At 38.0% G+C, this 72,089-nt stretch overlaps 1 protein-coding gene across 11 annotated transcripts; it reads right to left on the minus strand.

Moving 5' to 3' along the window:
• Positions 1 to 12,091: 12,091 nt before the first annotated feature.
• Positions 12,092 to 49,506, minus strand: GK (glycerol kinase). 11 transcript variants are annotated; one of them, XM_068917202.1, is made up of 22 exons: positions 49,180 to 49,468; positions 42,352 to 42,425; positions 41,599 to 41,705; positions 40,958 to 41,035; positions 39,882 to 39,961; positions 38,797 to 38,934; positions 37,966 to 38,075; positions 37,265 to 37,331; positions 36,120 to 36,137; positions 33,554 to 33,589; positions 32,831 to 32,898; positions 31,234 to 31,276; positions 30,464 to 30,544; positions 28,482 to 28,560; positions 26,495 to 26,591; positions 24,498 to 24,582; positions 22,298 to 22,418; positions 20,377 to 20,520; positions 19,256 to 19,336; positions 17,629 to 17,715; positions 15,667 to 15,737; positions 12,092 to 14,584 (listed from the first exon to the last, which is right to left on the minus strand). In XM_068917202.1, exons 1-21 carry the CDS (start codon positions 49,255 to 49,257, stop codon positions 15,694 to 15,696), a joined length of 1,716 nt encoding a protein of 571 aa, XP_068773303.1. In that variant the 5' UTR covers positions 49,258 to 49,468; the 3' UTR covers positions 12,092 to 14,584; positions 15,667 to 15,693. The 11 variants fall into 11 exon arrangements, with proteins under 11 accessions (XP_068773303.1, XP_068773312.1, XP_068773333.1 ...); XM_068917211.1 differs by lacking the exon at positions 36,120 to 36,137; XM_068917232.1 differs by lacking the exon at positions 17,629 to 17,715.
• Positions 49,507 to 72,089: the final 22,583 nt, after the last annotated feature.

A 72,089-nucleotide genomic window follows, 5' to 3' on the forward strand; every position in this document is an offset into this window, starting at 1 on the left:
AGATTCTATGTAAAATCCAGAAATTAGAGAAAAAAAGAAAATGAAAGATACCGTGGTTGATTTTCAAGTTCACTGTAAGTATGTCTCTTTTACTGCAGTTTATAGAATTCTTAAATCAGACACTCAGCATGAAACACTTGATAATTCCATATCTACAGGAAAAGTTTCAAATTATTTTATTTTTCCTCAAAGAAAGACCCTAAAACCTATTATATTTCTATTAACTGGAGCATCACAGACTGAAATAAAAACAACTAAATAAATTAGAATTACCACACTATTTTTAACATTCAGTCATCATTCACCTGGTAAAAAGAAGACAAAACACAGAGTAAACCACAGATGGCATGTTTCTGGGAGGCGAGGGTTTAATCTTCACAGTCCCCAAAATGAATGGATTATAAGTTAATTGCGGAATTAATTTAACAGCTCGCCTTACTTTAGTCACAGGATCTGGTCGGAAGTATTTAATGGTACCTCACCAAGTACACACAAGCAAATGTTATGTGTTGGGCCCGTACAGTCCACCTCACTCTGCATAGCCTTTCCTAGCATGTTCCAATTTATCTCATTGACTTTATCAGACTTTCTAGTAAATATAACATGAAATGTGGAGGCTTGCATTTAAAATTCCCTGAACAATTATTTTCCCCACAACACAAACATTTAATCTCTATCAAGAAAAAGGGTAAGCTGGAGCAAGTTATCGCAATGCTTGTAGGGCTATTGAAGGAAATTGAAGAAGAAGAATTGAGGTTGCAAATCAGAACTGCAAGGAAGGATTAATTTGGGGAATTCCTCAATCTTTGTGTCCTACTGCATATTTAATATTCAGAGAAGACACCTTCTTCCTCATGAAGCAATGGAAAGTATAAGACAAAAATAATGAACGTCACTACAGAAGAGAAAGTGTAGTCGTGAGGCAGCAGGGAAATGAAAAAACTGACACTGAAATAACATGAGCCATTTAAAGAGAGGGAAAATAACCTCTGTATTCTGAAGAGAAAGTACTGTAAAAACCATGCATTTAAAGTGTAATGAAATAGAAGGCTGGCTGGCAATCTAATACAGATAAAACACAAATAAACACCGCACAGTGGTGAAATGTTTTGGCTTAACCAAGCTGCTGGATAAGATATGGATAGTAAGTCCTAAACTCCATTCTCACACTTAGCATCACAAGAAATGAAGATGCATCTGACCTGGAAATACCACTGGAAATTACAGTTACAACTTAGACTGTTGTCTGTCTATAGTCTAGCCTAAGCACCTACTGCCCTTATTTCCTACCTATAAATTTGATAATACATTACAGGACTGCCTGTGTCGACCAAAACTTCTAAATTAATGCTCTTAAATATTCCCGTGCCCTGAAGCAATAAAGAAACTGAAGTGCATGAAAAAAGCTAAAACGTGAAAAAAGAAAAGTTCAAGCATATGTATATTTATTTATTCCACCTCACTTTAGACACTTTGGTGTCCAGCTAAGTAAACAACAGCCCATCTCCCTCCCCAACCTCCATCTCCCTCTGTTAACTGCAGGGGGACCTAGGGCATCTCCAGCCAGTCATTCAGCATGGCTAAAATCCAAATTGCTCTCCAGATGTAACTGTCTTGCTCTGTTGACTATAGAGGGAGCATTGGGCAATGGGGGTCACAGCTATGGCACGTCGGAGAAGTAATTGCATTGGAGGCATGGATCCAAACCAGAAATACCTACAACATATAATTTAAACTTTTTTCAATGTAATTTGAGGCATCCTAATGTGTTTTAGTCAGACAATATGATGCAAACACACAAGAACTTCCTAATTTTGAGGGGAAAATTAACAGCATTTAATACTCAATGCCAAATCATCAGTCTCACAATGGTTAACTACTTAACCACTGCTACAGTATCTCTATATATTCAGCTTACAGGTGTCCATGAGAAGCCAACACACATATAGGTGTACTATTCAAGTCCTGGAAGAATACACACATACACATAGGTCATGAAGTCTCTTCAGGGAAGGAGGAAATTTTTAGCCATCAAGCCTACATTTGATCAGCCTGTTATTTTATTATTATTATTATTATTTAAGGTGTCTCAGGTTAGTCTAGAATTTGTTTATACCGGAGTCCAACATGTAAATACCATTGAATTAATACAGAATAGTAGTAAGGATGGTCAAAAATCAGCTATTAGTTGGATGTCGGTTAATAATTAACTGAAAAGCTGACAGAATAGAACTTATTAAATGGTCGGCAAACAGATCACTGTTAGGGTAGAAAACCTTTGTTTTCAAAAGGAAAGAACTATGTACGAGTCCTTGCAGGCAGTAATAGAAACTTCAATTTTGTTGTCTGGGAGCTGGAACTGTTCTTCCTTACATACTACGTGGAACTAGTGGTTTCCCAAAAATAAGCAGAAAGGGTCAGTGCGACTTTGAGTAACAAACATGTAGCTTTTGAGGATGCCTTTTTTATGGTAGAAGTTCTTAACTTTTCAGGGACCTTCTAACACTGTAATGACCTGCAAATACCTTTCAGAGGCGATGAAAAAAAATCAATACTGAGTTACAGAATTCCTTTAGTGCCTTTCCCATTATTGACTAAACTCCTTTTAGAATTTAAATCTGTGAAAAATGCATTACTTTTTCAAACAGTTTTCTCTGACAAATTCTTTCCCCAGTTTTGCAGTTCTTTCCCTACTTTTATTAATTGCACTTTGCTTCAGACACTCTATTTTTCAAAGAGTCTATGATGTGAGGTACATACCAAGATTTTCTCTACTTAAGTTTGCTCTATATATTTTACTAACTCTTCTAAAAAGACAATTTTTTAAAAGTCTACCATACTGGATATTTGTTGTCCTCATTCATCAAGGAACCCTGACCTTCTGCCCCTATTGAGAAGCATTAAACATGCAAATAGTTCAAAATTGGTTTATTATTCTGGAAACACACACCTACTTCTTTCTCACTGAAGGTGATCAAAGTTAATATACAGAAAAACACCTTTTTGAATGGAGACACTCTGGCAATATGGAGGCAATAATTTTCCTTTCTCATCAAGGCATAGTCAGACATTACACATTGTTTTTGTGTTAAAATCCTTCCTCATCCCATTAACTAAATACATCAGCAAGCACTGAAACAAAAGCTGCTCCAAGATGAGGAGTTCGAAAAAGTTAAAAGTTTTCCCAGCGTGAGTTAATATAAGGGCCAAAGCTATTGCCTGATATGAGCAGAATTTGTTAACAACTGTTACTTGTAGAAGGAGCTTGTGCTTGGGGAGAGACATGCTAAATCACACATGCACCACTGCTGTGAGAGGCACGGCAGGCATCAAGGGTGACTGGAGCAAGGGACTGACTGCCTGTTCCTAATTTCATATCCATCAAACCATCTCCTTCCTCTGCTACCAGCAATCCTCAGCTCCTTTCCGCCAGCACTAGTAGAGCAAGTGATGAAACAGGACACTCACTAACCACATCCCCACTGCTCACGCTCCTTATCCTAACGAAGGCTTTAAGACAACTGGTAAAATTTTTCAGAGGCAGCAAGGTGTGCTGCTAGAGTTAGTTACGGGTCAGCAGCTCTCCAAGTCTCCAGAGACCCAGAACTGGCCACTGTGCTGGATTTTCTACCAGTAGGTCTTCTCAGAGCTACCGAAAAATCAAATGAACAATGAAAACTTCCCCCCCCACCCCACCACCACCTACAAGCTCTTAAATGTTTATTTATTGGCAAAAAAAAGATCTCCATGGACACAGGCACGCTGTTCCTTCTGCTGAAGGAAACTAGGAGAAAGCTTCATATCTGTTTTCTCTTTATCCCAGTTCATACTCTTGGTAACTGCTAGAGTAAATCATCTCTTCAGATGTACTCACGGCCCAGTCAACATTTAGGCATGTGCCCATGTCCCTTAAACTTCTCCACTTATTTCTGCTTGCTTTGACACAGATTAAGTGTCCAAAAGTGTTGGAAATCTCCTATTAATTTGCTAGCAGGATTTGACCCAAGCAACGTAGATATTTAGAGACCTGATCAACTGCTCACTGCAAATATTTATACATCAAGAGCTACATAAACATCATTTGGCTTATTTTAAATGACTAGTCATGGCTTAGAATAGCAATATTTTCATCAAAACATGTTTCTTACCAGCAGTTAATTACTATGCTCTGAACTCTACTCTGCTTTGGGGCATTTTACATATGTACTGCTCATTATTTCCATCAGGAACAGCAGAAACAGAATGAAGCTTATTTTGAAACTAAAATAAACGTGCAAGAAAATGAACACTGGCTCAAAACTTCACCTGAAGCTGATGGGTCATCACGGTTAATATGTAATATATCTCTGATACAGCATAAATAAAACAAGTGCCACCATGCAGTCTGCAGAGCACAATAATTAGAAGCATTTAACTTATTTATCCACTTACTCACATTCTGATTTTAGAGTGGACTGTGAACTTCTTGCATTCTAAAAGTAAACCTCGTTATTCAATCCATGTAAAAAAATTGCATTAAAAGACCACAGTTAAGCGAATTATTCATCATGTCACAGATTAAATCCCTCAAAAGCAGAGAATACCATTTAATCAAAGATAGGGAGTGAGGGAAATATAGATCAGCTATTTGACATATTACAACTGTATGAGGTACTACAGTGTAAGTTTCTCTTCCAACATTTCAGGTAATGGCAAAGAAATTAACTTCAAGTACAATAATCCTGAAGTATTCACACTAGTCTGTTTAAAGAAAAATAGAACTTACGTAAAATCAAGAGACGATAACCTTCAGTAGACCCAACAGACCTCCTAAGAGCCATCTTCCAAAGTCCTATTAGAGAGAAATAAATACGTTGCCATCCCCAAACTCTCAAACGTTGTATGATTTGAAAAAATGCAATTATTTTTATCTTCTTGTTCTCAAGCCTGAGAGAGGGAAAAGGTTGAAAAGGTGAAAACCAGAAGCTTAAAAAAAAAAGCAGCAGCATATAACCACACCTGCACATAATAATTTTAAGCCAGAACTCTAAGTACTGTGAAACTCGCACTAAAATCATCAGAGCCGGCAACAGTGGCTGTTCTGTTAGGTGGAGGAGTAATCCCGAAAATCAAGATACCGCTGGCCAGAATGCAAGCTATAGCCCTGTGGGAAGCCCCCTCACCTGGAAGAGGGGGCTAAATCCCATGTGCTATCTATCTCTGTGCCTTGGAATATGTACCTCCATCTGGTAAATATGTAGTCCTTGGAACAGTGGTGAGACTCCACGACTTCCCTCCACAGGTAAGGGTTAAGAGTAACAGGGAGGCTGGTGGTGATGCATAACCCATGCCCTCGGCTGTGATGGCTAGTTTCCTGATAAAGAGCTTGACCTTTGGCTTCACAGGCTAGGACCCCTTGCACCATCATTGTGTTATTTAAGCCCTTCCTGGATAGAGCTGCCAACAATCAAATTTCATTTACTGTGACTCATTTATTGAGTCACAGGGTGCCACCAGGGCTCTTCCTGACTCACGAACAAGGAGCTGTGGGGTCCTTGTGACCCCCAAAGCAAGGCAGCTTTGAAGAAAGCATGGCTGCTAGGTGAAAGCATGCAGCAAAACAATGAGATGCATCTCTAAGAAGGTAACACTGGATCTGAACAGCGTGGGAGAATGAAAAGCAGGCCTGACAGCTCGCATGTGCCTGCGCAATAGCCCTTTGGGCCCACAGAAGTTACCGCTTAGGGCTGTGCTTCAGCATTGCTTAAGGTCTTTTGTGTTTTTTATCTCGTTTTTTTAGCAGCTGAGAGAAAGTGGGACAGCTAGATCTGCATGCCATGCTACGTAACTGGCGTTTCAACCAAATGAAATCCCCAAATCTGCATCGCCAGATGAGTAGGCTTGGAGTTTCATGGATAGCCTTATTCTCAGTAGCCCATCTAAGTGTCCAGGTGAATAGTCACTGGTATACCTGGCAGTCTAGGTGATTGCAAGATAGGACTTTCAGCTTCTTAAGGAAGAAGATAGATTGATTTTTCACAAAAGTGAAGATATTTCATGAATATTTTAGGAATGGAGGAAATATCTTGTTTATAAAGGTAGACTATTCTGTATCAGAGGTATCTGCATTAAGTTCGGCTCTGTGCCTAGAAATAGATGGTGCCAATCTTGTGCATTAAATGGAGTATTAAAGAGGGATTATTAAACTAAATATATTAGAGGGGGAGCCTATTCTTCCTTTCCCCTGGTGTGTATGTAGAGGAGCCAGGTGCAGGACTATTGCTGTGATCCCGTAAGCATTAGAGGAGCAGTCTTTTGGCCGAGACACCCTTATTCCCTGCCTGTCTGCTGTAGCAGTGACATGCCTACAGGCTAATCAGGTTCTCAGCCTAACGACTATAGGGCAACTCCTTGGTTAGGTGACGGAGTGCATGCTTCACGCAACAGTATCAGCTGACCAGTATTACATTATATAAAGGGGTGCAGACAGTGCTTAAACTTCTCAAGAGTTATCATTAATATTTAAACTAGAAAAAAATTGCCAAAGTCTGAGAGCCCTTGCAGAAAAGCAAGCCTTTTGTGAGATTTTAGTATGCTTGGACAGTACCACTTCTCTTAATGTTTCATACTCCTAGTCTACTCTAACAATCCTACAATTCTTTTTTTTTTTTTTTTTTTTTGGCAAATGATACAGTTCTGACAACCTCAATACCACAGAACCAGGTCAACATATACCCCATCTTTTGCTGCAGCTGTAATCTTTATGGCATAATGAGGAGAGAATAGAGAATCCCCAGAGCTGAATGCGTAAAGGTCTACAACTTCTTTTGCAGAGCCAATTTTTGTGTATGGGAAAAGAAAGGAATGCTATAAAAGATGTAACTCTCTTTTGATATAAAAGGTACAGCTCCATTTGTAGAGCAGTCATGGAGAAGAGAGTGTTCCTAATTTTAGGTGAACTTTTCTCTCTCTTCTTTTTGGACAAGTGTCATACAATGGAAGGAGACATACTCTGAAGGAGAACAGTTGCTGAATGTTAGCCAGCAATGTCCTGCCTGGTAAAACGTAGAAGGAGATCTTCTTAGGAAATCCAGTTTTATTTTGCCAGAAAGCTATCATTTGGAGTCTGTTACATTAGAACAAGGAAAATGAAGCTGTGGCTCTGAAAACGATACAGAAAGAAGGGAAGAGAATATGATCCTGGAAAGTGGAAGTGACGAAAGCACTACCACTGCTTTTAAGCTATTAATGATATCCAGCTGCTTTTCACCACTGAGAATATTACTTTCCTACCCCCTGAAAGGTAAGTGAATGCATTTGATTAATCAGGGAAGAGTCTGAAGTGACTAATATCCACTCTTGTACAGAGTAGTTTCTGCATGGTGTTTTTATTCGTGTCATTCCTGCTCCATCACTAAAGCAGCAGAGAAAGCCACATCATTGAATAGCATTACATAGTTAATGCAATTTAAGCACCAGCATTTTCCGCTAAAATCCTTTCACCAAGGTTTATTTGTAAGACTTATTGGACTCCTTTTCCATACTGAAATAAATTGAAATTAAAACTTTCATAGTGTTTTAAGTCAACTTGTTTTACACATTTACTTGCTAAATTTATACATAAATATATGCAATACAGTACTCTGGACTTTGAAATGTTTTTTATTTTTATCAAGAATCTCAACAGCTTATTAAATGTCATATAGGAAAAGATGACATGATGTGAATGGCTGAATGAGACTTGTCCTTTACTGTCATGCTGATTAAAGGCTTATTCTTTGGCCAACCTACTGACACCTATCTATATTGTCTTGCTTGAGAGTGAAAGCCTTGGACAAAAGCATCACAGGCTTCTTGTGTGACCCTGAACGAATTACTTAGGCCTATTATGAGCATGGTGCCTTACTGTCTTTGAAAGTCCAAATTTAATCCTTTTTGCACATCATTCGTTATTCAAGTAAAGGGCTTGCAAACTTTGCCAGCCCACAGGGATACTGTGAAGACAGATGTCTGACATATCTGAAAGGTAGCGAGGCTGAGCAGCGTGGGGCATAAAAGTAACGTAAGTAGTTGGATCTTTTTATGCTGCATGTTTCCCGAGCAATGTGTTCTAGATGACTCTACTTGAGCAGGGGGGGTTGGACTAGATGATCTCCAGAGGTCCTTTCCAGCCTCGGCCAGTCTGTGATTCTGTGATGTTGAGCCTAAGCTTAGGGCCCTGGTTAGGTGAGCTGCCTGTCCCATGATTTGGGTTGTCATTCTCAGATGAGAGAAAGGTCAGAAGTGGAGCAGCTGAGAATGAAGAGGTGGCAGGAAACAGTTTATTACACTGCCTCCCAGCTATTGCTGATGTTATCAGTGTACTTCCATCCTTCTAGGCAAAGTAAAATTTTTGCTGATGCAAAAAGGTAGAGTCAGTCCTATGCTAGCTGTCATCTCTGCTGGTGCACTAAAACCACCTGATTTCAGTTAATGTTTTTGATTTTTAGGGTCAGAAAGGAAAATTCGCACCGTTAGATGTAACTAACAGGCAAGGTGAGGATCTTTTTACTGCCCTGCAGTTGGAGGCAGTTACTGGAGTTGGCAGGTGCTTTGCTGTGCTATTGCACTGGGGGAGCACAATTTTGCCACCCGGGGCGGGTTCAGTTTTGGTGCTCTGCTCCTAGAGGGCTTCTAGGCACAGTCACAGAGGTGATAGATAGAGTGAATCCTAGGAGGCTTAACAGTTTTAATGTGTTAAGAGCTAGGCTTAAATTTACATGCTACTGCAGACAGAGCTAACAGAATGAATCAGCGATGGTTAAGAGACCCAGCCTTTTTCATCTCTAATAGGATCCCTGACATGATACTTTTTTAAAAAAGAAATACAACAGAATAATGAATGCTGGCATGACATTTACCACACTATAATAGTCTAGCACAAGTATTAAAAAAACGTGTAGTTGCATTTAAGCCTTATTTTGAGACTGATGAAGTGATTTAAGCACATAGGAGGGGCACACAACAAAACAGCCAATGAATAAGAAGAGAAGAAAAACAAAGAAAAGAAGATTCAATGGGATCTAGAAAGTCTGATCGTTAGATGACTGATTCAACTACAGATTACCGATGGAGGACAAGTGTCCTTGCTGGTTGTCTGCCCACCTACAGACAACGAGGTTAGAAACTCTTTCGGTATTTAGCAGACAAGTAGCTACACTAGGACAAAGTGTAATCACAGCGGATACCTTAGCATCAAAAGAGATGGTCCAGATTGTTGCATCAATCCAGAAATTGGTGCAATAAGAATGCACTTGCTTATGTAGTGCATACGGGTAAGGGAGTAAGACTTAATCTGCCGCCTACGCACAACTTGTTCAATTTGTCATATTGTAAAATGTGCACCTTTAATTATAAATGAATTTAGCTTTCATGAAAAATTATATGGCCAACAAGTGTCTTGTTTTTAATTATAAACAGTTGGTGCTTTTCAGTAAAAGCAAAATATGATTAAGAAAGCTAAAACTATTCTCTGCTCCTTTGTTCATAAAATATTATTTATGCTTTAAACTTTTAATCAATCAAAGGCTCCAAATTAAAAGCAGAACTTACCATAATCGTATAGAAGTATTTTATATTGCAGTGGTTTATAAACTACACAATCATTTACAATTTTCTCTCAAGTCACTTGTGACATTTACTTAATGCTAATTTAGGCAGCCCTAACAAACGATGAAAACGTCAAAAAAGCAAACTAAATGTATGTTTGTTGAAAATGAGCATAATAAATATCACATCTGTTCAAATGGCTTTTGAGTACAAAACATGCCTTCCTTAAATAAAGGAGTGCCGTGTGTTGGACCAGTGGTGTACAGTTACTCAGCTGATCAAATAGGAGCTTTATTTTTGCAACTAGAACTGCACGTCCTTAACATCTGCTCTGGTAGCAAAGTGACAGTGGTGATGAGTATGTTTTGTTATTCTTTGGAAAATTTCAATTATATGTGATGCTAGTAAAGATCATTTGCTAAGGAACAAAGGGGACTGGAAAACTCAAGAAGGGAGTTGGAAAAAGTCAATAGATCATACCAGTGCACATGCTGAAATAACGTGAAACTGTCACCTGAGGGTTTTTTTTTAACTGTTACAATTAACTCCGTTATCATAGTCTTTAAAAGTTTGTCTTCACTCAAGAAAAATTACTTTTGCATAGACTATATTTATTCTGCTCTGTTAAATTAGAAGCATTATGTGACTTGGCCTGAACAGTGATCCATTAAACTTGTTGGGAAAACAGCTGAGCTCAGTTCAAGCCCAAGATGCCAAGGCTATTTTTGCAAAAGAGTTCCTTAATGAACAGAAATGAGATAGCAATAAAGCAATCCTGCCATGATAATACAGAGATTTTTAGATCATTTCCCATCTAAAATGCTAGCAATACCAGTAAAAGTGCAGCATCGCCACGATGTCTATATGAAGACCGAAATATTTGAGTGCTAAGGTATTAACCAGAAAAAGTATCCTTATACCTATACTCTGCCCCATCATCCAGGTCCTTAATGAAGATGTTAAAGATTATCAACCCCTGGAGTACACCACTAGTGACTGGAGGCTCAGGCATTCTTTTGTTTGTATGCGATAGGGATTAACTTGTCACAAATAGCTTTGGTAAACTTGAGCTATCATTCTATATTCCCAGAGGACTGACCTATATCTAGCAATTTAATTTATTTTCCTGAAATTGTAGAGAAAAAAAGAAACATTTCAATATCTTCTGCAAATATACACAGAGTACTGGGGGAAGATATTAACTTACTCAGGTTTGCTATCAACTTTGATCACCACTGATCCATTGATCAGCAGGGAAAGCATAGGAGAATAATTCTAGCACTGTTCTGGTATTATTTCTATGCTTTAAAGTGCTGCTAGTCATCTGCTTGTCCTCATCTCCAGGATTTATGTGTACTGCTTCCATAAATGCCAGCCGAGTATAATAATAAGAAAAAAAAATCACTCTGAGCTTGTGCTACATCTGTTAATGGGGTGGCATTCCAATCAGAGCAGATTCAAGCTTCTTTAGATGGGAGGATTATTGGACGCAGACATGGATATTAAGAAGTTTGTTTGCACATGGTTACAACAGCAGACTAGACAGTATATTAGCTTTTGTTGAAAAGCACTTGTTATACATGTAAATAAAACTTCATATTAAAGTAAGTGTAATTATTTGTACTAATTAGAAGAATATTCTTCTGTTCTCATAATTCTCCTCTCTGATGAACCATGAAGTTTCAGTATGCTTTTGTAAATACAGCTAAAGGCAAGGCTCAAGGAAAGCTTTAAAACCTCATGAGCAGATGTAGAAGTCTGTTATTGAGTAATAATGTGTTAGTCAAAATCTGTGATGATAATTTACATGATATTCACGTGATTTGTTTCTGGCTCACACAATCACTTTTGATATATGAGACCAGTGACTTCATAAAGACTATGGCTGAAGGCTACATCCTTGGTATAACTATGTGGCAGTAGACGTGCAAAATACAATTTTGATTTACGTACAGATAAAAGAAAAAGAATGTGGCAAGCACACGGCAAGCACACTGCATAAATGTATCCTCCCCATGATGGTTTTGAAGGGAGTTGCTGTATATACATACCCTCTATTCTATTTTTTAAAAAACAGATATTTCATTTACTTCTAGATATTGCCCTCAGCAATGTTTTCTATTTCATTGATGTTTCTCTTTCGCCCAACTCATAATAGCTTTTTAATCTTCAGCAGTATCACCAAACAATATTGTTTGCAGCCTTCAAACCAAATATATTAGGACTGTATCCCTCTTTGTCTTCTTATAATTCTTTGCTTTTTCCTGAATGGTGGGGGTTGAAGAAGTCAGAGTTGTTTCTAATCCAATCCATGAAATTGAATATATCATGAAAAAAACCCAACCCAGTAGCACATATTTTAGATCCATGTGTCTCAGCAAGTTAAAGTATGTGTGTGCAAGACTTAAAGCGGAGGCGCTATTGCTTAATAGGTCTCAGTGCATGTTAATGGTCCTTATAAAAAATATTAATGAAAACGTATCTGCAAGATGACATGCAAGAATAAAATGACAAAATACACCAGTTTGTTTACGGTATTTTAATACCAAGTGAATGCATTTCACAAGTAAGACTTTATAAATCTGGTAATTTATAGAAAAAAAAAAAATTCATAGCTTTCTAGTCACAAAAGCTACTTTTCAGCAGTTCTGCCCCTGCACAGTTTACAACTGAATTCAACTATGTTGGTAGAAAGTTTACAGTGGTATGAGATTCTTAAAAAATACTTGCAACAGCAATTGAAAATAAAATTATGATATTTACTCAGTGAAAAAGTAATAGGAATTATGTTACTCAGTAAAAGATATATCAGAAAAAGCAGCAAAAAAATCCCCCTCCTGAATAATACACGCTACTTTTTTTCCCTCTGCCTCATACACCACTCGCAAAGGCAACATTTCAACATTAACCATTCCCAGTTTCACTACTTCAGTATTTTTGGCAAGAAGTCATACTCAGAAGTCGGTTTTTGAGGTCTGTGCTGCCCTTGACCTGTACGCTCCAAAAGCTGCTGTTAACTCCTGTTCCGCGGTGTAAGAACATCAACAGCTTGGAGAAAAGGTAAGGAATATAAAGATTTTTCTACAGATTCATGTTCATTTTTCACTCTTTATTCACCTCTCCATATAAACTGGAAAACCCAGAAGTTTTAGTTGTTGCACCTCACATTCAGGTATTTACAGGAGTTGTGGGATTAGAATGTTGGTGTTATATTTTCACCTGTGCATAAAAATCCCCTCAGCTGAATTTATACATGCAATCAGAGGAGGAAAATACTCCTTCTCTAACTTCTGAATTAAAAGTCACATTTTCAAAGGTCATTGCACTTTATAATAAAAAGGCAATGAATATGCATTTGATATTAAATATATTGTACAGATCTAAATTTCTATGCAATCCATTGCTTCAGACACACATATATTTAACATTTCTTTTAAAAACTAAACCTCTATTTACAGTTTAATGAAGAAAAAATAAACTTTGTTAAAGAATAACTTCTTTTGATAAAAACCTTTAAGAACAAACACACACAAAAAGCCACTCCCTTTAACTCCTCATGCATTTAAATACATCTTTGTAATTTGTTTTGAAAGTTATTGTTCCCACATTTCACCTCAATATCATTCTATAGAGATCTAGTGACACTATACAAGAACACATTTTCTTTGACCTGTCCAATAAGGCCAGCATTTCTCATGCTGCTGATACCAACAGGAAAGCTGAAGTTTATTGCCTCACTCCTTTACCTACGGAGGATCTAAAGTTTCAAAGTGGATGCAACTCAGTTTTCAACCATGTTGCCTCTGAATTCCAACGGCCAGTTTCAGGTGCCAGGTGCTTACAATTCTAGGCCAGGATCTTGGGTTGACCAAGCATATTTTGGGAAAACTTGCTGTTAAAACTATGGACACGGAAATTGAAAGGGAGATTTTGGTCCCTGAGATATACTAAATGAGATCAAGAACTAGAGCACTGATATGTAATTGGGAGTGGACCCTCTTTAAAGGAAAACTAATTCATCTTCAACTTTCAAAAATTTAACATGTAATCACCAAAATATCCTTAAGCAGGATGACAGAACATATGCAGTATTGGTCAAGAAAAGTATATTGTTAAGAGTAATTTTAAGAGTTACCAGCTACAGAGGACTAAGAAGTTCTCTTTTGAATTGCACCCTCTATCAAATTTGTCTTTCAAAACAAACTCAAACAGATAAGAACATGAAACATAGCCTTAACTGAAATGTCTATTTACTCCTACCTCTTTAAAGGTAAAGTTATAGGACTTAGTGTCTTAAATACTTATTAATAGGCAGACTGGCTACATATACCAGAAGCCTAATCCAACCTCTATTTAACTTCGGGATCAATCATTTTGATCGTACTCTGGTGACCATATCTGCAACCTCTTCATTGCCAAACCAGTGGCAATGTGTGCTACTGAAGATACATTTTGAGCTAGTATTTAAAAGGTTTGTACCATTAAAGGTGTTTCAGATCAATGGCCACAAAAACAACACATCTTTGGCAACCATAGAAATATGATAGGTAATTCACAGCAGCTGGAAAAAACATTACAAGATGCTTACAAACATCTATAGTGCATCATTATAATTTTCTGCAGTGCATTTTATAAAGTACCAAAACCCTGAAAAGGATAGGAAAACATCTGAAATTACCCCAGAAGTTTTGTAAATGGCAACTTTCCAAAGTTCAAAGCTAGAGCTTCTGAAATTTTAAAATTTCATGATGTGAGACAGTCAACCCAAAGGCTTCCAGTGTAATGGAGTCGGTGGGGAAGGAAGCAGAGAAGTCACAGGACGATGACTAAGTTTCAGTTCAGTGTACCACAGGGAGGTTGCTCAAGGCCTGGCAACAGATGGGTTTATAAATAGATTCAGTCACTCAAACAGTATTATCACATCGGTGGTGGAATCTCTTCATACGTAAAACAAACAAACAAAAAAAAGAATCAGCTGCATCCAGGTAATCCATTAAGTAGTCTCATTTATCAGTACCTTAAATAGGAAAGAATATGCATTAGTAGCATAGAATTTACCCTAAAACATTTTTAGCACTCTATAATACAGCTGAGCTATAGAAGGAGTTCTGTATAATCATCCTTCGTTTTCAAGTAATGGTAAAAAGGCAATTAGATGTATCTTGTGCCACAACTGCACGTATGTAAGCCAGCACTCTTAAGTGTGTGGGATGTGCATATAGCAAGAGAGAAGAGACCACACTAATCAAGATGGGTAAACTTTTAACAAGTAGAAGGATTGAAGAAGGGTACTCTAAGCCTAATATTTTCTGAATATCAGCTCAGATTTCAGAGTACAGGAAATATTACTGCAGCTAACTTGCAGAACTGCATAGTGATCCCTATATATAAAACAGTTTGCAGTTTGGCACAAACTATCACAACACAAAAGACTAAACAGGAAAAATAGAATCTTAGAAAAAATAAAGCACTAAGACTATTTAGGTAGGAGGAATATGACATCACTACCAGTCCTGACATCCTGTTCTGTGAGGATAAAGTCAAAGGACTTTAGATCCCATATGTAGCATAAGATCCCATAAGTAACTAGTTCTCTGTTTTTATATCTCACTTGAGCCAATTTAAGCATACAAAGGCACTTCGCCCTTCCCCCTCAAAAAGAGTATAGCTGCACAGTAGGTTGAAATCTCTCAGGTGTCCAGTTCCAAAATTAGTTTGAAAGACTTGCAAAATCTTTGCATAAGGACTCCAATTGCTACATACAACCTGTTTTAAGCATGAAATAAAATAAAATATTGGTCCTTTCTTCACTGGACAGAAAAAGAATGCAGATCATAAAATAAAGTGCAAATAATTGACCTGATTTTGATGAAATCATGAAACAATATCATGAAATGCAGCATTGTTCTTCATATTCAGTCTTGAGGTACTGCATGAAAAAGCAGTTAGTTTAGCAGTACCCTATATTGGTTTTTGCAACATTAGTGCTCTGTACTCTGCCACAGCAGATTTTTCTCTTACGTTTCAGCAACTGTAAAATCATAGCCCTGCCCTAGAGATACATGTTTAACAATAACACTGTTGCTATGTAAGACTTACTGCTGTTTCAGCACATGAAGTATGGATTCAATCCTCAGTAGATTCAATCCTCAAACTTACTATACTGATGACTGCGTTGGAGTTCCATTGTTTCATTAAAAGATAAAATGTAACAAATTAATTAATGGAGTTCCAGTACTGAAGTTAGAAGGAAAGTCTGGTCAGTTAGCTCTGTCTTTTTAAAGCAAAAGGAGATTTATCAGAGTAAACGTCTAACAGGGAAGCAGTTGTGCTCCCATCAGCAATACAAGTTCTATATTACATTCTATCCTAACACACAGTTGAGCAAAACTACAACCTGTACATATCATCACTGATGCTAGTCCTATTTAGAAGTTATGTTTAAAAAAAGAAAAAAATGGAAATTTCTTGCAACTTCTCCTGTCCATGTAAATTATCATGTAAATTACATACTAAAACTCCCTAAGTTATTATTACTTGAAAACAAGAGCAAAGATAGGTTTTGAAGGCCAGAGTGAATTGAGATGAATATATTTTCCATTTATGGGAAAGAAAAGCACAGACAACTTCAAGGAAGGGAAAGAAAGTCGGTTTTTATGGGTTTCAACAGTATGAGTTTAGATATATATATACAGGTTACTGATTAGTTGTTTTTAAAAAGCAATACACCCAAAATTTAAGTTGTTCACCCAGATTTTAAGTTGCTTATCTGCCCACTTACTGCTGCTTTTCATATTATGGTAGGTATCCCCCATGTGGTCAAAAATTTGACCTGCAATTCACAATCAAGTTGCTTAGTTCAGCTTGTTAAAAATTTACCCACTTACTCACAGCTGGTTTTATTATGCTTTTCATAAACAAGCTTGTTCTCATCTACAGAAACATTCCAGAGTTAGTAAATCAATGCCAATCCATTTGTTCAGTTTGATTTTTACTGAGCATCTGATTAGTTTGATTTTAGTTCTCCTATAAGCTCAGACAGTCTCTTCATGCAAGGAAAAATACAATTGAATGGTAAATTCAGGCTGAATGACTAAAAGCAAAATACAAACACATCACCATAGGAGCATGATAGAGTCTTTAACAGTTTGTTTAATTAAAAAAGAAGCCTCCTCCCAAAAAAACAACCACTCCTAAGAAGCTCACTGAGAAGTAATAATAGCTATACTGTAAAACATTTTATTTGGGATGAAATTATGAAACACAAAAACTACAAACAAATGACTGCCATATAGACTTGTTTTTCTTACCATACAAATATGTTAATAAAATGTCTTATTTCTGGCACAAGTAACTAACACTGTTCTCTTCAGTATCAACTTTCTTTTAAAATAAGATATTTATGAACGGGTTAAAGATGCATCTTCATTGCATATGCACACAATCCCTTAAAACTGTTTTTGTGGAGAGGCTTATCAGGGTTTCTTCTCTTTACAAAAAATGAAATTCACTTATCCAATGAAGAGCAAAGTACAAAAAGAATACTCTATAGATTTAATGGAAGAAGTTTTCTATCCATATAATAGTTCCCAGGGGACCAGAAAAAGGGGTCCCTGAAGCCTTTCAGGGACAGAAGAGAAGCCTTCCTTCTCAATCCTCAAAATGATTTTTAATTTTAATGAGAAGAACTACAAGACAAAGGATGGAAACTTACTCTAATTGTAACGCAGGCAATGCAAAACTCTGCCTGGCTGCTCCAACCTATTTCCTTTTTATAACCTGTATACGGTCTGCAGTAGCTAGATGAAGGGAAGGGATAGCTCAAGGTTTCACGAACATCTAACATGAATTTCATGGCATGTGACAATGAATTCAAGATGATCTTTGCTTGGTTTCCTTAAGTATTGTATGTCTAATTCATAACCTTATAAACATTCGTGTGCATGAGCAACAAAAATCATCATCATTTTTGCTGAAAATAAACAGATAGAAGATAAAAAACTCAACATTTAAACTAGCGTAGATAGCTTTTAAAATGATCTAGTTCAAGTAATAACTAACCTGAGACGTACTTTGCTCCGATTAACATTATCATGCTACTCATAATAAAAAAACCCAAAGGCAGACTACAGAAGATACTAGTGTCACCTGATGTCATCCAGGGGAAGGTGTTTCCAGTCAAGCAAATCAAAAGAGAAATATATATATAAATTGCAGCATATGTGTTAAAAATCATATGAACAGCAAAAAGTAACAAAGGTAGTGACATTAGCAGAAAAGCCAAAAAAGTTTGTGCATAACCCCCCACAATAATTTGAAATAGGCTTTCATCATAAGAGTTTAAATCCAAATTCCCCTGCTAGAACTATTTAGGTTGAGCCCATTTCTAGTATTCTTCAATCTTAAATGCTTCTAACAGGCAGAAAGCAAAGTGTCAAAGAAAGAACAAAGAAAAACATCTATTTTTTTCCCCCAGTGGTAAAACAGGTAATCGCTGAAGGTAGATTTTGATGAACATCCCTTTTTCACAATAGTTGAAGAGCAAGATTTTATTTTCCGCAAGATAGAATTGTTTATGCTTCAAAAGAAAACAAAGATAAATAGGTAAGATACGCATCCCTGTGGAATTTTAGGTTACATAATACAGAGCTGAGATGTAAGCCTACTAAATCATAATGGACAATACTGAAATGAATCCTGATACTCCTGCTAACATACTTATTTGCCTTCTATACAGGATTGAGAGAATTGTTTGCACAACCACAGTGTTAAATAAGATACCTAAATGTATATATAGTATTGTAAAAGGAAAATTTTAGCTTTATCTTTCAGTAATAAAGTTAACCACAGTTGCCACTGCATGAAGTGTCTATCGGGAGAGTTTACATTTTGAATATACTTTAAAATTGTATACTTCTCATTCTAGCACTTATCCAGCTTAAGTGAAACAAAATTAAATGAAGATAAGACCTACAAATGACATGCAGTTTGATTCAGGCCTGAAAACTTATCCCGAAACGGTGCAGAAATATAAACTCAAGTTACAGATGATAGAAAACTGCAGCTTTTATTTAATTCAAACTTGCCAGATGCAAAAGCCCTCTATTTCAAAAGAAATACCCTGTTTAATCCCTCACAAGCATTTGTATATTCTCTGTATGCATGCAATAGGTCTGTGCAATTCTTTACTTTATGATATGTTCTTGCTCTTAGTTCTTGTGGGTCAAACAGATTTCAGGACGGTTATCCATCCCTCCTTCCTATACAGCATAGGATAAAGCAAGATATTGCAAGAAAAATAATCACAGGATGAAGCTTTTCTCTTTTGCAACATGAAGGCGTAGTATAGGAAAGTTTAAGAAATCACTGCACTGTCTCAGCATTGTGCTGAATTTATTATTTTAGGGAGGATTTTTTTAAAACAATGCTATACTGCAAAGCCTGTAGTTTAGTCCTGATTTAATCACCTCTGTTTTTAGAGGTCTACAAGATGCTGCCTGTGTTCTTCTTTCAAGAAGAAAGCCTATCTACTTCCTGCTTTGTTTCCACAGCTCTTTTAAATAATCGTTTTAAACCAATTGAATAGACCAGTGATGGTATGAACAGAAAAGGTCATTAATCTCAAGATTAATTAACTATGCTAACTGGCTAATTAACAATACTCAACCTGCATTAATCACTGGTTTACCATTTGAAGGAGCTTCAGATGTTTCCCAGCCCATAGATTTCATCACAGCTTTTTTCCATCTGGCATAACGATACTCACTTTCTGAAATTGAGAAATCAGCAAACAGAAAAGTCTTTAAATTTATATGAATACAGTTACAAACATTTAAGAAGCAGAGTCTACAGTCTTGGCTTTCCACAGCTTGGCATACTATAGTTTGTCTGTACACACACACACACACACACACACAAAATGCAAAATATTGTTTTGAATAGATTAAAAAAGTAATCATGCCCAGTAAGGAGAAATAAATCTTAAAAACAACTTTGTGCGTGTTCACCAATAAGCAGATTTATAAGTAGGATGAAATGAAACAATTATTATTCATGTAGAAATCCTCCAGTGTTGAAAATACTGACTTGAAGTATGGATTATAGCAGTAATTATAATCAAACTGGAATGTAAAACAAAAACCTATACAAAAAGTTAAAAAAACAATTAAAGAGACAAAAATGCATTTGTTTGTTAGGCACATGGGATAACTATTAGGTCAAGCATATGCTTTCCTGTCTCTAGGAGCACTTAAGAACTGATGAAAGAGTTACCTAAAAAACAATGATTGCTGTAGGTTTTTTAAAGCCTAAAGAGTCTCCTAAAACTTAGTTTGACCTCTCTACATCTGTGAAAACTCATAAACGTACAGGAGCTTTCGGAGACATCACCTTTCTCAGTGAAAAGCTTTAAAGACTGAGAAATGAAAAGCCAACACAGGTTTCTTTGTTTTCTCTTGATATAAATCAAAAGCCATTAATTGCAATGCCAGTTGCCAAGCTTTAAAGACAAAAACAAGAAAACACACATACAAACAAAAACCCATCACCCAAAGAAAAGAGCACACACGCCGTTTTCTACTTTCCACTTCCTCTGTATTATAACATCTAAACATTTTTTCCAATCTTACTAGTCAACAAATGACCAAAACAGCAAGCAGAATGCACTATTTCCTAAACCAAACACTGCAAACACTGCTGATCTTCATCATTTTTGAGGATAATTACATATAGCTTAATGCAATAAAGGAAAAATCCTGTTCTATTATTGGACATCAAATTTTAAGTTTGCAAGTTCTTAGATGTTTTTACCCTCTGGGTTGATCTGTGGTTCAAATCGTTCACATGTCACTGCTGTCAAATCTCCAGGGCTTAGACTCCAAATTCCAACTCCTTCTGCAGCTCCTGCTGCCATAGCAGCTCCTAGAGCTGTTGTTTCAGGCATTGATGGCTTTACTGAAGGAAACCAGAGAGAAGGCATGACAGTTTTTCATGGAAGTCAATTTGATGGCATCAGAACTATATCCTTGTGTATATAGTTAGAGTGACATATATTTTATACAACTGTTATGTATTAGGTAGGCTTCCCTTAGGTTTACCATCTGCAAATCTCAATTTATTACCAATCACATGGTTATGACACTAACTTCACCTCTGAGTCGTCTAAGTCTCTGGAATACCTTGAATCAGCACTTCCTCCAAGAGAGAATCACGTTAATTGCCCCTTTTTCATACCATGTGTATGGCTGCTGACTTCAGCCACCAATTTCCTTGGTATGTTCTTGTTAATAATGAGATATTTTATCGTTCTCTCTCTCCCTTCCCAAAGCAGTGATCCCCTGGCTTATCCATCTTGTTCCCCTGCTCTAGATACTTTATTTTATTAAAAGCACTTATATTTAGAAAAGAAGTCTTAAAGGAGGTTATACACCTCTACTTACTAGTTTGTTCACTTTCCATAGACACTGCAGAAGATCATCCTGTCCAAGATGTTAGTGGTAAATCTGTTCCATTAACTCTTGAACTATCTCCTCCTCTGCTTCAAGCAGAGGATCCTTTAAAAGCTGATTTTACTGATCATGTCCTTTCATCTGGTAACTATTAAGCACTGGATAATTTGAGACTTGTGTACCGTATATCATTAAAGGTAAGCTATAATCTCTCTAGAGTTAATAACTTTTCACTGGCTTGCTATTACTGAAGTGTTTCATATGTTTGTGGTTAAGAGACATCATGATGTTTTTCTGAATAATTTTCTAGCAGCTGCATATTAGGTGAGATTAGATAAGATTAGTACTTTCATACAACAAATTATCATTCATCATTATAGCTGAGAATGTATAATATTATCCTGATATTGCTCAGTGATATACGGCATCCTTAAGAACACTAACGTATAACTTACATTATTCAACAATTCTAAATCAGCCAGACTTATTAAAACATGTCTTGAGAAAGATGTTTGCTTTTCACTGATGCTGAAATGCTCCACTCACACTTTTCAAGTGAAGTCTTTAAAAAGCCATGCACTCAGTGCATTGAAACACATCCTTCAAAAGCCTTTTTATCATTCCAGGGACTTTCTATGAAAGAGGTGTTGTATGATCATTTGCAAAATGCTTGCATTGTGGTTGGATCAAAATAATGGCTTTGTAAAACATTATTTGCCTCAGAGAGGCAAGCAGAGAGGAACAACTCTGTTTGGGTTTGTATTTCATATTATTATTGCTGTTCTGGGAAAAACAGAGTGGTCAAGGTATTTTGTGGGTCTCCTATTTACCTGTAAATGAGATCAAAGGTTTGTGAAGGCAAAGGGAACAAAAAAAGTGTATTTGCTGTTTGCTGAAATGCTTACTTAAACATGAGCAGTGGAGGTGCAAAGTTCTGGTTTAACTCTGCGTAAGATTCTCAGGGCCAACATGCTGCAGTAGAGCATTAATTTCACTGATTGTAGAAGACGCTAGATGTTTAGAAATTGATATGACAACTTCAAAGTTCAATGCACTCATAATGCTATAATATTCCAACAAGAGAAACAAGTGCCAACAATTCCCTAGAAAAATGATTCTCAACATTTGATGTAAGATCCAATAACTTTTTATGCAAAAATATTCACAAGTAGTAGTAAAAGATTAGCAAGAAAAAAAGCCAACCAACTGATCCTCATTAGCTATTACAAGTCAATACTTTTTTCAGCTTTACAAAGAAAACAATAGTGGTACTTTCATCTTACCTACTGGAATACAGAGAATATCTGATTGGAGTTGCATGAGAACTTTGTTATTGGTCATTCCTCCATCTACTTGTAGCTGGCTTAGTGGTATCCCACAGTCCTTGTTCATAGCATCTAAAATCTTAAGTAAGATTAATACATGTTATGACTGAATTATAGAGAAATTCAAGTATAAAACAGTGATAAGTCAGTGTTTGCTAAAGAGTGTAAGACAGATAATTTTCTCCCCGCCTAATGTACAACTTCAAGGTCTACTCATCAAAAGGGCAAAATGGAGCTAGTGACATTACAGATTTGTTTAATATAGAGCAAGTGCATTCAGTTTACTTCAGAAATCTCAACACAGGAAATGTTTTCCTCTGATGCTACAAACCCAGCCCTGTAAGTTTCTGAGAAACATTTGAAGAAAAGCTGGTGGCAACCTTCCAAGTAGAAGACGACAACCACAACCTTCATCAAAGCTGACCTAGGAAGAAGAACTACTCAATGGAGTCCTTTAGCTGACTACAAGTTGTCTAGTTGTCTACTTTCTCTAATTTAATACATTAAAGAATGGTGACATTATACATTGTTTGAACTGGCAATCTGGAAGATAGTTCAGTAGGAACTGCTGAGCACTGAACAGTTTTGAAAGAGTGTTCTCTTCAGATATTTTTGATTTTCAGTGAAAACTAAGAATTTTATATTTTATTAGACTGTAAGAATACGCTGTGAGTGTAATTGTTAGTAAAATTCCGATTCCTTTTTTTGAGCATGGTGGATAGCTGAAAATACGTGAAAAATGTTAAACTGTTTGCAAGGGATAACTAAGAGCGGAGTATTTAATTCACTGATACGTATGTGCTTTTTAATAGATCTGTAACACACGAAATTGCTTCTGAAAAGATAAAACTAACAATATACCTTTGAAAAATGTACATATGTTTTATCTGTGTCACTAGAAGTTAATTTACTAATTTAGATGTGTCTAGCACACCTGTTCAGGCACTCCTACCATTATGAGAAAAAGCACATTGACTAAAGTATGAGAAAGTATTAGACTGATTCAAACAGTTGACTTCACCCTTACTTTGAAAGCTTTTTTTCCCTCCCTCCTACTCCCAACCCATGCGACCTGCCTCTTTTTCTGACATACGCTACACTACTCTGTGAGCCAGCTGAGGTCATTATTCCAGCAGAAAAATAGCCCAGAGAACAGAGGGATAATTTTCTGCTGGAAAGTTCATTGGGCTGTCACATGATAGGGAATGCATAGGAGGCGGAACAAGGAAAGAGAGGAACAGACCCCAAACTGGGCTATCAGGTCAGTCCCCTGTAACTTCACCCTACCTTCTGGTATCAAAGATATAGGCTACTTGCAAGCTTCTTCGTGGCTTTCTGAGGACTCAGAGCTCCCTAGCACAGCTTCAAAAGTAGATGCCTGGGTGAAGTTTCTGGCTGTCCGTTCCATGGAAGTACTCTTTATCATCACAGAATTACTAAGCTGCTTTCCTCCTCTCACATAGATTTAGCTGGGTATTGTTTTAAACCTCCATGTTAATAATAACATCAGTTTAAAAACATGCAATCAAATCAAGGTTTGACTGTTACACTTTTGGGTGTAGGAGTGCCATTTTTTTTCCTCTACTTGTACAGAACACAAGAAGGAGCATAAATTAATAGGAGGTGATGATACAAACATTTCTTAATGCTCAGAACATAGAGCTCCCTTTTGATTTGTTGGAGGGATTCATTTCTTCACTGAGAACTTTGGTTTGCTTTTGCAGAATGCTGGCAAAGGCAATAAGAAACCCATTTTTGTTCTTGGGTACCAACACAAGCCATTTCTGTCACAGCAGAGAGTATAAACGGTAGTTTTCCATGTTGTAGAACAAATGCAACTTTTTAGTTATGGCATTGGCATTGGAATATTTTGCTCTCATGATATTCACTAAACATGCTCACCTTATTTTCAAGGGTGATAAAAAGCAACATTGCCCAAAGTAAATAAAGTAACAGCCAGCCAGATCATTGTAGCAAAGTCTACAGGAACAATTCTTCAACATTAGCACCATATAAAGACAAGAATAGTATCCAGGCAGAATATAAAGTGTATCATTAATCTTCATTAAGTCTTTTCAATCCTCCATTCCTGAAGAGTTACAGTTCCTGGTATCATACTCATTTACAATGGATTTATTAAGATCTAATTTGCTTTTACCTCTCGTGTTTGAAAGCAGACAGCTTCTAGTGCAGCAAAGGCAATGTGATTTTTATTCGTAAACTGAGTAAGGCCACAGATAATACTGTTGAAGAGAAAGAAAAGAAAAATGCAACAGTTAGAGCACACATCTTTATCAGAAAATATTTCAGACCTAGGCTGGGAAGTTAAAAACTCTTTCAGTTCCATTGTTATGAGGAATGATTTTTAACATTAAAAAGCTTATTTCTTTTTAATCTAAACTCTTTTGCCTCTGTAATAAGCTATCTGTCTGATAAATATATTTTCAGTGCCCACTCAATACAATGACAATTCATTGTCATAAATTAAAATTTTATTGCCAATTTGCATGCAAATGGGTGCATAGGCACACATGGATGTGCGCATGCACACACACACATTCTAGTTGTTCTTCCTTTAAAAAGGGAAACTATATTAACTAGGCTGATATTTCTTTAAAGAAAGTAATTTCACCTATCACATCTTACCAAATTCTCTCGTACATTCAGTTCCTAAGGAAAAGCCCTACTGGGTCAGTGCTGTGCTCTAAATGCTTAAATTTGTTATCAGATCCATTCTGAATATTAGCTGCTGCAGCACCTTCAGAGAGAATTTTGGATATAGAAATTATGCTGCATCTACCCATGAGTAAACTGGACTCAGTTAATGTTTTCTGAACTGCAGATCAAATGATCATCCTTTTAATACCTTTCAGATGTGGAAATATAAATTAACATAGTACAAAGAAATGCAGCTTTATTTGGTGCTGGATATATGCAATATGAAAGGCCTTTTTTGTTTTTGCCATTCCAAAGATCAGTTTTTAAAAGCTAAAGAGTTAAGCGCTGTGCTCTGAAAAAAATCATAAGAACAGGTAAGTCAAAGATTTTTTTTCCCCTAACTACAAAAAGCACCTAAATTCTAAAGATGAGACTACTCAAAATCTTGGGAACTGGATATCCTTTTACAATTTTTTTTTTTTCATTTTAGGAAAGTTATATTTAAACATATCATGCTTCTCTAACTCTTACGGTATGGTCTGATTCCAGCAATAGTAGGCAAGCTCACAATAGCAGAAAACACAAGTAGAAGGTTATTGTTCAAAACAGCAGTTTTAACTAATACCAGTTAGTTAAGTCTTAATCAACAGGAAAGGTGTTGGAAGGGATTGTCATAAAGAGTGTTTAATAGATCGGAAAGTGAAGAAGAGGCTGGACATACGGGTGAGACGGGGAGAGAAGGTGGGAGGGAGAAGAAGAGAGGAAGGAATTAAGTGGACTGTATCTGAGATAGTGAGGGCAGCAACAAGAGGGAACTGAGCTCACAAAAATTAATCAGCATTAAATTCTTCACTTTCTACTTTTGTTACCTGACAATTCACAGGTATGCACACCTTCTTTGTCTCTTTCATGAGATTAAAATCCCTTCAGAATCACAAACCCATGAAAAAAAAAAAAAGCAGGACCCTTAGCATTGAGAACGATAGAACCATCCTGTAATCGTCCTCCAAAACCCACAGCTCAGTTCAAATGGTATCCCTTCCGACTCCCCATCTCCTTTTTTGATTGGGGGAAGTAGCCGAGCTAGCTAATTCTAGTCCTGTCTATCACAGCAAAAATCTTTCTTGGGAAAAGATACTGTGTATAGTCATTCATCTTTTTGAAGATTGGTGGTTTTCCATAATTTCATATTAAGATTTAATTTTAGTTAGGGATGGGTGTATACAGCCTCTGTTAGTGGTGTTACACCTTCTTTATACTAAAACTTTCTTCCTGTGAAGGCTGAGTTTCCACTGTTCCTTCTTCTTCTCCCAACAGCAGTTACTGTTCTGAATACAATCAGAATTCTGTTTCTCTGTTGAAGATATCAAAGAAAATGAGGTATCCTGACACACAAAAGGAGCAAAAAAGTCTGTGCTCAGATAACTGGAGAGACACTGTTAGTGTCTTCAAATAATTAAATCTTCCTGCAAACACAGTGTTTAATCAGATCCTTACCCCCTTGCACTGGGTTCCCAGTATGGCGCATACAGTCCTGAAAATGCTGGCACAAAGTAGCAGCCATAAGAAGTTCCAGCTTCTGCAGCCAGTTTTTCTAGTGCGCACACACACACACACACACACACAGAAAAACAGTCTTTATTTAGCTTTTCACAAGTGTACCAGCACATAAATATGACACTTAAAGATGTCATTGTTTAAACGAGGAATATTTCAGAATATACAAGGTAGCCACAAAAATAACCAAGCCATTTACAACTAGAAAATACAGCTAACTCTGTCATTCTGCTCATTAACCATTTATCCATTTGTAGCATTATAAGTGAAAGAGAGGGAATAAGGGACTGTGCAATATATAAAATGAAAAATCAAAATCAAAAACCAAAACTGTGTGTTCAATATACTGACTTAGATTCTGTGAGGTTTTCAAAGGGTATCCTTCAAAGCTGTCCAAAAGGTCACACTTTACTTGCATTTAAGTTAATGCAAGCAAGGAAAACTGGATCAAGACCAAAGGGAGTTAGGAACTAAACTCCCACTAATTTCAAATGGATTTAGAGCTTTAAATTCACAGCTTAAGCATGCAATTACAAGGCCAGCTGCAAGGAAATCTCAAGTTTCTTAATGCCCGAGTAATAACTTTGGATATCTGAGTTCTCCAATATTAAAATATTTATAATTATAAAGAGTTATATTAAAATATCCAGAACTGCAAAAGAAGTAAGGTATGTGGCTCCTTCCTATATTCTATAACAAAAAAAAGAACATATGTTTTATCTGCTTTTATAAAGTTATTCTGTTTGCATGGATGGAAGCATAGCAATAAAGAGAGGTAGGACAACTTTTCCAAAAAGTCTACAAGTTAACATTTTGCTTCAATTCATACAGACTCCACTTTAAAAAAGCAATGAAGAGAGAAGGAAGACATGTTCAGAGAAATAGGAAATGGTGACAAATTCCTGCCTGATTTTAATAATACCAACAAGATTAAAGTTCTTGAATCCTAAACCTTTTAAAGGTTTAGTCAAACTTATGAAGTCAATAGGTACCATCATGTTTGAAAAACTGGATAATTCTAGTGACAACGGTATATATGCCTCCGTATGGGTCTGTGAAACTTCAAACTAGAAAAAACAGCTTGATAGTCTCAGTTTTTGCCTAGTCTTTGAAGTCTTAAGTCAAATGTGAGTTCCAAATATTTCCACTTTTGAATAAGACATTCAGAATATTTAAAAATGTAGTGAATTACTTTTTAATCCTATTAATCATTAAAACCCGTCACTTTGAAACTCAGACTTGCATGCTTCCAAAAGTTTTCTCCTTTTTCAAACTTTTTTGTGTTCCCATTTCCATAATACTACACATCAGCTGGTTTCAGTTCAGCTCAAGCAGAAAACATCAGCTACCCAAATTCCAAAAGATTACAATATTCTTAGCCCAAATGGATTATATCATCACCTACAATTCAATTAAAGAGATAGCTTTGCCAACTGAGGTCTTCAACTGCCTCAATGCATATGACTCCTTCTACATAGATGACTGCATGTTTAGGGTCTCAGGTTCTCCTGGTTATGACAGGAATGCGTATGTTGGTTTAGGATACAATTTTACTGGGTTCCATAGATGAGACTTACATACTCTTGGCTTTGGACAATTCAATATTTTATGAAAGCAGGAAATACATTATAAGCGTAATACCTTTCTGGACGTCTCTTTGGTAGGGAAACTACCAAAAAATATGAACTGCAATAGAATGCAGCTGACAAAGGGTTTCAAAGACCTTAGTGATATGCTGTATGAAACACACATGTCAATAAACAGTGATTTCATAGATGCGAAATGAATTATCTTAATGCAGCAAAATATATGTACCTTCCAGTTTCTCCTTACTTGAGTATTTTGAGCTTTTGCTCAACATTAGAGACATCAAGGCAGGTGAAAAGAAAACCTAAAAAATTAACAGCTCCAAACTGTGAACACTCACCAACTTCCTGTGAAGTCTTAACGATACCTAGATTGTCTCTCAGCCAACGAACAACAGCACCTGCTATTGCAACAGATCCCTAGAGGAAACAAAATCACTACAAGATTAGGAGACCACAACTGGCAGCATCATGTTTGTTTTTACAGGACTGGAGAGGAAAGGCAGCTGTGGCCTCCAAGTCCAAGATTATAGTAAGAACTTAGAGCACTCTCAAGAACGCTCACAACCAGCTAGAGGCTGCCACGTAAGAACAGCAGCCAGTTATTCAGGTTCCCTCTAAAAAAAAAAAAGGTGCCTACTGCACGATTTTTCCATTAGAGGGGAGTTACCATGACATTTGCTAAGCAGTCTTCTTGATCCCTCTCATTTAGGTCTTCTCCTGAATATACAATGATGAGGTCCAGTAGCCTCAGTCTTCTTTTTCAGACAAATTAAGATTTTTATGCTTTGATTTAAAAAAAATGAGACTCATTATGTGGTTGAGTTCTTCAAGTGCTGCAGTCTAGCTACAAATGCCTGGAGAGACAAAGAAAATTTAGGCACTGGCATTTGCCAGCAAAATTCCACTGCTGCCTCAGCAAACGGCTCTGAATGCCCCCATCATATCACAAAGGAATGGCATGGCTCCCATCTCACACCAAAGTCCAAATGGATTCCTCAGCAAGACCATCTCAAGTCTCCTAAGCTAACTTCAATGCAAACAGAAGCAGCACCGTATTTTTGTTCAAAGCCATCGCTAGGAGGAGGCAAGGCTCCTTCTTCAAGCTGCTAACCAGCTAGTTATTACAGTTACAAGATATGGGTTTGATTGAAAGAAAAAGCTGAATCCATATTTCTTGCCTTTGTCGGGAGTGTCTCAACTACCAGATTGTAGACCATTGTAGCCTGGATGCAGGAGAAGGGAGTACTCAATACTTTCTGCTGAAGCTATTTCATCAAACAGCAAAATTAAGGACTTGGAGATGAGGAAGAAAGACAGTGTGCATGTGCATGCCTGAGCATGTGGACCTATGAATCATTCTCAGTAGTTCTAGTTCTTGCTTTAAGAACTTGGATTAAACAACAACAACAAAAAACAACAACAACAAATCCAAAGTTTGCCGGAAGGTGGCAAATGCAAGCTTAACTTTCCTTAGGGAAGGAAAGGGAAACGAACACAGCCTCTCATATTGCATGAGAGTATTGTAACCCACCAGTTGTCTGGTTGACATGGAAAAAATGGGCTCACTACAAAAGCTCAAGGGCAGCAGACAATTCAATAACTGTGTTTTGTCCACTAAGCGAGATAGATGGAAAAATAATTATTATACCGATCCCAATGAAGTTTTGGTGCAAAATAGCTGCTGAGCTGCTCTGTGCTTCAGAATCAGAGCTTTAAACCCCAAAACCTGAAGTTAAAGGAGTAAAAACCTAATTATCTACAGCACTTGGATGTCCTCCGAGTTGTGTGGAGAACTGAGGAACTAGATTCTGGAAGTAGGCATCTATAATTTAGTAGATCAAAAGAGCTCAGTTTTTAGATGTTTCGTGTCTCAGAAATTTGATTCAGTTTAAAAAGTTAGAAATAAAATCCGTTAGATCTAAGCAAAAACCAAAGACATCTAATCACATCTTTTATTATGGGAGAGGATAACATAATCTTAATACAAAATTATTATCTATCAGTCAGATTTGAAATACTGCGTAACAGAAAAAATATTTTAGCTATAATGATCTGAAAATATAAGTGATGCAGTGTAGAAATATTTGATCAAGTTATTTTGACTGGAGGTAGAGATAGGATAATCAAAAACACACATAAGCCTTGAGGCACTTAAGCTATAATAAAAATCTATTTAAATTTCTGTGCACCTGAACAGTTTCTCTAAAAATAACCGAAGGATACAAGAAAACAGTAGTAAAGAAGAATATCTATCACTAATGGTACATTTTATCTTATTACATACATATTACTATAAAAAGGAAGAAAATATTGTACTCACTTCTAGTGCGTAACAAACAGGTTTATCTCTGCCCAGTTTGTAAGCTATTGTGGTCAGAAGACCATGCTCAGAAAACACAGACTAAAAGGGGAAAGGAAAAGTAAAGGTAAAGCATGAACAGAGGCAGAAAATATTTAAATGAATATATTCAAATGACAATAAGCAAGAGACAAAACCTTTACTGACACAAATTTGAAATACAGAGAGTTTAAACCAAATAAATGATCTAGCACTCCAAATAAGCACCTAAGATACAATCCTCAGATCACTTGCATTAATTCTTGTTTCCACAAGATCCACAAATCTTTCCAGACTCTTAATAGCAGAGAATTGGGGTTCTTCAGAAGGAGATGTGAATAAGACGCAAGCCAAAGCTTCCCATTATTTATTCAACTACTACTACTACTACTACAACATGGGACAAATGGGGAAAAAAACAAAGGGAAGAAAAGAATTAACCAAGTCAAGGGGAAAAGCATGCGGTTAAGTAACACAACATTCAGCACTTCTTGGGTAAGATTAAGAAACACGTATAAGGAAAGACTGAGAAACTTGCTATGGAGAGTTTATTTTGGAAACTATGAAACTGAGTCTTAAATATATTGAAAAAGTTACTATTTTCCATTCTTTTGGATTACAATATGCATTTTTCCTTTATAGCAATATACTTGCTGCTAGTAAGTCTGAGAAAGTCTAATTTATAGTTGTATTCAAGTACTTATAAGAAAATTGTTGAAAGCAAGTGAACAACTGAAAAACATGCAACTGACCTTATGACCTGTATTGCACAGTAAGAAACATCCTGTTCCATACCTAGAGTGAAAGAAAAGGAAAGTTAAAAACAGTATGTTTAAAGGGTAACCGATTACCGCTGTTCATGCAACCATGACTCCACTGCAGAGGATCAAAACATCACTTTTTTCCCCCTTGGAGGCTATGCTTCCACTAACTGATCATAAAACCTTCCTCTAAAGGTTGATCCAAATGCAAGCTGTAGCTGAAAGATCTAATTCCACTGTTCTTTCCCTGGCTCACTATTTCTTGTCTAGTCACTGGATCAAGGAACATCAGGGCTGAAAACTAAGACAGAGCTCCTCTTTGGTGGCAGTGTTTACTCACTTCAATCTAAGCTGATTATGAAAGCTACTTTATAAAATAAAAACTGTACAAAATTAAATTCAAACTTTTAAAGGAGAAAATTTAAGAAACTTCATTCCTGTCACAAAGAAATTAGCTTTTTATAAACATAGTCTGTTCAAATATTTCTAAAAATGGCATTTTTCTCATTTGAAGACCATATCACACGTATGTGCGCACATACACATACAAGAACACAATTTAATGAGTATAGCAAAACTCATAATTCACTCTAACTTATTCTAAATAATTGTTTCTCAGTATTTTTAATACCCTGAAAGCAGTAGCTTAAAATAGTACTGAGAAAATCTTCAGGTGTATTTGGAGAAAATAAAAGATATCATTGTATAACAAATAGGTTTAAAAAACCCATCTGACATTTAACTTTTACCTTTTGGTTCAACTGGATTTTTTTCTAAAGATCTCGTGTTATAAAAATGCTTTCTGACAATATTCATGTTTGTTTTATTAAAATGCAAGGCCACTAACTATTAAACTATTAAAATGGTATATAAACATAGAAGGTAAAGTGAAAGGTAATTATCAACAACTACAGATTAATGTGTAATTAAATCTGTGAAAGTCCAATACTGTGTATGTACCTAAACACTCAGTTAAGCACACAATTGTAAATGGAACAATAAGTCATTTAAACAGAGAGCTCTTCCTCAAACGAATGTTTGAGTATACCAGTTCCCCAATTTAACTGATCAGATATTTTAAACAAGGGATGTTAAGAGGTTGAGATCTAGAAAAAAAAAAAAAAACAGATTTACAAGTCTCCATGTTAAGCTAAACATAGAACCAAAGCTAAGCACTGAAACCTAAATGAATCCTTCCAATCTAGCAACGCTGCACATTTCTTGCCATTCAAATCTATGCAATCTAACTTACATGGCCTCCTGTATACGGTTAGCTTTAAATCACTGAAGTTAAATATTGACAACTGCTTTAGTCTGTGTTTTAGAGAATTTTAAAATGAAAAACCTCCCGTCACATAGAGATGATTCCTCATAATTACTCGGTTACAAAATTTACCTCACAATTTAATATCGTTAGTATTTTATGTAAAAGTCAGGACACTCTTTACTTGTAAGCTAACACAGTCAAAAGGCAGAGTTGTAGGTATGTGATAATTACAAAAGCATTTTGCACTTAGATTGAAAGAGAACACAGAATTTAATTAAAAATAGACCTGCTGTTTATCTCAAAACTTTCATAATCACTTACGTATTTTTTGCCTGTCCATCTTGAAAACACATTTGTCCAACAAGAGCAGCAGACTGGTCACCCAAGCACTGAAAAGAGAGGGATTCTTTAATAAATGTCTTTGCATGAATCACAAGCACGAACAAGTAACATGAGCAGATATATTTAACTCTAACTGTAACCTGTTAGGAGAACATATGTAATTGAAAATGAGGAAGACATCTATAGAGACAACACATGCTTACTACTACTGTCCCTTGTGTAAGAACTGTAGGAACTGCAAATGAAAACGCAACATACTACATGGTGACAAATTTTTTTAAATCTCAAAATTAAATTTACTATCTGGATGTATATGATACTAGAAACAGCTGTGACTCTATCCAACATTTCTGGATAATTTATATACGCAACTCATTTTATATATAAAACGTAGCTTGCTTCCGCTTTGTGATGACACTAATTTACTTGGAGATCCTAAATTGCCAACAGAACATTAAAGTTGTCAAGTGTATGAACACATCCAGGCCTTAATTTAGTAATTGAACAGGTTCGTCATTGTCAGTTTATCTTCAAAAATATATACTTTTAACATGAAGTTAAAAAAAAAAAAAAAAAAGGGGAAACCATGAAACCATCAACTTAATTTGTAGCTAGATTCACCCATGTTAAAGCTTTTCTCCAATGAAGACATGGTCATGCAGTATCAGGTTCTCATTCCAGAATTTGAGTTGAAGAACTCACCCCAGAAATTGGTACACCTGTCAAGGCTCCTGATTTCTGATTTCACAAAAAGAGAAAGAAAAGCTGAGAATTAGCTTTCCATGGTTACAATTTGTAATGAGAAATAAGCTAAACTCATATTTAAGTAGGGAGATATAGATCTCAGATGTAGACACAAACAGATGAAACAAGGCCCAAAGTCATGCAAGAAGGGACAGTCACGTAAAAGCAGTGTCACTAATGTTTGAAAAGTTGCCTTGCCTTTAAAGTATGCATTCAATAGAAATGCTTGCATATTTCAAGTTAAAGATTTCAGTATCAGAGCCAAAGAATTCAAAACCTATATCAAAAAGGTTTTACTAAGTAAAAATAGACATAGTGACAATAGAAACATTTACAAGCTATGCAACACCATCAATATCATCCTGGTGCGATGTGTATGAAAATGGCAGAGACAAATGAACGTAACCTGCTTACCTCTTCTGATATCCACAATCTCCAGAACCCCTGGAACATTCCCAGGAGGTCCATTCTTTAATCCTGTTCCCACCAACACAGGAACTAAATCACATTCTTTAATCACAATATAAATGTACAAGTGAAAACACTTGTGCATTGGCTATCCTACTGAAATGCAGAAGCATGATTTATCTTATAATCACAGCTAAAACAGTTAAATGGCCTCAGAATGGGGGTATTTTCCACTTTTCTTCTAAGCAGCAGACCACAAAAGATTTTCACTGGAAGTGCAGATCCTCTATGTAAGCCTAACTAGGTCTAGCTACCTTTTGGTCTCCATCCCCCAGATCCCAAGTTCGCAGACTAGCATACTTTTGATTCACCTTCCAATAAAAAAAAAAAAGATTATGACCAAACACAAGCAGAATAGAAAACTATAAACCCATATTATCTAATTATAGTCAAATACAGAGGCTAACTCAACCCAAAAATAAAAATAGGGGAAAAGTTTAGATGGGGCGGGGGGAAGCAAGTTTGGTATCACTGCAGTTTATATGGTATAACTGCAAAATAAAATGTACGCACTTAACATTTTTTTCCATCACCACTTTTGAGGTGGCAGAATCACGATGCAGTCTGGCAAAAGGCAGGACCCAGAACGTGATTCTTCCAGACTATAGATCAATCTCTAAAAAGCTGATTTTTACTATTATGACACTTCTTTCACTTGTGATAAAAATTTCTAGGGAAAAATAACCATAGCAAATATCTATAAAGAGATAATGTTACAGGGAGAAACGCTTCTGGCTGCAGCATTTGTTTTTCTAGGAATTCAGAGCAAACAAGGCAAAAAAACAAAAACAACAAAGAAAGAAACAAACAAAACCCTCAGATATCTCACACAGAAATAAGTGACCAGGAGAAGTCAGAAGGGGAATCTTTAGGTCAATCCCTCTAAATTAAGCTTACGAAAAACATTGATTCCTATGTGAACACAGCACAGACTCACTATTTTATGTTAACTAAGACGTAGTTATTGCTTATGGTAGGTAAATAAAAGATAGAGCTGTCTCCCTTTTATATCATTTTAAAGAGAAATGTATTGAAGGCAGGTAGTGTAAAAAGAAAATAGCTCCTTTAAAATTAAAAAAAAAAAAACAAAAAGCAAAAAACCCGTGAAAGTAGGCTTTAATGCCTAAAAGGAAACAAACAACAGTCACTTCAGCAACATGGTTCAGTTCAGACGTACATCAGACTTAAGCTTAACGCAGCTCATGCCTAACACACTAAAAAAAGAGAGAGCAGGAAATTTACAGGTATACTTGATGCCACTTTACAGTTCCTAAAATAGATTTCGTTGAAATTATAATGTACAGAAAATGAGGCTTAGAATAACATGCAGTCTGTGACAAGTTTAAAACGCAAAAGTGTAAAATAGTAAAGTGACTAGAAAAAGAGTGATTATGGTAACCGTCTAAGCAAAGACAGATCCCTCATTTTAAGATACAGCATTTTAAGTCTCATGGGGAATTTATTCGAAATACTAGCACATGCTTTTTCAGCTGCATTCTTGCAGTAGGTATCATAAGAAATCTGTGTCCCACCAATCTTAACCTCTTTCTTTTATTTTTCTCTATGGAACGGTGACAACACATTTTCAGTGAAGCCATGCACGTGCATTTCCAATATGAATTTCGATTATTTTTTTAATTCTCATTTTAATTAACTGGATTTAACGCGATTGAATTTATAAATGTGCTTAAAAAAAACCCATGAATCTAAAGTTTCACTATAATAGAATGAATATTTGTAGACAAAATAGCCCACATTCCTCATTCATAAAATCATATAGCCAACATTTATTAGCTAGTAGCTGTATTTTTTGACTTCACTATGAGAAGAAATATTCAATAGCCTGCACATCAAAATAAAGGCAAGAGTAAAGATTACAATTAATAAATGGCTTTGAGATGAACACCAATTGTGATGTCTCAGATTTGGATATACTTGCCAAATTTATTGATCTAGAAAGTGTGGTTTTACTTATCCTTACATCAGTGGAAATGCACAGTATCTAAACAGAATGAATGAGATATGGGTAGTCAGCCTAATGAAAGCCTCTACTCACCAGGCTAGGACAGATTTTCTACAGTCAACAAAAAGAAAAAGATGAGTGGAAAAAACAAAGAGAAATAAAAGGTCAAATTTAGAGTGATAAGCTATTATATTTCAATTGCCGTGTAGTGCCTGTTAGCATTTGCCTCATTTGTTCAGCTTAATATAATTCTTCCTAATCTGACTTTCTACATTACTAAAAGTCAACTGTGATTCCTACTGGCATCTTCATTAACAGACTAGTAAAATTACTTCAGTTTCATGCAAGATAGAATTACATTCCACATAAAAGCCTCATAATCTATCTTAATTATAAAATGCTTGTATGTACTTTTCAAGTAAGAGGACAAAATACCAGGAAAAAGAATTTCTACTACACAAAAATCTCAGTATCCAGCGCATCCTATTCTGACGCCTCTACCTAATCAAAGAATATATTAGATATCACAGTATCAGAAGAGCTGGTGCTGTAACAAAGTAAATGTGAGACCTCAGCCTCATGACAACAATTCACTCTTAAGTAATATTTATAGCTGCAAGGGAAACAGTGTGATTAAGAAAACATCACAAAGCTGCAAAAAAATTTTAACTGAATTGCTATATATTATACACTGCAAAGGGAATTTATTTTTCAAAAAGAAGGCAAACTGCGGTGTCGCTTGTGATTTTACAGTTCATATAAACTAAATCTTGCCTTCAGTTATGTGGAAATGATACATTACACATCTTGTCCAGCTTTCTGAGGTTGTGAAGACTTCCACAGCAATTTTTGTCACCTCTATTCAAATTTCAGTTGTACAAGAAGTATAAAGACTGTGCCCTACTCACAGCAATCTCATTACTTTTAATCTACTGATTATAACGGCATTCTGCTGTGTAGTTTCAAAATTAGCAAGTACTTGACAATAAAAATCAATTTTGTATCCTTATCAAAATCTCTCCCAACTTGTTTTGCCTATTTGATGCTTAAAATAGAAAACAGCAAGTTTTCTGCTTCCGTAATATTACACAAGAGATAATGACATAGTAATTATGAATCAAACAATACTGGTCTAAAAAAAGTCAGTAGTTTTTCTCTATGGAAATTCTGCTAATCTATATTAATATAGTTTTATCTTTACAAGATTAACTTCACAAACACACACACAGAAAACATACCATCAGGCCATAAATCTCTGAAGAGCTTCGTACTTTTGGAAGAATTTCCATAGGAATATCAAAGAACCTGAACACAATACAAAATAAGTTATGTATACTATTACTGCTAAATCAGAAAGCAGTTTGCATTTATTTCCTTAAATAAATTTAAGCTAAAAGATAAAAGCTACCTACAACGGGAACCTTGATTTCTAGGGCTCAAACTAAGACTGTGTGCTTCTCCGCTTCTTACAGTACATGATACTGAATTATCAAGTAAAACAGTGTATTAGAGTATTTTGAAGACATATCCAACTCTTCCATGTAGGAAGTCACTCCTCTTCCAACAAATAGCCAATGTATCTTTATAATATTTTTTTAGCAAATCTAAACTTAAAACACTAGAAACACTATCATAGTAACTGTCTTACAAATTTGACTGTAAAATAAGGAATAAAGAAGCTATTAAGTGTTATCATTTCCATGAACCAGCCTTCCAACTACAGAAAAATTCAAGGCTCTGCTCTCTTTAATTAACCCAGATAGTGGTAATCTGAACATTTGGAGAGAACAATGAACCTTAATTATTAATGGTAACAGTAAATACAACTATAACAATTGCTGATCTTGGTCTAGATAACATTCTTACTATTATTGTTCCTTTAAAAAACGTCATTTATTAGGTCTATTAAATAGCAGCATTAATGAAAAACTGAGCTTACTGGCAGAGTTCAGGATCCCAGTCCAAGGAATGAATATTGAACAGCATTGTTCTACTGGCATTGGTTACATCTGTACAGTGAACACCTCCATTCTTCCCACCTGTCAAACTCTGAATAAGCATATCAACAATATTAGCCAAGAAAAGTTACAAGTTAGGATCAAAAAAGTACAAAAAAGTTCTAAATTAATAAAGCTCTAAATTCCATTCCAAACTCGGCTGGTTTTGCAACAACTAAAGAGACAGACCTAATATAAAGGAACAAAGGCATGAGAGAAGTAATAAGGATACAGGACTAGGTCCTGGATTCTTATATTGCAAAGGTGGCTAATATACTTTTTCTAAAGGCTAAGATTTTCCAAAATCATGAGCAGAATTTTGCTGCAACCTATAAATGGAAGTTACACACAAACACCTACCAAAAAAAAAAAAAGATACTGAGAAGACAAAAGTTTATCCTGGTTCATCCTGTAAAGAACTTTAACAGAATTTCTTTAATGGCTTGCACTAGTGACTAGTGAACACCACGCATTACAGTACTTTTGCTAGAACTGTATTGCTCTGCCTGTAAGTTCTGCTAAAAATAGGATATATTTAGTAAGTGCTATTTCGTAAGAACTATTAAATTGTTCAAAAGATTATGATTAAATATTATTCCAAGCAGCAGGTCAATGCTCAAAATTTGGTTTTGCCTATGTCTGCACCAGAAAAATGCTTTTACTAGGAATTTTGCCTATGTCTGCACCAGAAAATGCTTTTGCTAGGAATTTGCATGACGTGGCCGAAACAAATCCATTAAAAAAAAAGTGAGAATAAACTCATAAATACATACCCATATAAGCCATGAATCAATAGTCCCAAACATAGCTCTCCCATCATCAACTGCTTGCCTAATCTCTTCCACATTGTCCAAAAGCCATCGAAGTTTCACTGCACTAAAATAAGTGCTAAGTGGAAGACCAGTCCTAAACTGTAAATTTAAAAAATAAAAAAGTAAAGACCATGCAAGCATCCTTTCCATGATTATTACAATTATATGTGAAAATAATGGGAAAAAAACTAAGTGAAAAACCCAAGACCAAAACTCAGAGAAATTACAGAAGCTTTTTTTCTAAGTAAGTATAAAGCACACAATATGCAAGTCTGAAAATATCAAAGCCAAAAGACTAGCACATTAACAGACAAAGATCAAAGCTGATCTAAACACAGTTCAAAGACCATTTATGTGGAAATAGTTGTTTGCAGAAGTTATCTAAGATAACTCCATATAACTAGACAGCAAGCAATGATGATAAAAAAAGAAAAAGAGCAACACAACACAGGAAAGATGGAGTTTGTATTCTACTTCTGCTTAAAAGTCAAATTTATATGCTTTTTGATATCCACTTCCTGGCTACAGTAATAAAACAAAGAACTATGATACCATTTTGCAAGCATTTATCTTCCATATATATAAATACATAAATTTACTTTTTATAAAATATTTCCCTATTTCAAACTGAGTGCAATTAATTTCAACAATACAGATATAAAATAGAAAAGAAATGATATATTTACATCAATAAATAGATTTTTAGAACAGAGTTTTTGTACTTGCTCCTAATTGTTTTGAGCGATGTTATCACTGAACAGGAACCACATAATTAAGTCTCACTAACAAATACCCTTTTAACTTTTCTAGTGAGCTACGTGGGAAAAGTGATCAATTTATTTCAAGAAAAACAAACATTTCTACAGTCTCAAATTCATGTATAGTACTATGCACATTTATTATTACATGACAAACTAAGAAGGGATTGGAAGTTACAGCCAAGTTACTTTGGTACATGGAATTTTAAGCACGTCTCTCATAAAGCCATTATATACTGTAGCAATAAGTGTTCAGCTACTAATTAAATATTCTGCAATATGTATTACCTTAAAAAAGGATTTATTTTTTCCTGGGATTCTTTTAAGAAGGCGTTCAACTGTTGACTGCGTTCTCAGGTCAAGCCACACTAAAAGCCCAAATAAAATTAGTTCATCAAATCCTTTAATACATGAATAGCGACATTTATGAGCTTCTCCTACAAAACTGGAGTTCTTATCAGTAAACTGCTGCTTTTGTTATTGAATTTTAAATAGCTGAAAGAATTTTACAATTCTATATTTAATACATTGTGGTAAAAATTAAAAATGGTGAGAAACTCATTCTATTTAGAAGAAAAAATGATTACAGAAATCATAGCAGGATTTCCACATAATAGGATATATGTTTTTTCTACCAGAGCGCAAACAAACGACTAACCATATTTCTTAGTTTTCAGCAGATGAACGTCAGAATTAGAAGGTTAAAATAAACAGTAGGTTGATTATTTACTATTACTACGAAAACTTTGAACTAGAGCACTGTGACAGAGCTATCAAAGTACAGCTTGGCTTAAGATAAAATTGTAAACAATATATACTTGAACATAGAATAGCCCTGCTCTTTTGATGATATTACACTAAACTAAACTATCTGACGCTTGCCATGGGCTAAGAGAGCAAACCCAGACAATTACCGTTTCTCTGATGACATAATCTGAAAAAGTCACAGTAAATAAATTAAAAATGCAAATCCAAGCCAATAAGTATTCATTAAATCTACTTAAAATGTTTTTCCGTTTAAGTTAAATCAAAAGACTCCTGAGAATTTGGTAAGCTCCTTCATTTAAAAGGAAGTGATTTGGCATGAGTCAGAGCTTCACTACATGCTAAGGATGCACAAAAACTCTCAAGGCCTTGCTTTTTTGTTAAAAGCCCATAAATTGATTTATTAAGCCATTAAGTAATAATTGTAACAGAATAGACCTTAACTGCACTTGTTTATACAAACTCACAACTTATGAGAGAGATCACCAAAATCAAAGTAGTTAGTAGGCCACAATGAAACCTGCACAGAATTAGGAAAGTATTTTTCTACTACGCACTCATTTTAACAATCTTACATATTCAGAAAGTACAGTAGTTACCAATAGCATTATAAAGAGGTTCTCCAGTTGTCTTGTCCCAAACCACTGTTGTTTCTCTCTGATTGCTGACTCCAATAGCTTCAGGACAAAATAGAAAGAAGTATCCTTTTCAGAAGGTTTGTTTTCCCCTTTTTGGGGGTGAGGGAGGGGAGGGTGGGGTAGAAAGGAGGGAGGAGTAGGTAAGGAGAAGAGGAAAGTAAACAGGAAATAAAATGCTTCCAACTTTTTGATATTATAACCTAGAAATTGCTTCTAAAAACTGATCTTTCCTCTTCTGCTGCTTAATCCATGTGCTTTACATCTCCTCTTACTTTGCCACAAAGTGACATGGCAACAACACAGAGAGAGAAATTAGTTTTTGCCAATAGGTCCTGAACATTTTAAATGGCAGCATTTTTTCATTTATCATTTGTCTCCGATTTTGCAGGATTAGGCAAGTCTACTTTGTAGATTTTCCATTGCTAATATGCATGAACAACTTCTTCTCTAGTTAGTCCTCCCAAATTATAAGAACTAACTTTTTTTTCTGAAGCCAGAGTATGCTGCCATCTTTCTGTGTATTGACTTAAAAAGTAGAGAATCTGACTTGTTCAACCGTAAGTATGTTAAGGCACTCCATTACCCTTAAGCATGAGGAATACCTTTTATGTTAGTGATGTCTATGTTCAGTTGTTGCAGTTTCTCACAGGTCCTTTCCACACATTCATGGACTGATTTTAAGATTTCCTTTGGATCTTGTTCCACCCACCTTTAACAAACAGTAAACATCGGTTAATAAAAACAAAATTAACGCAAAAGTTACATTTATGGCAAATAAGGAAGGTTTCTAAGTCTGGACTAGAACCAGCTGAACATTTTGACACAATCATAATTACAAAGCAAGTTTTATACATCTAGAAAAAGTTTAATGAACTGCAAAGTCTTTTTAAACAGTAAGCCATTAAGCTGCATTGTCACAGTAGAAGTATCTGCAGAAAATAAAGAATTTTGGTTTGTTTTGTTTCCATATATAGGGCTTCAGAGGCAAATTAAGAGGTCAATTAAGTACAAAAAATTAAAAAAGAAAATCAGAGGGCAAACTAAGCAACTTGCATGGACTAAGCTATAGAATATGATTAAACTGCAAGAATAACCACTGTACCACTTTAAATGAGACTGGCAGAGGACAGGTTAATGATCGGTCACAGAGTAATTTTAGTTTGTCTGACTTAGAGCACATATTGCATATGTACTTTTGAATGTGCTTTTGAATGTCATTTTTCCTATCATATGATCTTTTTTAGTAATATCATGTTCTTAATAATTATTCAGCAACTTCAGTTTTAGTCATTCATACATGAAATTAAGAAAGTTCTACTGAAATGTACAAAACAAAATAAGCAGAGAATTCATACCCTTCTTTAGGGAATTTCTGCTGAATCTCTACTTGATGGTGACTCAAGAGCTCTGCTGTCTTTGCATTAAAAACCTGTAAATAAATCACACTACTGAAATTACTATGAACATAAAAGTTTAAACAGCAATAAATTTATATTATTTCTATTCAAAATACACAGTGAAGTGATAATTGATAGCTTTCTTGTCTATCATCAATAAAAAAAACAAGCATACATTTAATCTTGGTTTAGATAAATGCAGTTTTGTATTTAGATGAGCAAAGAATACTTTGTAAGCTTTGTTGTCTACGATAACCATTATTTATTCTTAGTGGATCAGAAAAGAACCATATTTTTTCTTTTGGAGGTTAGCGAAATTAGCTTGATGTAATATTTTAGAACATACCTCTCTGTTAGTAACGTACCAACTGCTGGTTACAATACCATTTCTCTAGTTCCTGCTCTGACACTGTTGCCACAGGTATGCCTTTTCCTGGGTTATCTCACTTTTAGGGCAACTGATTTTAAGAGGCGGACCATCACATCTGGTTTGGAAACTACAGAAGGGACCAAACTGCGAAGAAAGAAGAGTCACCTAGACAGAACTCAGTTTCCTTTGAATCTACAAATACCGAGCTCACGAACAGCCTGGCAAGAAAAAACCTCTCTGAAGCAATACAATGGATTAAAAGGAAAAAGAGAAGAACCTGCAAAAAAATTACTTAATTTGGATATATTACAATAGAAAAAGCAAAGAAGAGAATCTTGAGGACTACTACTAATGGCCATTCTTAAGGAATCACAAGTGAGAGGCTGTCTTGCAGTAGAAGACCAGCCAGAAGAAACAACGATTTTCATCAACGGCCTGCTGAATAGAAAGTAATCTATTGTGGCCAAGCTATGAGCTCCCTTAAGACAAGGTCAAATATAGCATCCAACTTAATTACAAAGTCTAACAGCAGTCTCAGGCCAACTGCAGAACATGCCAGTAGGACACCATCCTAACTTTTATGGTAATTAAGCAGAGAGGGGACAAATTCATGAACTATTCTCATTCTCAGGGTACAAAATTCAGGTGTTACCATCCGTTATCTGAGATATGACTGAGGTACAAGTGGTACCATCCTTTCTGGACTGTCTTGACAATGCTCTCTTTTCACTCCACAAGTTGCAGGAACTTCTCTCAAAGCTTTAAAACCATAAATCCTTGATTACATTTAGATAGTCAAGTTTACTTTGAAACTGTTAGAACAACTGTGGCAAAGAGCAGATAATAAAGTTATGATTCTTTAATTTCTTTGAAGCCTTAAAGTGCATCTTTAAAGTAAAACTTTAAGGTTTATGACTATTTTAGCTATATATCAAAATGATAGAACCATAGAATAATTCAGGCTAGAACAGACCTTGAGAGATCTCTAATTTAACCACTTCCTCAAACCAGGGTCAGCTATGAGATCAGAGCAGGTTGCTCAGGACTTTATCCAGATGGATCTTGAAAATCTCCAAGGATGGAGACAGCACAACCTCTCTGGAAAATACTAAATGCTAATCCACCTGCCCCACACAGATACACAAAAAAGACTTCTTAAAAGGCACAGATTCTCCTGCCTTTTCTGTTATCAGTTGGAAAGATTACACAGGAAAAACACCACTGTATTCTTTTCACCGTATCTACTTATCTGTGTTTCAACTACCGGTTGAGACCTGACATGAAACTCTACGAAAAGAAGGCTAAGGTCTGTCAAGTACTAAATGCTTATAAAGAACTAGTATAATGGGATAAGGGGCTTAAAATGTTACTCCGTATAGTTAAAGAGATTTAATTCTTGCATGTATATAGCAAGAAGAAAAATCCTGAAATTCCCTCTATGTCTTAACCTAATGAAGTTTACTAAGGTTTTTAAAAAAAGGTAGAAAAATGGAAGACTTTCTCTTTAAACCTTTATGTATTTGGCCTATTAGCAATGTTAAGACTCATTCAGCATTCCTTGATATAGAAAGCGGTGCATGAGGATTAATACTACTAAGTATTAAGTAATTTAGCAGGAAATAAACACAATTAGACAAGGTCATTCATGGAACCTGGAGTGCATGACCTGCAGATAATAAAGGCTGAAGCTCTAGCACAACAAGGTTTTTGCCTTCTTCTAAGCAAGCCATTCTAACAGGGATAAATTCTCAAGAGAAAAAAACAATACAAATGCATAGATTTTTCATGCCCATAGAAAATTACCAGGTAAACATGACATCACATACCAACCACAAGCTTTTCACATCCTTAATAAAAGCAGCAGACAATCCCAGTACCTCAGGGCAAGGGGTTAAAAAGTTTCACTAAGAATATTACCTTGTGTTCTACATCAATATTAGAATTCTTATACACAGAAGGAAGCCACAGGTAACTGAGACATTACACTGAAACCTAAAGGAAGACTGTAAAAGAAGTAGGGAATAAATAAAACAAATTAGGACCCCCTCCCAAGAGCCTGTTATCAAAAATAGATTTTTAAAATATCTATCTTTTTTTCTCTCTGATAGTGGTGAAAGAGTAAGAGAAATAGGTGACAGTAAGTATGAGCAATTCAGATAAGGTCAACACATTCTTTCTGAAACAGGTTTGAGGTGTATGTCTGTCATTGCTTTCCTTCCTTTCATATTCATTATGAAATAGTTCCACATTATGACCTTGATCTCTCACTTTTTATAGGAAAAAAAACATCAAAGTCAGTATTGACCTAGTTGTATCAGCAGTTGTCACACAAGGATTGCCTCTGCCATTTGGACAGGTAGAGCTGCTGTGCAAAATAAAGTTTTTTATAAAAAAACTAAAAGCATTTTTTGTTCATTGAAAATAATTGTTACGGTGTGGCATAATTTCATTTGGAGTGTTTATTCTGCAAAGAAAGTAAAAGCAGAAAGAAATATTCCACTGCATTGGAAAAAAATCCTCTGTGGCAGACTGACAGACCTAGAACCTGGACTACTGTATATGTACTTCACCACTGGCACAAACAGGTCATTTTGTGCTCTTCCAAGGTAAAATGCCAGAAGAACTTTACCCAACAAATACCTTTCAAGAGACCAGGCAGTGGTTTAGCTAGCCTTTAGCTCCTGACCACAATACTTTTAGCAAGAGAAGCAGAAGTTACAATGGATTTTTATGATGTGGTTCTTGAATAATATAAAATGGAACATGAGAGATACACTGCAAGTATTTGGCAAAAGTAGTTAAACATCTAGGCCAGAATTCAGTTATCTAGGAGCAATTGTTCAGCCTACTCAATTTTTGTTCTAGCTTGATATCTTAAGAAAAATAAACTTTAGCAACTGCACTAGTGCTCAAAGCACAGTGCTCTCCCCAATAAGTCTGAATATATTATCCAACTTCATTACAACTTAACAGAACAGTTGAGATCTCAAAAATAATTAGGATTTCTTTTTCAAAAGTAAGTAGTGTAGTAAAGAAGAGATCCAAATTAACGCCCCTGAGGGCAACACGACAGCATAGGCTAAAAGTCTGTGTTGTGTGTGAAAGAGACAGACAAAGGATATGCAAGGAGCGAAAGTAACAGAAATATAGTTTAACAAGTTCTGGTGCTTTCAAAACTACTTGTCACCTATGCTTATACAGTCTCACTCACATAAGCTGGAGAATTTCACAAAGCTTCATTTATGTCCAGACACAGAATCACAGAAAAATTTATGCTAGAAGGAATCTCTGGAGGTCATCTGATCCACTGCTTAAAGAGGGCTAAATTCTAAGTTAGACCAGGTTGCTCAGAGCCTTCTCCAGTCAAGTGTTGAGTATCTGGAAGGATGGAAATTTCACAGGCTCTCTGAGCCCCTGTTTCAGTGTTTGAGCTCCCCATGGTAAAAACTTCCTTATATCTATTCAGAATTTCCCTTGCTGTACCCTGTGTTCATAGCCTGTTGTCTTTTTGCTGTGCACCTCTGAGAAGAGCCAGGCTCTGTCCTCTCTACAAACCACCATTAGGTAGTTGAAGATACCAGTTATAGCCCCCCTGAGCCTTTCCTTCCCCAGGCTGAACAACCCCCAGTTTCCCAGCCTCTCCTTGTATGTCATGAGCTGCTGCCTGCTGACCATGTTAGTGACCCTCCTCGACTAATTCCAGTTTTTCGGTCCCTCTCTTGCTCTGGGGAGACCAAAACAGCACACAGTGCTCTAGATGCTGCTTCGTAAGTGCCACATAAATGGGAATAGTTACTTCCTGTGATCTGCAAGCTACAATCTTGTCCGCAAGGACACATTGCTGACTAACGTTCAACTTGCTGTCCACCAGGATTCCAGGTCCTTTCCCATAAAGTTGCTTCCTAGTCAGCTAGTCCCCTCTCTGTACTGTCGCAGGGGGCTTTTCTGTCCCAAGTCCTAGATTTTGTTGAAATTCATGAAGCTTCTGCCAGGCCGTTCCTCCACCTGGAATTCCAATTAACTGCTCGCTGCCAGTTGTAGTCATCTGCAAACTTGATGAGAGTGCATCCAGGATGTTGATAAAGACATTCAGCCCTCACTGAATAAACCCTGAGGAATACCACTTCTAAACTGGCTACTATTTAGACTTTGACACTACCCTTGGGCCCCAGTGGGCCAGCCAATTTTTCACCTGCACATCTTTAATCCTAATCAAAACCATATGTTTCCTGTCTTAAAACTAGCTAAGGTTTGCATAGTATTACTGTACTGATACATACAAAGTAAACAATAATTTGATTAGGTTTTTGACACAGACACAAAGATGAAAATGATTGGAAACTATAAAGAAAAAAAATGCACGGAGAGAACAATGGGAAAATATAAAGAGGTAATAAGAGAGCCAAGGAAATAAGCCAGACCAAAGGAACATCACATTACATTTCAGCATCAAGTATTTCAAAGGAAAATCTCTTTTCTAACTGTGGTAATCTCTTTTCAGCAGACTACTTCAGTTATATAAGTTAGTTATTATCTGAATGACTGACATGGTTGGTAGCAGATCACTGCACACTTTACCCTCTTCTCCCTCCAGGTTCTCATTTTAATTCAGTGATGAAATATCTTTTTGCTCACATTCACATAGCTTTACTATCATAGTAGTTTGGTCACAGTGCCAGGTTTAGGAGAATGCCATATTTTGAAATGAATTGAGAAGAACTGAAATTAATACAAAACAAATTGAGGATAGTGTCAGATACTACACCCTATTAAAATAATTACAGAAAAAAAGTATGGTCTCTTACTCATTTGTGTGAGTCTCTGAAAACTCCAAAAGAGGAAACATACCTTGCCTAAAGAGAAGATAAAACCACATATATATGAACTATGGATGAATGCATCTACTGTAAGAAATTCCTTGGTAGGAGAACTTGTAAAAAGAATTTGAGCATACATTTAAAGCTTGCAGTGTCTCTTTAAGTTGTACCAGTGTTATCCTTTTAGTATGAGAGAAAAGGTAACTCAGCTCTACATGTAAAGCAGATACAACTTATCTTAAGATGTTTCAGAGAACATTTCAGAATTTTTTTTCCTGTAACTGGCATTCAAAATAGCTGGCTGCTGTCATTTGTCAGCTTGGAGTTTCTCTCCACCCCCAGATCTGTGCTTTGTCATTTGACAATCCTATGAAGGTCGTGATATTGAGTAATAATGGTAACACAGGTCAAGAAGATATTCTAGTCCCCTGCTTCATGAAAGAAAAGTCCATATGGGAGAAGCAGTTAAAAAATAGCAAGAGCAGGTCAAGGCACTCTTGAATAATCAACTCAGAATAACATCGTGCACATTTGACAACATTTTCTATTTAGTGATTTTCTCAATTTAATTTCCACTTTGTTTGTGTAACCAAGTAACAACAGAAATTATCACTAGGATCTAAGTCAAACTCCCATGGCTTACTGACTGGGAGTTAGGACAATATGTGTAGATAATAATAATACTAGCTATTGTCTATTGCATAATATGGAAATAAATAGATCCTTCAACTAAAAGCCTATTAACCATCCCATTCTCAAACAAACTATCTCCCTCCAGTGCTTAAACAGGCCCATCTCTCATAAGATACACAAGTTCAGCCACCTGAATACAAACAGTTCGTGAGATGCATAACTCTTGACATTAAAGTTTTGGCCTAAGGAACTGCACGAGTCAGTCCCATAGGCCGAAGCAGGCTTTAGAGCGCAACACAGCAGAGTCACTGCATTATCACAGCCGCTTAAAAGACAGTTCATGAGGAAGTCTCTCTCCAGCGCTTGAGCGCCTTGCCCACTTGATTTTATTCAAGGCAAGATACCCCACAGATTTAAGACACAGCTAGCGGGAAGCAGCGAGATTTTGCTGCACCCTCAAGCAGCAGCCTGGAGCGCGATGCAGCAGGAGCAGCAGGCAGAAACCTCCGCCGCCGGCTCGCCGTGGTGCCGGGCGGCCGCGGCAGGCACGGCCGCTCCCCTCGTTCTCGCCGTGACGGGCAGCGCCGCCCGCCCCCGAGCACAGCGGGAAGGCGAAGGCGGGGGGGGAGGGGGGGGCGCTGAGCGCCAGGGGACACCACCGACCGGCGGCTCCGCCGCTCGCCGTGCGCCCCGGCGCCCGTTACTCGTCGCGGGGCGGCCGCCGCCGGCCAGCCGGGGGGCAGAGGGAAGGCGGCGCAGGGCAGGAGATGGGAGCTAAGGCGGCGACACCGCCCTGCGCCGCCCTTCCCCAAGGGCAAAGCAGAGCCCGGCGGACCCCAGGCGCTCGGCGAGGATGCGGGAGGGCCAAGGAGCGGAAGCGGCGGCTCCCTCAGGCCGCGGAGCCGCCGCCGCCTCCGCGCAGCCCCGCGGCGCCCGGGGCCGCCCCAACCCCCGTGATTTGCTCACCAGGAAGCGAGTGGAGCTGGTGCCCTGGTCGATGGAGCCCACCAGTGGCCCCAGCACCATCCGGTCCGACGCGGCCATGAGCCTCGCTGGGCGGGTCGGCTGGTGGGTTCGCTCGGTCCCTCACGCACCGTCCCCTCAGCGAGCCGCGCGGGTAACGGCCACGGGGCGGGTAACGGCCACGGGCGAACGAAGGATCGATCAACCGGCCGGCCGGCCGCGCTCGCGCTGCCGTGACGGCTGCCTGCCGCCGGCGCGTGGCTCGCGGAGTGAAGCCGGGCAGGCGGACGGGGGCGGAGCGGGGGGCGCTGCCCAGCGCTTGGCCAGGCCGCAGCCAACCAGCGCTCGGGGCGCGGCGGGGGCGGGGCCGGGGCCGGGGAGGTGCAGGCGGCGGGGCCCAGAGCAGGAAACGGCGGCAGGAGGAGGAGTAGGGGGGAGGGGCGGGGCGAGGCGAGGCGGGGTCACGTGGCGGCCCGCGCCCTGCCCCTCCCGCCCGTGGCGGCGGTTGAGGGGTGTCGCGGGCGGGCGGAGCCGTTGGCGTGGCGGGAGGCGCGGGAAACCTGAGGCGCTCCCTGAGGGGAAGCCGCGGCGCCGTGGCCAGGGTCTTCAGCCGGACCCGGGCCGTCCGCTGGCTGGGCCCCAGGCCACCGCCGGGTGCCGTCCTGTGGCGGCGTTCCCCGGAGCCACCCCGTTTCCCTAAGGACGAGGGAGAGCCCCTGTGGGCTTGGCCGGCCTCCCCTGAGGCGGCCGCCCGCCCGGCTGCACAGGGCGAGGCGCAGCTGTGGAGGATGGACGCCCTGCACGCGCCGAGCCAGGGCCATGCGCTGCTCTGGGCGGGGGGACATGTCTGGTCGCGTTGAATATTGCCGAGGAGACGTTCACAGCTTCTGAGCCACCCAGCTCACAGCCGTGACGTCGGCTGAAAAGTGTTAGCAGGCACGACAGGGTTCGTTTCGTCTTTCAAAGCTTTGCTCTGCAGCAGGCAGAAATGTTTACTGAGTTAAAAAAGTCTGGATTCTCCTTAAGTTACTGCATGTTGGTAACTACTGCTGCAAGAAAAACTGCTACTTTTGCAAGACCCATGCCAGAACTGCAAAAGCTGCTAATGCTGACTAAAGCAAATGATAAGTTAACTAGTGAAACGTTGCAGTACAGCAGCCGCCTCCGTCTCCAGTGAATAGATTTTTCTTTGTTCTAACTCCCTATTAGTGGTAGCTGTCCAAACTCACAGTATTTTGCCAACACTACCGTCTGATAAGCAGAATCTCGCGGCTGCTGCTTAGTAGTGTTTTGTGTGATATCTGATTCAACTCTCTGACAGACCTTTTTTTTCTTTGTTAATACTTCAGCAAGTGTCTAGGAGCCTTGATACAGATGCTAGCAACACCATCTGCTAATGCATAATAGATGGCAAGTGACTCAGTTGCAGCCTGTAATTAACTACACGGGAACTCAAATTTGGTAGCAGAACACCCTTGAGCCTAGCTGACAGAGAAATAACGAGACACAAAATCTGAAACTAGACAAATACAGTTTAGAAATAAGAGCCATAGTTTGAAGAGTGAGGGCAATTAAATGCTGCGATCGCTTACCAAATGTTATGAAGGGTTCTTTATTCTCTAAAATTTTATAACGAAGACTGCTATTTTTCCCCTAAAAGTTAAGCTTTAGTTCAGAGATTAATTTTCTCAGGGACCTTCTATAACCCATAGAGAATGATCCAAAGTAGGTCATACTAGAAGATCATAGTGATTCTTTCTGGCTTTGTAAGGGAACCCTCCACCTCTGCCTGCTTAAATAGTCACAAAGTATGCTGCAGGTAACTTTTACTTTTCAACAGTTTTTCTAAAGCCACAGGAAATAACCACATTTGGCTTTAAAAATTTGTGTAGGACCAGGGCACCTCCACACAGATGAAGAATTAGGAATTAGGAATTAATCTCATGGGACCTTAGATAAGTCTAAGGTCGTTAGTATAATTGCCAGAAAAAGTATGTTTTCTGTTACTTTGTTTCTGTTAAACACTGCCATACAGTGTTTTGAACTTATTTTAACTCCAGATAGACATGGCTCTGTCTTGAGCAGAGGCTGAGGTCTTTGGGGATCCAGAAAGGGAGGCAGCAATACCGTAACTGATAATCATACACCTGTGTAAAATGTATAAAGTTCATGGAACTGCGGAAGTTATTAGGTTCAAATCTGTCATTTGCTTGGGTTTCTTTTTAGCAATGTCTGTGTGTTTTCACAGACGTGGAAAAGCAGAAGTGGCAGTGATATTCCACTGCCTATTCCATTTCCTTAATCTGAACCAGTCACTCAAGCAGGCAAAATAGAAAGGAAGGTTTTTAGCAGAAATTGTACAACAAAATGTAGAGAGTCGGAGAGTAGTTTATCACACAAGAGTGTATTCTTTATTCTTTAACATTTCTTATTCACTGTTTGAAGAGAACATTTTTACTATTATGTTTGGTTTTTAATACATGAACGTCACTATTTGCACAGTTATTAGCATAGATAGTTGGCACTGTTCCAAGGAAGTTTTTTGCAGAGGAAGGAAGAGTGGAGCTGAGGCCACAGCTTTATCTTAAGATGGTGTGAAGCAGTACGCTGCTGAGATGGTAATAGAAAAATATCTTTGTGGACTGATTTTATCTACTTACTCAGATCTAGCTGAGGTGAGCCTACACAACACAAGTCTACGCAAAGAAGCGACATATCTTAAATAATTAGCTATTTTGTTCCCTTGCAGAAGAACATACAAACTGAAGACAATAATAAAGCTAAATAATTTCTAGCACGTGTTGGTTAGGAGCCTTGTATAAATTAGCTTTGACACAGAGAGAGGTTTTGGAGGTTAAATGTATTTACAATAAATACCTCAAGCCTGGCAGAAATAGCAGAGACTTTCATTGACTTTGGAGAGTCTAATTACAACAAAGCTGAATTTCATTCCCAAAAATATTACATTAATGAAGATGACACTTGTTTTGAGCTCCGCAGAGAATGTGAATAACTGAAAATTATACTCCTGTTCCACAGGCAGCTCCTTGACCTCTTGTTCTGCCGAGTGAATTCGAATGGAATTTTCCCACATCTGAGTAGTATCCCCCTGTTGTTTTTTTTTTTTTGATATTTTTAGGTAAACAACATGCTTAGTATACATTCATGAAACACCTAAATATTTACAAGGAGTATTTCAGAGATAGTATAATACGGTGCCTGAAGAACTACTTTCAAAAGGAAATAAACTTTTTTTTTCTTTTTATCTCAGCAAAATGGGTGGATGCTGGTAATTAGATTCTGCTCTTTCTAGCTGATTTTTTTTTACTGACCTCAAGTAAAGGACAAAACATGACTGTGTCAGGCTACTATAAGCATGTGATACAGTGTGAATTAAAGACTAGATGCCAGACATCCACATGTCTTTCCATTCTGCCCCTTGGTGACAGAGAGTGCTCAGCAGCCTGAATCCTGCTATTCCTTACTGATGTCTGTCCTGTAGGAAGATTTGAAGGGAAATATTTTGAATTAGCCTAGAACAGGTGTACATATAAATTGTTAAAACACGCCAGGATGGTGAGTCATGCTGTCATATATCCCCTTTTACCTACTGGGAACATGACTAGTATGTGTGACAGCGCATACGCTTGCACACGTGAATAAATGCAGTCTCTCTTACCAGCTTAGGGAATAAACACAAATAGATCATGACCTTGACAGCCAATGCCCTTACCTTTATATAAATCGTCCGTAGCCCCTTATGCAGGGAACCTTTTTGTAGGCCTAGCGGAAGTAGATTAGAATGAACAATTCCTCTTTCTCTGTCCGAGGTTTATTTTGGAAGGTGTCCACATGCAGTACTCTGTCAGCATTTGGCAAGAATAATTTTACTGTGAAGCTATAGCTGTAGTGATGCAATGATGCAATATATGCCTTGCAGGATGTGATTTATTTCTGACCTGATATTAAACACTAGCTTTCCCTGAATGTCATTTTATATTTAGGATCATTCTTGTACTGTTCAAAGCCTGAGCAATCACTGCTGCATTGTTATTGGCTTTCTGGTAGGCAAAAGTAAAGCTTAGATTAAATAAATTCACATTAAAAAAAAAACCTTTTAATGCTGAAACATTCTGAAACATAGTTCTTAAGTCAATGAATCTTTATATGCATATATAAAGGGGAAAATCAGAAAATGAAAAGGGGAAAATCAGAGAAAAACAATAATTTTTATAGCTAAAAATCAGTATTCTTGGGACTGAAAATGAATAATTCGGAGAAATATAAATATTTATTAGTCATATGGTAGATACTCTATATGTCAAAATTCTTAGCTCTGAGGGGTTTGGTCTTCTGACTTCCATATAAAAATGATGGCAACTTACTGCAGAATTTAATCCTGAAAGAAAAAGTACACTGTGTAAAAGATAGCATTAAAATTTAGTTAGTTTTCTACTGGTTTCCTAGAAACTGTATTTTGCAGGGCTTTCTTTTTTGTCATTTTTATCAAATGAATAATCTAGTTCATGTTCCATAAACGGATGATATGAAGAGCAGTTCTCATAGGCTCATTCTATTCTTTACTTTCTGTTTAAATTCATTTTAGCAGAGGCAATGCAACTAGAGTTCATATAGTCAAAGTTTTCACATGTATGATTTTTTGCACCGGACCAGTGGACATTTCCAAGAACAAGTTTAAGAGAAATTGCTGTGTAAAATGGTAAGACTAGAAAAAAGCTAAATTGTTCTAAATGCTGATATTTGACGCTTTTCTCTCTGAACCCTGGCTCAGAATTGAAAATTCAGTGACATTCACCCTAGACTCTGGTTTTCATGTGTGGGTATCAAAAATTCCAGGACAGCTGTAGTGAAAAGATTAAGAACAAGAAGAAATAGTGAAGTTATATGAGAATCCTGAGGCTATTACTCAGATTTAAACAAATTCTATTAGTTCTACAGTAACCTGAGCTCTTAAATCATGCAAAAGAGCTGAAAGAAAACAGAAAAAAGTACTGTTTCACATGAGAGCCATCATATATCCAGAGATGGTCCTGAAGAAAGTTAGAATTCAGAATGATAGTGCTGGTCAAAACATAGCACCAAATAGATGCTCGTTTGTAGAAATATATTTTGTATTTAAGGAAATGTATTCCATAATATATTTCCTTTGGTTCTCTCTTTCAGTTTGGTTGTTGCGCGCAGAACTTGCAGTGCAACATCCTCAGAAAGGGTACTGAGAATTTAGTACTAATCATTATGTGGTGATCTAGCTATTTACTCTAGTTAATTAGATAGCCTGAGGATCCACATATTTCTTCATCTGTGAACTTCAAAAGCTTTGATATATTATCCCTACAAAACCTCTTGCAGTAGAGTAATGCTTCTAGCATTTTTTGCAGATATGGAGAAAGGCTCAGAGCAGCTGAATTACTGACTGGGGTCACATAGTAAGTCTTTAGCACAGCAGGAGTAAAGGACAGCTCTTCCTCAAGTCCAAAGACACTCCAGTCCTTAGCCACTGTGCTTCTTAGGAATCAGTGTCTGCATTCCTGTTGACCTCAGAAGGAGCGAGACCGAAATATATAATAGTAACCTCCAGGGGTGGAGGCATGATTCCACGGGATAAGTTGATCTAACAGTACATATGTCCTAAAGGACCTATACTTTTACCACTTCCTTCCCCAGTCCTGGCTGTCCTCAGTTTCTACTTTTTGTGCAATGAGTCTGGTGTCTGTTGGATTCTTTCTTGAGTTGTCTGAACTCATTAATATGGCAGAAAACAAAGCCAGACAAAATAAAAGTGGATTGTTTTCTGCCAAGAAGCTGAATTGACTCACTTACTGTAATGAGTGCCAGAGCTGGTGCAAGAGCAGAGTTTTCCACAGCTAGGAGCATGGGAAAGGTTAAGAATAAGTAGGAGGTGTTGTGGAGGAGACTAAGGACAGGATGAAATATTCAGCAGCAGCAAGCTCTTAGATTGTCTCAGCTGCTCATGGACCTTCAGCCTGCATATCATTAAATCAAATGTTAGCTATGTGACAGGAAATTCTGGAGATATTAATGAATATACTATTGTCAACAAAGACCAAACTACATGCAAACCAAAAACTGGTTTTGCAAATAATTTTGGTATGTTGCTATTTTCAATTTTGCATACCTTTATATTGGGCATCACAAAAATAATGTATCTCTCTGTCATAGAGCTGAGGGGAGACCTCAGGTCTTCTGGAGATTCTTTACACTCTAGTTACATCCAAAGACAAAGTTATGTTAGTTACCAGTAGCTGGAGTTCTTTTGGACTGGTAGATAATGTATGAGGAGAGAACTTTGTTTGTTCAGCCCTAAGAAAAGAAGGCTCAGGGGACATCTTACTACCGTCTACAACTAGAAATCAGGAAGAATTTTTTCACAGTGAGAACGGCCAAACTGTGGAACAGGTAGCCCAAAGAGGTTGTGGAATATCTATCCTTCCAGATACTTGAAACTTAACTGGAAGTGGCCTGACCAACCTGGTCTGACTGGACCTGCTTTGAACAGGAGGTTGGACCGGATGGCTCCAGGAGGTCCCTTACAACGTACATGATTCTGTGATTCTATGATACTCTGTTGAACTTCATAAAGTTCCTCTCTGCCCATCTCTCCAGTCTGTCCAGGTCCCTCTGCATGGCAGCACAGCCTTCTGGTGTATCAGCCACTCCTCCCAGTTTAGTATCATCAGCAAACTTGCTGAGGGTGCACTCTGTGCCTTCATCCAGGTCACTGATGGATAAGTTAAACAGAACTGGACCTGGTACTGACCCCAGAGGTGCACTGCAAATTACTGGCCTCCAACTAGACTTTGCACCACTGATCACAAATCTCTGAGCTCTGCCCATTTTCAGTCTACCTTATTGTCGGCTCATCTAGCCAGTACTTTATGAACTTGCCTGTGGGGATGCTACGGGTGACAGTGTCAAAGGTCTAGTGAAGTCAAGGGAGACGACATCTACTGCTCTCCCCTCCTGCCTAGCCAGCCCTTCCTGTTGTCCCACAGAAAGCTATTGCATGGTTTAAGCATGATTTACGCTATGTGACTACATGCTGACTACTCTTGATCACTTTCTTGTCCTTCATACACTTGGAGATGATGTCCAGGACTAGCTGCTCCATAACCTTCCCAGGGACTGAGGTGAGACTGACTGGCCTACACTTCCCCGGGTCCTTCTTTTTGCCCTTTTTGAAGATTGGAGTGACATTAGCTTTCCTCCAGTCCTCAAACACCTTCCCAATTGCCATGACCTTTCAAAGATGATTTGAGAGTGGCCTTGCAATGACACTGGTCAGCTCCCTCAGGGCTCATGAGGGTATTCCATCAGGGCCTGTGGACTCATGTGTGTCCAGTTTGCTTAAGTGATCTCCAACCTGATCCTCCTCCACCAAGGGAGAGTCTTCCTTTCTCCAGACTTTCCTCCTGGTCTCCAGGACAAGGGATTTCTGAAGACCAGTCTTACTAGTAAAGACTGAGGTGAAGAAGGCAATGAGCACCTCAATCTTTTCTGTGTCCTTTGTCACCAGGGCTCTTGCCCCATTCAGCAGCGTGGCCACATTTCCACTAGTCCTCCTTTTGCTACTGACGTACTTACAGAAGCCCTTCTTTTTGTCCCTGTCATCCTTCACCAGATTAAACTCCAAATGGTCTTTAACTTTCCCTCTCTGCATGCTCAGCAACAGTCCCTATATTCCTCCCAGGTTATCTGTCCCTGCTTCCACTTCTTCCACTTTTATGTTTGAGACTTGCCAGGAGCTCCTTGTTCATCCACGCAGGGCTCCTGCCCCCTTTGCTCGACTTCCTGCTCATTGGGATGGACTGTTCTTGAGCTTGGAGGAGGTGATCCTTGAAGATCAACCAGCTTTCTTGGACCCTTCTTCCTTCTAGGGCCCTATCCCATGGGATTCTTCCAAGCAGGTCCCCGAAGAGGTCAAAGACTGCTCTCCTGAAGTACAGGATTGCGATCCTGCTTTTTGCCCTGCTCCCTCCTCTCAAGATCCTGAATGCCACCCTCTTGTGATCACTGCAGCCAAAGCTGCCCCGATGTTAACATCCGCGACCAACCTTTCCTTGTTAGTATGAGATTCAGCAGAGTGCCTGTCCTTGTTGGCTTCTCTGTCACCTGTATCAGGCAGCTCTCATCAATGGAACCTCCTAGAACCAGGAACCTCCTGGATTCCTTGTGCCCTGCTGTATTGTCCCTCCAGCAGATACTGGGTGGTTAAAGTTCCCCATGGGGACCAGGACCTGTGAGCATGAAGCTGCTTCTACCTGTCTGGAGAAGGCTAATGGCCTTCTTCCTGACCAGGTAGCCTACAGCAAAAATCCACAACAATGTCACCCCTACTAGTCTGTTCCCTAAATCCTTACTCATGAGTTCTCGGTCAGCCCATCATCCGTCCCTAGGCAGAGCTCCGTGCATTCCTGCTTTTATGATTTTTATCTCTCTATGTATTTTTGAGTTTTCTATTTGTTTCCCTAAGTAAGGGGGTGGGTTTTTACACAAAAACTGTGTAGTCTCAGCAAGTTTTTGATATTTACAGTCCACTCCTTTTACACAAGAAGATTTCCAGCTAGGTAACAAGAGTCTATCAGACCTAGTTTTATGAATAAGGACACTCTGAAGAGATTGGATGATGCATATTGTCCTATTAACCTTGTTCAGTGCTACTGACTCCTCCAGCAGTACCATAACATTTGAGACTACCCTCCACAAGAGATCTTGAAAAATCCTGAATGTATTTTATGAACTTTCTGGAAGACTAGGGGCTCCCTATGTAGAGTGAGAGATCATTTCTGATTAATGTTGGAGATAAACAAGTCATTTTCCTGGAAGAGTAATGTTTAAAAATGCAGAGAGAGGCTGGGCTTCACAGAATCCAGGATGGATCAGCACCGCTATCAGGATTGAAAAGTGTCTGAGCACCCTGTGTGAGAAGCATCCTCGCACTGATGGATTTTGGGGTCTGAAACCTAGAGCTCTAGGAAATTGGGAACCTCAGTATTCTTAGCCTTGATGTCAGAAACAGCCCTGGCACTGAGCAGGCTTTTCTTTCTAAAGCAAGCAGTGATAATGTTTTTTCTGAAAGGGTGGACTGAGAGATATAAAGTTTCAAGTGTGATCATAAAGGACTCCCAGAGAGCAGATCCTGTAGAGTTGTTTAAGGACACACAGTGCAAGTTGAGGAAAAGTTTTGCAACACTCGCACAGCAGCACCAGATGATGTGACAGAAATTTGGTACTAATCGTGCTGGCAGAGCTGTAAATGGTTCTTGGGGCTGAACCAAGTGAAGCACTCAGACTTTCTTTTCTTCTCTTACGTTTTCCTCAAGCCTTTGCTGTTACTGGTGGAAGGCTCTGAATCCTACCCTAGAACCTCCTGAACTGGCAACTGCGTATTATAGAAACCAAAATCCCTTAAACATCTTCAGTCAACAGTCAGAGTGAGAAGTTATGGTGTGAGATATCAGATGCGAAAGTCTTAGTTTGACTGATACTTTCTGGAACCAAGATATAAAATGATTGACCTAGAGTAACAGATCCTTTCTGGTGCCAAGATCTGACACTGATCTGATGGCCTGCACCACTAGGTATTCCTGAAGCTTGTGCTCTCTATTTTGGAGTGGTCTAGGTTTGAAGAAATAGAGACAAGCATATTTAAACACGAGCTTCTTCCAGAAGCAGAAAACTCACTTGCTGTGTGAACTGGCAAATATACCCCACTAGGGGTACCAAAATGAACATCAACATTTTAGACCTCTGAAAAACCCTGAGTATGGAAGATATTGCATAGGTTTCTGTCTGGGGTTCTCAAAGCAGAACCTCAAAGGTATGTTTATGGGAAAAAAAACAACTTGAGAAAGAGAAGAATATCTCAGAAATGGTGTTAATTTTTAAAATGACAAGAAATGACAAGAAAAAGACAAGGCAGGATTCCTACCAATATAACTGACCAAGAGAAAGGTGCTCTTTGGCACCTGAGAGGAACTGAGGTTGTGAGATAAACAAACTACAGAATATGCTGAGGAAAGGGGGAAGAGCAGTGGGAGAGAGCTGAAACCTATCTATTATTAGGGAAAACCTATATATTATTAGGGGAAAAAGCCCAGTCACACAAAGAGAAAGTGGATATGTGGACTGTTCCTCAAGGACTGAACTTGATATTTTGATGATTTATTGTATATTTTCTGAACATCTGCAGAGACTACGTGTCTTAAATGTTAACTCAAAACAGCTAATCCAAAGAATGCACTTTCCTGCTGTAATGGTGGAGATGCGTGATGCAAAAAGAGGAAAATCATTTTTCTGAAACAGCGATCAGTTTAGCTATGCTCGCTCCTCTCCTGACGGCTGCCACCTCTGTGGAAGGCAAGGATGAACAGCTCACCACACAGTCCTGATCAAGCCACAGGAACCAGTCTGCCACAGCCAAGGAAACCCAGAGTAACGTTAGCATTAATATCCCCTGCTATAAGATGCAGCTGAATTACAACCAAGCCTCAGGTTCAGGATACTACCAAAACCAAACATTCTTTTTCTTTTTCTCCTTTAGTGACAGTAATATAATACATATGAAGCATTACAGGATATCAGAGAGATCAGTTCTGCATACTTGGTTCTGAAGCAGGTGGGCTTGTGCAACTAGAGGTATTTGCTGCCCTTTTATATATGCAATATAAAGATGGGTCCATCTATGCTGTCAGTTATGGGCTGTACCAATCAGTTATTACATGATTCTATGCATGGTCAAATTACGTGGCTTCTATATGCTGGCTCAATGTTTTTCCATGAGCAGGTTACTGTTTTTCTTTAATATACTTCAAGACATAGTTTGCTGATAATGTCTCCCAGGATGGCCTCCCGAAAAATTCAGCATATTGTAGTCACGCATGGGATACACCCTTGTTTCCCAAGGGCTCTTGACAATCCATTCTACTCAGCAGTGGTTCATTAAAAGAATGTATTTATGTATTTGTGTTGCAGCTATTCACTATTAACTTCTGTCTAATTCCAGCAATGTCATTAGCACATTATCAGGACTGTCTGCTTATATTTGCTTGGTTCTGTTCATGTTACAACACTTTTCTTAGAGGCTGAGCTGAGAGTTAGGGTGGAGCTGCTTAAGCTCTCTGGTTTGGTCTGCCTGTGTTTGTTTGTGAGTCATCACTGTACGAACATTAACTTCTAGAAGTTGAGCTGATTCTTCAGTGGTAACATTCTAGTGACTGTAAAAGAGTAATCTGTTTGTATATGCCTTTTATTGAGACAATTAGCACCAGAAGATATTAAGGGCATAGATGAAATCATAAGGCTAGACACTCAGATGATGAACATCAGCATAGCAGTGGTAAAATTCATCTAAATGTATTGGAGAAGTAGAAAAGTTACTTTTCTAATGACATTATATGGTTCCTAATATTCTGAGATAAATTCACAGTTGACTGTTCATTCTGAATGAGATTATATTTATGGTATAATAACAATATAAAGAAATTTAATTGCTACCCTCAGCCTCTTGTACCTGTTCATTCCTACCATATTATTTGAGACAGGAAGTCAGCCCTAGGCAACACACTGTGCTCAGTGTGATTCCACGTGCTCTATATGTAGTTCTTTCTTTCTTTCTGGTCTATGTAAAGATAGTTATCCTGTTAATGACCAAGACCGTACTGCACTGTGACTGTGAGTGCCCCACTGCTGAGGGTTTCAAAAATACTGCTAGGAAAATTCTTGCCCCGCTTGCACTCAAAGGAAGCTTTTGCAGTGAATTTAGGCAGAAAAGGAGATGTGCGTTTTTCCTATAGGTGCCCTAAAAGGTGCTTGCTATTTATGTCAGTGGAGGACTGTGTGTGTGCATTTGTTTTCTTTGTCTTGCTTTGTCATTGTTTACCTAAGAAGGAAACTGGATTAAGGTTTTAACAAAAACATATATTATGCTTGAATATCTTTGCTTACTATCTTTGTTTATTTGCTGTAGTTTTGTAAATAAAATAAATAGTGAATAAATAGAAAAGCTTATTTCCATGACTAATCACCATGGAGTGTTTCATACAAAGTTCTCAGATGATGAATGGGGAAGAACATGATTCTGCTAAAACAAAAAAGGACTGAGGACACCAGAAATCTCAGAGGTATCTGAAATATAGGAAAGTACGGTTCTAATTAATGAGCATTCAGAACAATATTTTAAAGCATGACCTAAACTTTGAAAATAAACAATGCTAATACTAAATAATTATAAATATTTAGTATATATAATATATATGATTTAGTATATATATTTTTATTATGTACATATCATTTACAGAAACACGTATATGATTTAGAATAATAATATAATATTTCCAGATGTTATGTTAATAGAATACCACAATGCACATGAAAGAGCACAAAGTACTAAGGAGATTTCTAAGAGTTTAATATAATTAATGTTCATAGCATAATTAAGTTTATGAGGGACCTCTGGAGGTCATCACAGTACCTTCATCTTACTAGATTTTACATTCAAGGACTAAACCCTAAATCTATAGATAGGGTGCTGCTCTGAAAAATGCTAAGCCTTCTCAGCTCCTAACAAAGTTGATAGGAGATTAGAAAATGCTTCCTCTTGAATCAGTTCCTTAGTCCATATACAGACAAAATTACATGCATGGGAAATGTAGCTAAGGAAGGGACTGATTAAACTGTCTGAAGAGATCAGGATTTTACATTTCTGTTTAAAAATATTATTGACTCTAAGATCTACAAAAAAAATAAAGCCCGTGTAGTCTTACAGATAAAAATTTTCAGTTTTGCATAACAGTAGAAAGACTATAAATTAAATAAATGAAACTAATTATTATAAGAAAATAACTTCAGGTATCTCAAATTAAAATTAAGATTATTTGAGCAAATAGAGCTTGTATGCAACTCCCATTCATACTAATAGGAATGCTTAAAGCAATGGAAGAATAGAAATGTTCCATTTGGAAATGTTTGAAGACACTGGGAGAAATTACGCAGATACCACATGGGATCATTTATGTAGTAGAAAGCCACACTTTATGGCAGACCATTTTTGACAAATAGCAGAATTAAAACATGATTGTATTTATTCAAAGCAAAATAGTATTATTCAAGCGTTTGTAACTATTCATTTCTGATTTGAATTCTTTGGATATGGTTTTTCAATTGTACTGTGTAATTTCTTTGTTATTATCAAACCCTTGTTACCACATCCAATTGATAAAAAACCGCAATATTTCAGATCACTTGAGAGCATTTTTTCTAAGATTTAAGAAAAAAAATTGCAAAGATTTAGATTTAGTTTACATAGCTCACCTAGGACACAATATCGAGACAAGAGGATTTTTTTCCGTATTTACTTTTGGAAGAACTCTTTTTTTTTTTTGGCCTTGTTCTTTTTTAAAATTTTATGGTAATTAGACACCTGACATAAAACAAGGAGCTCTGCTATGTCTCATATGCGATGCTGTCCTTGTATACCTCAGCAGGAGGATTTGCTTTTCATCATTTTGACAACTGAGGCAGCCTATATGAAACAGCTGATCCCAGCTAACACAGTGTGTTTTACATGACAGCCTGCAGGGCGGGAGAGGAAGGATTTAAGAATTATATAACAGAATTAAGCTTTGGACATTTCACATGCTTTAAAGTCAGTTTAGAGCTGTATATTTTGGCAAGTAATGGAGATATTTTTTTCTTCAAAACAGATTAACTCGGAGAAGATATTTTTAGCTTGGAATACTAGCTTTTCTCCACGCCTGATTTAAACCTGATTAAACCTGATTTAAACCTGATTTAAAGATCAGGTTTATACCATGATACAGAAAATTTCTCCTGAAAGAAACAACCTCTGCACTATCTTTTGCCTGTGCAAATAACCCTCATCAGGAACCTTTAAATGGCAAACCTCACAAAGAAAACTGATATGCAATTGCTCATTAAAGAAGAGGCTGTAGTGGAAGAGAGGTGAGAAGCTCTTTTCCCTGAATATGTTGTGTCCTGCTTCGGCTAGAGGGGCTGGTGTGTGTACACCAGCATTTGTCACCCAGTCACTCTGTTTTGTCAACTCAATCTTATTTATAACAAATTTCACAGGTCATGGGAAAGGTCGTTCTTCAATTTTATGTGCAATTTTCAGTCCATGTACCTAACGAGGCAAAGGGCCAGGATGTGGAACATGCACTGCAAAAGGGAGTTCCAAGGTTGAGTGTCTATGTCTTATCAAATCTCATCAAATATGACCTATCTTACTAATGTAAATCTCAAGAGGCCCAGACTCTTCCCCTCGTTCCCCTGTGCCACTGAACATGCGCCCTGCCACCAGCAGCACATGATCCCGATCATCTTCTCTGCGTGCCAGCCTGAGGATGTCGAAATGAGAAAATGTAGAAGGATGATAAGATAAATGCTTGCAGATAAAAGAGCTTCTGAATTCCCAAACGACTTCATAACAGACATTTTTTAGAGGACTGGACAAAGTTCCCTTCCCCCTGCGCTGCAACACACCCGCTGTTCTCATTTCAGGCTGACTGTGGTTAACAAACATTTCACCACTTGAGAGGTATGTCCAACCTCTTAATCCTAAGGAATGTAACCTGCCACTTCAAACAGCAAAGGGGATAAATTAGACGCTTTGAGGCAAACTATGCACCCTTAGCCTGTCTCTTGCGCTAGCTCATGGGGACCATAGCCTGCCAGTATAGACTAGGTCAGTCCATAGCTGCTGGGGCTGTGAATGAGGATGCTGTGATGTGCTGATAGTTCTTCTTCTTCCCTCGGCTGCTTGGTCGTCAGGTGTCCCTCAGCGGCTCTGCAGAGCCGGTCGAACCTGCTGAGTTCATCCCAGAGGTCAAATTGCCTGGCAGGCAGGCAAGCAAGAGAGCTGCCAAAGTTGTTTCTCCTCCCTCCTCTCTTTAGCTGGAGCGGAAAGGCAGCCTGGGAGTCACTGAGCAGCTTCTGCACTTCAAGGGAAGGGGCTGGTTACTCCGAGAGCTCCTGCTCCATGCTGGACATGCACCTGGGATGGTGGAGGACCTGTGGGAAGTAACTGCAGACATGTATCACCCCCACTCTCTGAGGCTTTTCTCCAGGATGAGTTACCTGATCAAACACTTTAGTTACAAAGGAAAAAAAAAATGGCTCAACCCTTCAGGGCAGTCAGTGGAGTGCAGGTCTTCAGCTGACCTTTAGAGTCAGCCTACAGAGCCCTCAGCGTCTCTGGAGAACACTGCCTATGAAATGACTGCTTTTCTCTGCAGTCCAGAGGTTGTGAGTGGTAAGCAAACAAGCTCCTTTAAGGGTAGCAAGAAGTCTTGACTGACCGAAAGGAGTGAGTTCTGTCCAGACATAATAATTTGGAGTTCACAGTGCTGTGTCCTGATCCAAGGCTAGATGCAAACTGCTGAGATCATTGCATCAGGTGTGCATGGCAGATCCCACATGGGTGAGTCTGGGGTATTGTGAAATGTTTCCTAGTTACCTGTAACAATAAATCCACAGCAGAATGTGAATTGCTGCTCTGATACTAGATGCTCCTTATCTTTTCATGGTATCTGGGTGTAGATAGTTATACACAAACTTTTTCTATATACTTTGGCTGACTCAGCATGAATGGCTGCTAAGCTGGATGAGGATACCAGTGTCCATAGGACCACTGTAATTTTAAGTTACAATTTCTGTTGTAAGTAATGATGTTTGTAAAGTTAGGTGTGATACAATGAGACAATAAAAAAAAAAAAGAGGTGACACAAATGCTAAACAACTCTCATATCTGATACTGTATCCAGTTCCTTCTTAAAGGAAATATTTACCAAGTCATTCAAAGTGTGAACTAACGAGCACAAAGCAAAAGATAAACAGCAGTTTAAAGAAAACAATGCTGAGAAGAACCAGTTTCTCCTAACACACAGGCCTACATCGTACTACACCTCAAGAAAAATACAAACATTCCTTAATACTGACTATGGAGTTAAACCTTTCAGTTTAGTGGGTACTAGTCCCACTCTTCCTAACTTCATATATATTTTTTAACTCATTATTGAAAATAAGAACGAGATCTTTTACATTGTCCTAAACCGGCTGTTTGCTGACTTCTGTTGATCTACAGAAATCTCTCTCCTCTTTTTGCAGTGTTGAAGCCAGCAGTTAAACTTGTTCCAAGAATATCTTTTACTAAGGAAATGAAATTATTTGGCCTGTGGCCTCCTTTAGTTAGTTTTGTCTTACTTTCCAGTTTTGTTCAGTGATAACTGAAATCACTGGAATTTGTTTCCCTTTTGTGTAACCAAATCCACAGAGATTGTCTTTTCTTTTCCAAAAGTGTTATGTGCACTAGTACTTGCTATTTACTGGTTTTATGGGTTGAGAAAATGAATGATGTAATATTTAAAGGTCTCACCCAGAGATATAAAGGATCTCTGGAACAATGTTGGCAGTACAGCCTGAATTAACAAGCACCAAAAATTGCGTTGAGCATAAATAAAATCTTCCTCTGTCTTTAGTCTCCATGTTCATCCTTTGTCATTATTCTGTTATCTCTTTGTCCAGTTTCGTATCTAGCTTTTATTTGTTTTATTGTTGTGCTCACAGTGAACTTTTCACACTTTGGTGTTATTTTATGTTGTATGAGCAACAAGCATTCACAGAGAAGTATTTGCTGTCTTTTGTACAAAACATTATCTCTGTTCTCCAATCCTTTCATACTTAGAATCACAGAATCACTGAGGCAGGAAGGAACCTCTCTAGTCAAAGCCCCCAGCTCAGAGCAAAGTCAAATAGGGCAGATTGCTAAGGGCTATGTCCAGGTCAGTCTTGAATATCTCCACAGATGGAGACTCCACAGCCTCTCTGGGCAGCTTGTTCCTGTGTTTTACCCTCAGTAAAGATATTTGTTCTTATGTTTAAATGTGATTTCTATACTTCAGTCTGTGCCCATTGCCTGTTGTCCATCACTGGGCACCACTGAGAAGAGTCTGGCTCTGTGTTCTTTACTCCCCTCATCAGATATTTATACAGATCGATCAAATCCGCCTCAGTCTTCTGTTCTCCAGGCTGAACAGTCCCAGCTCTCTCAGCTTCGCTTCATATGAGACAGACTTCAATATCTTAATCACCTTTGTGGCCCTTTGCTGGACTCGCTCCAGTAGCTCCATGTCTCTCCTCTACAGGGGAGCCCAGGACTGGACCCAGCACTCCGGATGTATCCCACCAGCGATAAAAAGAGAGAAGAATCACCTCCCTTGACCCGCTGGCAACGCTCTTCCTAACGCAGCCCAGAATGCTGTTAACTTACTTTGACATAAGGGCACATTGGTGGCTAATTTCTTTTCTTTTTTTTTCTGTTCCTCAGCAGCAAAAAAAATGGACTCAATGACCCTTGACTTTCAATCAGTTTTTCAGAAACTTGTCCATGATACCATTCCTTTCTCTCAATCCTTCTGCCAGGTCCACATCCTTGGATATCACTTCAACACCAAACTGCAATAAGTGTAGTTTCTATGTTAGCAGATGGAACCGACAGTTTTCCAGCCCCTAATATTTGCTGCTTTTCCTTTTAGACTGAAAGTAGGAAGGGAGTTTGTTCATGCCACTGTTGCCCAAGAATACCCAACTCTGACAAAACTACAGGCAGCGGTTTTCTGGGATCCAGATTATGTGGACCAAGGTGCAGGAGGCTTTTCTATTATTGTCTTATTAAAAATACTCAGTGGGATCAAGTGCTTTTCCTTTTGCTGCTTCCAAATTTCCCTTATCATCCATGCTGCCAACTTCCTGACAGTGGCTGAATTCAGCCACCATTTTCAGTTTAATTTATTAATGGAGAATTTAGGCTAGCTGAAAAATTGTCTTTCTTGGGAAGATGCAACAATAGGAAGGGAAGGACATGGAAATCAGAGTCAAAGGAAGAGCCAGTACTTGGGAAAAAAATGCACAAAGGTTGGCTAGCTACCACTGGGTGGCTCCACCTCGGTAGCGCACATATTTGCCCACTACAGCTAGCATAACTAGACCTCTGTAATACCTCTTTCATTTCTGCAATTTTTTTGTGGTATTTTGGTACACTATCAGCAAATCCCTTGTGAGAAACCTGCGTTGCTTCGAGTTTATTATGTTGCACTGAGGTATTGTAAAAAAAAATAAAAAAGTGGAAAAATATCTATCTATTTTACAATCCTATTTTCCAGTAAAAAGCTCTCTGCTTGACATCTTAAAGCCTCACTACTAGTGGCTAGTTGTCACTGAACCAAGAAGTACATTAGCAGCATGAGGTATGATTTATTAAAAAAAAATCAATAAAAGCATCAGGATTAGATTATGTATTTTATGGGAACATTTTTGTACAGGTGAGAGGTGTTCCAGCTGTTCTATTGCCTTTGGGAATATCGACTGAAAGTTTTACATTATGATTAACTAGTTCCCATTTGAGAATGGCACAGAAAGTCAGGGCTTATCCCTGAGAGTCTATCTAGCCACAGTGGAAGACTAACCAGCGGAAAGCCAGGAAGAAAAATACCTGTATCCTAATTGAGCCAGTCTTGCAGAGAGGAATAGTCTTTTTTTTTTTTTTATCCTCAAGATACAAGCAGGTAAACAATAAGCTCCTCCTCTTAATAGCTAGGATTTGCTGAGGCTTAGAGCTTACTAAATCTGGAGACCTGCTGAGAAGGGAATGCAGAGCAAATGCCTCCCCTAAAGGCAAAAAGTCAGAAAATGGGTCTCGGGGGAAGGAAGCCAAGGGGAGGAGAGAAGGGCAGGCTGCAGCTGCTCTGGCAACTTTGGTAAAACAACTCCACACTCCTGCAGCCTCCGTGCTAGGCACTGCTCTGTATGAAAGGCTCCTTAAATGAAAAGTGGGACTACATTGCATGCGACATTAATATTTCCTCCCAGACCTACGGGCTAGTCTTATTACTGGTCTAATGATGATGCCTTTCTATCTGATGCAAAAGATGTAATTAGCTGCTACCTAGTTGTGCAGGCAAATGTGAATAATCATGTCAGACTTGTGAAGCAAAGATTGAATTATAACATGCTGTGTTCCAAGCAGCTGCGGTTCCAGCAGCAGGAATTGACCCGGCACTATAGAATTGAGATTTAGGCTCAAGCAACTTCTTATCCTGCAGGAATCACTTTGAAATGCAGTGATCCAGGGTGGCTGCTTTATTTTTTTACCATCTGAAATACTCATTTTGATCACTCACATTTGCTACATATAGTGGGATTTACAAATAAAAGAAAGTCAATTGAGGATAATTTTTCACAGTGCTTGCTGTGATGATTCCTGTGAGTCCCAAGCATTCAAATAACCTGGCTGTGTATGATAAGCCTTAAGCAAAACTAAAAATAGAGAGAAACCACCAAACCTTCGCATTCTATATGCATATTTTAAAAATTTAGTTACTTACAAAGGAAAGACCCACCTTGGAGGTGACGAGGACAGGGGATAGAAAAAAGTCATTGTTAAATTTCCCCTTTGAAAATGGACTTTTAAAAAATGGACTAGGCCTACCATAACACAGAAATCCCATGAAAGGAGAAGGACTAATGTCTTTGCATTCTAGGAAGCTTAGATATTGACCCCAAAAGATCTAAAAAAAATCTGGAAGGTGCAAAGATAAGCAGGGTTATGGTTGCTGACAAACTGTTTAGCAAAGCTGGCTGGTGAGATGGGGAGAAATATGCTTCTTCACTTAAAGAATAGTTGCAGTTTGCACTCTACCCAGCATACTGCAGAGATTTAAGGTGCTCTCTGCTTTCCTAGGCATCAGTATTTCAGTAGTTAAACATGTATCTGTATAGCCAATGTATCCATACATTGCGGATCACCTTTTATCCTCATTATTATTAAGGCTAGAGGGCTGTAAAAAGGTAGGTGGTATTTAGGTACTTCTTCTCCTTTACCAAATCATCATTTTGTAAGTTACGCTATTGATTAAAAAGAAAAGAAAGAAAAAAGAAAAAGAAAGAAAAGGCTTTGGATTTTTGCCAAACGTTGACAACAGAACAGACAAACAAATCAAGCAGCCCAGCTTCTGATGTTTTACAGGCCACTTGTGATTCATGCACTGTAGGCTAAATAATAATGCTTATATACTTGTACGCCCATATATGGTTATGTGGAGAAACCACAATATACCCTCTGATATCGCTTGTAGAGTAAGGTACTTTACTCCAAATACATTGCAGTAGCATTATTTATGACCTTTATAAATACAGATGAAACAATCTGACCACTAAAGGTTTTTTTTTTTTTAAAAAAAGAATTATGAATGAGGGTAGGTTGAGACTAAAGGGAAAGACTTCTGAACTGTGGCTAGACCACTCTCTTAGTTCACGTAAATCAGTGAGAGGAGAACAGAACATGAACTAAAAAGGCTTCATCAACTGATTATTCATTACTATTAAATGCTTGTACGGAGAACATAATGCAGAATGTCTTTGATATGTGAGGTTCAATACTGCCATCTTTTCTCAATGAAAACTCCCACTGGCCCTGGAGATTTTATCAGAGCATATAACAGTCTTGCTTATGATTTTCTAAGAACAAAGGCGTTGTTTTTCTTCTTGACTGTGCACATAGTTTGAAGCTATAGAAATAATTGGCTATAACTAAAAGATTTATGTGAACCACAAGAGAGAGAAATAAAATATAACACGAGAATAAATTGTATACCTATGTTTATTGACCAGAAATAGCGTGTAAGGCAGTGAATAGCTTGCTATTACATTGTCACAAAAATGATACATTGTACAAGAACCATATTAAAATATAACAAGAAGTCAGGAAATGCGTGACATTTGCTTCTGTAGATAACCAAAAGATTTAGTGATCATTTGTATGATGAAAGGGCGATTACATTTTGGAACACCAAAAGCTGGGTGCCTAACTTGATCTAATAAGCTGCTCTGATGGTGCTGCACTCCCTTACATTGAGGTTCCCAGAGTTAAGGCTCTGGGACCTGAATGCAACTCTACTGCTGCTGCAAGACCCCTCGTGCTGTGGGGGGAGCCTCTGACTGTGGCAGCTGGAAACAGCAAATAGAGGTGTCACCACCACTACCTGCCACTTTTCTAGAGCTACAGGCCAGCCTCTGTGCCCTTTCAAGCCCTTTTTTCCTCCTCAGGAATGCATGTCCACAACCGTTCTCGGGTGAGTAGAGCACACCAAAGAGGAGAACGATGCCACAACCACGTTTCTTTTTCGTAGCAGGGTGAGGATTTTGTGTGAGGGTCCCTTCAGCCTGAGATGATTTAGAACTGCACGTGACAGGAGGATGCTCTGTAACGTGTGAGCGAGTGAAAAGGAAGAGGGACAAAGATACTGAGCTTCTACTCTCTCTGTGCAGCAAAGAAAACAAAATTCATGGAACAGAGAAGAGGGATGGAGGTGTGAACATAAGACTAGTAGTTAGAGGACTCATTTGCAAGATGGGAATCCTCACATGCTATCTAGAGAAACATATCAGCAGTGAAGGAGAAAGAAAACTGTACAACAGAGAAGCTTCCCTGTTTAAAGACTAATGTTTTACTCAAATAATTGATTATACTGTTGTAATTATCACATCAGGGACTGCGTTTCAGACTCTAATCAAGAGTTTGACATACTGGGCAACCTGAAATATGACTGATTTTGCTATTGTAAGGAACATAAATTATTCATGATCATTCGTTATGATGAAGGACTGAACAATGTGCATCTCTCCTTCCCATACACACTTCCCTTCCAAAGACTGAAAGGAATCAAAATATCTCCTTTGTCATATTGACTGAAGTAAATATAAATTATGTGATAATCTTAAGGTGTTGTCTTTAACCTTTTAATTCCAAAATTTTTAGTTGATGATATAGACTTACCAAATGGGGATAGAACTAAAATCTTTGGTAGACTCATAGAGCTTTCTGTGTAGATGTCTGCTTGCGTATATGCACAAGAAGACATCTATTTTCTGCCGTTATTAACAATTTTAACAGAGAGCTATACAATATTAGTCACCTCAAAGATTCCCAGCTTACAATTTTCCAAATACAAACAACTTTTTCCCTATAACTGACAGACAGCTGCCTTTGCACCATTTGACAAAATAGGCCCACGTTAAGCATGTCATGAGGTTCTGTAGTACAGCCTGTAACTACAGAGAAGGAACTTCAGCCTTATCTCCATGGTTATAGTGGTGCAACATTATCATTCACAACACACTGAGCAATACTAGCTGAATAGCATCATCACCAATGCCAAGGTGTATTTGGTGAATAAGCAATTAACTCTCTAGTACTGTTCTATAGAAGAGTGCGTCAATAGCGCTCTGCAGTTTTGTTTACATCCGTAAATAGCATATCACATTTGGAGAAGATCTGGACAGCAAAACAGTTGGTGGTGAAACCCCACCTCCACGCTACACATGTTCTGGTGAGGTTATTTTGGACTGCCTCTAGCGTGATCCCGTGAACACCCATGAGCAGGTAGCAAATTTTAAGTGTGGTCTCGGCCTGTATCCTCCTTTTAGTTTCATCCAAAAGGAACCCTTTTCACTTGCTCGAAGACTAGGCAGTGAGGCAAACCAAAACAGAGTATGTGGATACAACTAGGAGATATATTTTGAAAGTTCACTCCTGAAGTGAACTAAAAAGCTAGTATAGATGTGCTTCAGGTCAAAATCAAAGTGGTCTCCCAGAGGAAGCTCTCTGCTGAGACTAGAAGGGATATGGGGCTATGGGAAAGAAGGAAAGATTTTTTTTTTAAGGGAGGGAAAGCACAGCAACACATTCTTGATATGTTGGACTTGCCATGGCAAAGTACATTGACAAAAATAAGTAAGCATGGCCTTAAATGTTTAGCTGCATTTGCAGATGAATTGCATGATGCCCTAGGCTGCTAAAC

This window comes from Struthio camelus, chromosome 1 (assembly GCF_040807025.1).
Source record: "Struthio camelus isolate bStrCam1 chromosome 1, bStrCam1.hap1, whole genome shotgun sequence".
Lineage (NCBI taxonomy): Eukaryota > Metazoa > Chordata > Aves > Struthioniformes > Struthionidae > Struthio > Struthio camelus.

What these genes read in the sequence shown, in the direction of transcription:
- GK (XM_068917202.1), bottom strand. Translation starts at nt 49,257, where the DNA reads ATGGCCGCGTCGGACCGGATGGTGCTGGGGCCACTGGTGGGCTCCATC. An exon ending in ACCTCTTTATAATGCTATTG is followed by an intron (nt 39,962 to 40,957) that starts GTAACTACTGTA and finishes TTGGGCTTTTAG; the next exon opens with TGTGGCTTGACCTGAGAACG. An exon ending in TTGATTCATGGCTTATATGG is followed by an intron (nt 38,076 to 38,796) that starts GTATGTATTTAT and finishes ATGCTTATTCAG; the next exon opens with AGTTTGACAGGTGGGAAGAA.